The sequence below is a fragment of the Schistosoma mansoni genome (assembly GCF_000237925.1).
Source record: "Schistosoma mansoni, WGS project CABG00000000 data, chromosome 1 unplaced supercontig 0010, strain Puerto Rico, whole genome shotgun sequence".
Lineage (NCBI taxonomy): Eukaryota > Metazoa > Platyhelminthes > Trematoda > Strigeidida > Schistosomatidae > Schistosoma > Schistosoma mansoni.
This window is the reverse complement of record NW_017385987.1, coordinates 2,331,725-2,395,220: the sequence shown is the minus strand read 5'-3', so window position 1 is coordinate 2,395,220 and position 63,496 is coordinate 2,331,725. Positions and strand designations below refer to the sequence as shown.

General features: G+C 36.3%; 2 protein-coding genes across 3 annotated transcripts; one reads left to right on the top strand and one right to left on the bottom strand.

Annotated features, from left to right (window-relative positions):
* Positions 1 to 14,999: 14,999 nt before the first annotated feature.
* On the bottom strand, positions 15,000 to 25,024 carry Smp_019100 (eh domain containing/past-1-related). The gene is made up of 4 exons (XM_018791997.1): positions 23,884 to 25,024; positions 22,597 to 22,878; positions 18,649 to 18,813; positions 15,000 to 15,946 (listed from the first exon to the last, which is right to left on the bottom strand). The coding sequence occupies exons 1-4, from the start codon at positions 24,778 to 24,780 to the stop codon at positions 15,644 to 15,646; spliced, it is 1,647 nt and encodes a 548-aa protein (XP_018644902.1). The 5' UTR covers positions 24,781 to 25,024; the 3' UTR covers positions 15,000 to 15,643.
* Positions 25,025 to 35,850: 10,826 nt separating this feature from the next.
* Smp_132620.1 (transmembrane gtpase mfn (mitofusin 1) (fzo homolog), putative) lies at positions 35,851 to 57,942 on the top strand (the record flags this gene model as incomplete). Of its 2 annotated transcripts, XM_018791995.1 has the most annotated exons (14): positions 35,851 to 36,034; positions 36,074 to 36,197; positions 40,022 to 40,202; positions 40,796 to 41,041; positions 44,928 to 45,035; positions 45,762 to 45,963; positions 48,776 to 48,843; positions 49,785 to 49,906; positions 50,989 to 51,323; positions 52,149 to 52,351; positions 53,912 to 54,049; positions 55,054 to 55,242; positions 55,849 to 55,991; positions 57,861 to 57,942. In XM_018791995.1, 14 exons carry the CDS (start codon positions 35,851 to 35,853, stop codon positions 57,940 to 57,942), a joined length of 2,325 nt encoding a protein of 774 aa, XP_018644901.1. The 2 variants fall into 2 exon arrangements, with proteins under 2 accessions (XP_018644901.1, XP_018644900.1); XM_018791996.1 differs by lacking the exons at positions 35,851 to 36,034; positions 36,074 to 36,197 and having other exon boundaries at positions 39,688 to 40,202; positions 45,762 to 45,918.
* Positions 57,943 to 63,496: the final 5,554 nt, after the last annotated feature.

The window sequence follows — 63,496 nt, the reverse complement described above, 5'->3', positions numbered from 1 at the left end:
CGGCATACGATATCGGTCTCGGCATTCCTGATGAACCGCCTTCCGATCTCAAATAAACAATACTAAGTTGAATTTAAACTTCACCCCTTCGCACAAGCAAGTGGCTATCAGGACTCAGTGGCCGAGTGGACAACGTGATGGCGTTTGAAGCGAGGGTACTGGGTTCGAGTCCCAGAGTGAACATCAACTCTGAGATGCAGGTACATCCAGCTGACGAGTCCCAAATAGGACGAAACGCGCGTCAAACTGGATTCCACTCCTAGCCACTATCCATCTCTGCTTACCATGCTTGTGAATTAAGGCTATATCGAGGCAATACGCATAGTATGCACATATGCCAATTAGAGACTGACCAGTTGCAGTCCTAACACATCGATGGGAAGATTCAAACAAACAATACTAAGTGAATTTATTATTTATATAAATGGAAAAATACTACTTAGTTCATATTTATAACACTTTTCACTAAGTATTCACAGTATCTTCAAGGGCTATTCTGTAGAGTTTTAAGAAAAGCTGGAGGATAAAATCTACACACTAGCTATGGAGATTGGTGAGTTAAAAAAAAACGATTGTTACAGTCCACTCAGTTCAGATAATCTGAACTCCTGACTAATGAATTTGTTAGATCTATCAAGCGAAAGTTGATATAAATGTTCAGAGGTTGAATATGTATTCATCTGCATTATTGAAAATGATAAAGTGAATTGGTGAACTAGAGAATAAGTTAAACCACTTGGGTACAGGAGTTTTAAAGTGCATCTAAATTCAAAACAGATAAAAGGGGATTGAAAAAAATAATAATTTTATGAATTATATCGTAAAAAAAGGTAAACCTTACAAGTTACTCTTATAGATTTAATCATACCAAACAGAACGATCAGTAAAACATAAAAAACATATGAAAGGAGATTGATGACAACTAAATAACCAGGCGAATTTTGTCATCAACAGAAAAAAAATCTTTAAATCATCAGTGTGTGGAGAATCGCTAATGTTTTTATGGAATTATTTGTGACTAGTCCTGTTGATTGTCCCATCTAAGTGTCTAGCAGTGGAAGATGGGTGTTTTTCATATGCTTTCATCGAAACATTCAGATTTATTTGTTTGTTGTAATCATTTTGGTGTATATTCACCCATCCCAACATGTATATTGAGGTGGTTCGAGGTGGTTCAAATCTGCTCGCTCGTTCAAAAGTGATTTGTATTTATTTTAAACTCGTCCTGGTAATACTGATCTCAAACCTAATTTTCAATGTAGCCTGATCTGTGCTTTCCTAACTATCTTTGTTGTTCTTGTATCCTCATTTATCTAGTTTGACCTTTCTTATTTCATATAAATACTGTAACAAGTTAATGTGATCAAATTGTCCTGGTAAATTTTGTCTTTTTATTACAACAATTGAATATTTTTATTTAATTTAGGTATTCGGGAATTCTTATTACGTATCCTCTACTAAGTTTCTTTGTTCCACAGTATGTGAAATAACAGACTCACTACTCGTTGGACATTTTAAATCCTCGAAAAATTAATTATCTGTTAGCTTGCTCTTTTTTTTATTGATACTCAATTTTCTATTCATTGTTAATTACATTCAGTTAACCAAATGTGTTCCTATGCTTCTAAGTGTATGACCATACAATTACATAGTCTGACCAAAATATACCAATTGTCAGTTTTTCAGGAACCTAAAATCATAATACTTTACTCCATGTTCCGATTGTTTTGACAGAGATTTGTTTTAAATATTGCTTTCTAAATTAAAACCAATGGACAATCAATGAGAGAGCTGAGTGGAATATAATTTTGTCAATACTACCTACCAAGACCTATTCTTGTAGACGCTACAACCAAACAATCTTTCACCTAAAAAAGAACGGAGGCTCGATGAAGTTACGATGAGGACATGATTTCAAAATAATAATATTAAAAGCCTTGCGATATCCCAATGAACAGGGAAAGTTATCTGAATATAAAGTAGCATTATATCCACCGATTAGCACACACTTTCAAAATAAAGCCTATCAAAAGGTTAAATAGACAAGTGAGTAATCGATTTTTCAAGCCTATGTCAAAACGTCTCAGGTTGTGGTGAACCTAGATGGCGTGCAATTTTAATGTTCGCCATTTGGGTGACACAAAATGCCATATTGAAATGCTAAATACCTTCAGAATGGTCAGCAGATGGAAGAACACAATATATTTATGTGTGGTCGGCCTTTTAGTGCATCGTATCCAGCGCTTTTACCCCAGAATTTCTCATTATTAACGTGACTTCTATATTATATCATCCATTCTGTTTTGTAATATTATGTTGATTCATAACGGACGTTTTATTTCACATTCTCTTTTTCCACTTTGACGTCGTTGTTTTGTGTATTTTCCGAATTAGTGACCTACTGAATAGAGCTAAATGTAGTATGCTTTATCATGAATTTGGTAGTTGTTATGTACCGAACAGACATTCTCTTTCTGTATAGCGAATTCAGAAGCACTATCTGACGATTCAGACTGAAAATTTTGCATCCAGTTTGATAATAAGCGAGAATACTTATCCAAACAAAAATCTAAGGAATCTTAGACTTGTATTTTTCTCTCTTACCATAGACATAATGGTTCATGTAGATATAATATTTTTGCCAAACTTTCAACTCCGTATAAATAAATCAAAATCAAGTTAGACATTAACACCGTTGGATGCCGGCTCAGCGGTCTATCGGTTACGTGCTCGCGCGCGAGACTGGTAGGTCCTTAACTCGGATCTCACGAGGCGAGATCGTGGATGAGCACTGGTAAGGAGCCCCAAAATAAGACAAAACGCCCGTCCAGTGCTTGCACGTTTTCCATGGTGGTCTAGCTTCGACTGACTTATGATTTCAACTATATATAAAAAAATTAAAAAAACAAAAGAATAATTGTTAGTAAATAAAAAGGATTTTCATAATCTTAATAAATTTCAATATTCCTAAATAAATGCAGACAATATGGTGTGATCAAGCTAAGTGAAAAATATTGACCTTTCGTTAATCTTTAAAATTTAATGTATATGATTTCGTTTTTCATTTGAAAATTCATTCATACATCGGATTACAGCACCATCAAAGGAAATATTTGGCAATGAAGCATTTATTATAATGTCATTTAATTTTATGAACACACAGATACACTATTAATTTGATTTAATAAAATATAAATCTTATATAGTTGAGATCATGAAACAATTAAAACTAGACCACCATGGGAAACGTGGAAGCACTGGACGGCCGTTTTGTCCTATTTTGGGACTCCTCAGCAGTGCGCATTCACGATCCCGCCTCGAGAGGTTCGAACCCAGGGCTTACCAGTCTCGTGCCAGAGCACTTAACCGATAGACCACTGAGCCAGCATCCAACGGTGTTAATGTCTAACTTCAACCAGTCCGCGAAATTGAGCGACACATCCACCAATGTCTTCAGTGAGTTACTATCTCACAACAGACCTGGTTAAACTCCACTGGCCACTGCTCCTCACTAGAACTTCAGGAAATACCTGATAGGTCCTTGGTTCGAATCTCATGAGGCGGGATCGTGGATGCGCACTGCTGAGGAGTCCCGCAATAGGACGAAAGGGCTGTCCAGCGCTTCCAGATTTTCCATGGTGGTCTAGGTTCAACTGACTCATGATCTCAATTATATAAAATTACTAAAATCTCCACAAAACCCACTTCTGATAAAATACAAATGCTTTTCAATAGTTCATGTAATTATTTTCGTAAAACTATCATAATTTCCATTAAAATAATATTAAGAAGTGTAACAAATTTTAAAAATAAACATATTAAACCATATAACTTGACGATAAAACGTATATAGACTAATGGTATGATAAAATGCTATGTTCGGTAAAGATTATAAGGTTGTAAGAACCCTATTTTATGAGTATTTGAAGTAAATCATTCATGCATCCTTTAAAATATTTCCCATTTTATGTCAATTCACCTGCCTCTTCGTCGTCCCCATGATTTAAAACATATTCGGAACTCACTAAAGTCAAATTCTTCGGACATTTCGTCATTTTATGTTGTATCGTTTCCAAATCATTCAAATCTCGTTTCTGAATGCCCATTTTACATCTTGAGGACAATTCTTGTTAATTCTGAAGTATAATTTTTAACCTTAAGCCAATTTATAGATATCAATGACAAGGTTGGACTTGTTAGTTTCAAATAAATTAAGCATTGGGTATAAAGTCAATAATTTGGAAGTACAATGAAAGTTGATGATCAATCACAAAGTTGGAACGGTACATGAGGCTTTAAAACAATTGTTTTTACCGGAGTAAATGGATGTTCAGTGAACTGTTGAAGTATCCATTAGTTAATAAATTTGATCCGTGAATAATTTGGCTGCGAAGTACCTTTGAAATGAATATCCAAAGAATTTCTTATCATAGAATAGATTTAATCATGCTTTTGATACATAGTGGTGAAAATATGTCACTTTTGTTATCAAATGACGGATTAAAAAGCCTAGTATGTATTTATGAGACAGTTACTAATCACAAAAATCAAATGTTAGTCATTCTCTGTATTTAAAACGAACTCATAGAAAACGTTACCACTGTGTTAGTGCACAGATTCACAACCAGAGCAATGATAAGTGATCTTTTTTAAAATATTTTCATGTTTTATTCGAAATTCCCAAGGTTGATTACGGAAAATACCCAATTCACAGTCAAATCAATAACGTTTCCCTATTTTTTTACCGTCAGTGTTCACAAATCGTCTTCTGTATTTACCTGAAAAGTAGTGTGGTGAAAGTAAGATTCGATTGACTAATGAGCATTAGTTGACGAAAACTCAACTTACTAACTGTTTAATTTGTCATTTGTCCTCTTTTGTTGTTTTCTTTTGTGAACTCAGTATAGACTGTTTGTAACTGTGTTGAATAGATTATTTTCTAGCCTATACACTCGTTCTCCTTATTAGTCATGAATTGTGTATCTAATGAAGAGTGATCTCAGTTTGAATACAGCATATCGATCAAGTATCCAGTTTAGTGGTACATTCGTATTTACAGTTGCAGAGGGAATATATAGCTATAGAAGGTTAGAAAAGACTGCATAATAAAGTGATTCGAGACTCTAAATATCAAATAAGGTTGCGTAAAAATCCAGAAGTTAGAACAGAATGGAAGGATGAAAACACTTAACTGGTTAGAATTATGAAAGTTAATTATTCACTTGACAGATATGAAGGAACTGGATCGAATGGAGGCCAATTCAAAAAACAATGCATTGCTCAGGCGTTGGCGATCCACCAATTCAAGCCCGGACTCTGTAGATATATATTCACCATACAAGTACAAATACAAATGTACAGCTTGAGTGAATGATTTCGTCGAAAAGAGAATTTTTGTTGATGACTTCTCTCTTTGTTTTTATTGAATGACACATCATCCCACTTTCATTTATTATAGATTGCTGAATGTTAATTTTAAAAATATATTCTATCTTCGTTTTTTATGTAAACCAACTCAATACAGAGTAATTATTAACTCAATTCCTACATATTTTCAGTTTATTATTTTGGTTACTATCTTCAAGTAATTACACTACTATTCAGTTGCTAAGTTAAGAACTTTATTTTGTCATGTGGATTTCTATTAATAATAAAATTGTCACCTTTTTGTAATGTTGATCAACTTTGTAAGTGATTATTATTATTATTATTAGGCTGATGCAATGAATATCTACTCCATCACTTTCTCTTACACACAATTATACACCTACACGAGACCTTGTGCTTCAAACAAATAAATTACAACATACTACTAAAAATAGTATGCACCATAAATCTTCCAGTAATTATGAATGAAATATTGATTTTACAATACTTCTATATTTATGGACACTTCATGTTCTTTATGTTGATCACTTTGATGCTACTTCCTTTCTTGTTTTATTAACTACTAAGCTGATTTTCTAACGATTTTATGTGATTCCCAAATATGTTGCATCAAAAACTGACATCAACCAGAGAACATTTGAGAACTGGACTGTTTTTACTTATATGGGACTACAAGTCCATCTGTCTCCACAAAGTCCCACTCATGCATCTGTCATTTATTTTTGTTTGACTATAAATATCGATTCACGCTTGTTTAAATTAAATTGGCTCACTCACCTCCACTACGCGTCATAAAGTTTTGTTTCTCTCTTTCTTCTCTTCAATTCCTTCGCTCCGTCTCCCTGATTATCTGTTCACATAAACGATTGTATGAAATATGAGCATTCAAACTTCACTCTCGTATTTGACTTATTTAATTCCGTTATTCACTAACGCGAGTTAAGTTGATAATTTTGTACGAGGATTGGCGGGATGTATTATATTAACAATCAGAAACGATCTAACTGGAGTAGGATCTCGAGCCACCAAATCACTATTCAAAATCCAAATTTCATTGATAATAACTAATCTTTTTATTTATACTCATCCTTGAAGTGATCTACTTTTTCTATTTTTGTTCAACATTTGTCAATTCACTGTGATCATCGTTTTAAAATTTCGTCAGATTTTTTCGTTGAAGTTAATCAAGAAGAAATAAAGTTTATAAGTCAATGGACGTAATGAAAATAAGTTTATTCAAAAGTAGATTTTCGTGATTGAACTCTATCTTTTTTAGGACCATATATTCATCATTTAAAATATAAACAGTGGAAAATACTAAATGTTTTTCGAAATCAATTTTTTTTAAAAATTTTGACCATGAGATTGATTTTCAGTACATAATAGTTTGATAATCCATAGTTTACTTATACTTATGTATTATTAATTTTCACGTATTTATTTATCCATAATGTTGGCTGGACGATTGCCAAATCTGACACCGATTTTAGTGTAGTTTCCAAAATAATTTAAATTCTCAATTTCACATAGAATCTCTTAAATGTTCGTAGTTACTGTATATGAATCAAACTTTGTATTATAGCTTGCTTTACTGAGGACTGGGAAGCCATCAGGGAATCTGTGTCTAGGAGTTTAGGTAGAAGACATATCAATAACATCGTTTCTTTCAAAAGTTCACAAACGGTGTTAATTCGTGATGAAGACAAATTAGAACTTACAGTATTTATAATTGAAATCTGATAAAAAAAATTGAATGAACTAGCTTTCGTATAATTGTAAATTTTCGGAATGGATAGTTCATGGCTAACAGTGAAATCCAGGACGTACACTTCATTCTGTTTGGTACTCTTCAGCTCGATATCCCTGGATCCCAGTGTTGATATTCAAACTGACAATTGAACTAAATACCCTTTACTCCAAACACCCAACGCAGACTCTGTTGAGCTCTTGATTCTAGATAGTCACTAACTTGTGAACATCAACGTTGGGACACGGGTTTGTACAGATAATGAGTTCTGAATAGGAATAAACGCATGCTCTGAATTTCACTTACAGACACGATCCTCCTACTTTAAATAACTAGTAATTTAATCTCTTTATCGAGGTAATCCAAACAATATGCACATATGTCATCTAAGAATGATTTAAGTTCAATCCTCAATCACAACAAGAGGATAACTTAAACTATTCCTGATAATAATATAAATTCTAAAGACTGCTTTTTAACTAAAATATCTCACATCAGACAAAGAATACATCCTATGTACTTTAAATATGACGTTAAATGTTATTCTAATCAACTGATTTTCTTAATTAGTGATAGAATGTTTGTAAACCAAAAGTATCTTGTCAGTTGATAATATAGAAAATTCCGATTTTTTGCTATCTGATCCATAGAATTTTATCCGCACTAAAGGAGTGAATAAATATGAACTTTGTTTGTATACAGTGATCAATTGACTGCAAATATTTCAGTCCTACATGAGGTCAGTCACTGACCGAATAGCTCAGTGGAAACTTGTCAGATAACATGGATTCAAATCTACCGGGTAGTATAAGTCCCCTTAAGAATATAGTACCTCTTACTGACAGATGGTGATTAGTATGAAGTCTAGGCCAAACATAGATTCCTGTCTACTAACTCAGAGCTTCCAACATAAGCTCATATCGAATAAAGGATAGTATTCGTTATCTTTTGTCGTAGGGTAATTTTTTTATGCCACAATCCTTTAAACCAACTTTTCTATCCTCACCTTACTTCTTCTATAGAATCGTTCTTTTGATACATATTTCGAAAAAAAATTATGAAGATCATTCTTGTTCTTTTATTTCAATAATCAATTTTTCATTCAAATGCTTAATCTAGTTCATCCAAACCCTTTGACAATGAATGAATGTGTAGAAGTGTAATGTGATGATGAAAAACATCAGTTTGCTATAAATCGTGAAATGAAACACTTAAAAACATCTTTTTAAAATTTATCTAATTATTTGCTTAGCTAATTTTGATTGACACATTAAAATGAAAAAAAAAATTGATCATATGAACCAGTTCAGAGGGGGTTTTGTGGAGAATTTAGTATTTTCACAGTTGAAATCATGAGTCAATTGAAGCTAGACCACCATCGAAAACCTGGAAGCACTGGGCGGCCGCTTCGTCCTATTATGGGACTCCTCAGCAGTGCTCATCCACGATCCCGCACTCGCGAGATTCGGACCTAGGACCTACCAGTATCGAGCCAAAGCCCTTAACCGATAGACCACTGAGCCGGCATCCAACGGTGTTAATGTCTAACTTCAACCAATCCACGATTTTGAGCGACCGTTCACCAATTGTCTTCAGTGAGCTGATATCTCTACAACAGACTTGGTAGAACTCCACTGGCCACTGCTTGAACCAGTGTAAATCATACGATATCATCATTTAATTGTGATACATTCAATATTCAATGTTTAAACATCCTTTCTGATTATTATCTACATCTTTTATTAACTTTTAACATTCTACCTCATGTTCAGGTTGATGACTTAGAAAATACGAATAATTTAATAAAAGTCTTCAATACCGGTATAAAATGGGGAATGGTAACCAGTGTAAAATAGATGATTATTAATAAGTTATAATCTCTATAATCATATTGATTGAATCGAGGCCATTTTCTAACAGTTCTCTTTCAATATCTCAACATAATTACAAATTACTTTTTATCACATTTGTAAATTTACGAACAAGTTTTATCAGTGATGTACTCGATTGTATTATAACCTGGCATAATGAATTTATGTAAAAAGAATAAAATCTTTGTTTAAGCACCACTTACCTGGACGGCCTATGTTTACTGGTATAGAATCAAATCCGAAGAAACCCGAGGATGAACAAATCAGAGAGTGAAATCAGTGACTAATGGACTAAAACGTGTCGGTAGGTGAAGACTGATTGATTAGGTTAGGATGGTAATTACAATCGGTGTTTGAATAATTCGGATAACATCGTTCAGAATGGTGCACATGCATCCACTTTCGTTTTTCTTTCAATCGCCAGTTTCAAAGACATTATAAAAATTTTATTTTGTATAGAGTAGCCCAGGACCGTGTCCGATTGTGGGCTACACTGTTATTAGTGGTCTACATGATAATCAGTCAAGGACGAAGAAGACAATCCGATCAAGGAGATTCAAGAACAGAGGAACTGACGGAATAAACACTTTGAAGACCTCCGAAGTAGGCCAGCTCCATTGAAACAACCACATATCGAAGCAGCATGCATAGACCTTCATATACATGTCAATCCAACAACAAACGAAGAAATCAGAATGTTTATCAGACAAATCAACAGTGAGAAAGAAGCACAACCTGACAACATACCATCTGTAGTACTGAAGTTAAACATAAGGTTGACTGCAAAGATGCTCCACATTCTCTACAGAAAGAACTGGGAAGAAGAACAAGTGCCACAAACAGATCGGAAAGAAGCATACCTTATCAAGATACCATAGAAGAAAGATCTCAGCAAATGTGAGAAATACACAGGCATCACACTACTATCGGTGCCAGCAAACGTTTTCAACAGTGTTGTTTAACTGGATGAAATATTCAATAGACGCCTAACTATGGGATCAACAGAATGGATCGCGTAAGGATCAGTTGTGCACACACCAAATAGCTACACTAAAGATCATCATTGAGCTCACATTTGAATGGATTTCATCACTGTACATCAGCTTCATTGACTGTGACAAAGCATTCGACAGTATGGATAGCAGAAAACTGTGGAACCTTCTTTGAAACTATGTAGTTAGTAGCTGAGAACGTCGTCAACATCATTCGCAATTCATACAACGGACTACACTGAAAAGATGTGCATGGAGGATAGTTCACAGATGCATTGCAAGTGATGACCGGTGTTAGACAAGACTGCTTACTCTCCCCCTTTCTCTTCCGGTGATCGACTGGATTATGGAGACCCCTACATTTGAGGGGAAGCATGGAATACAATGGACAGTTTGGATACAGCTAGATCATCTTAACTTCACAGATCACCTACCTCTTCTATTCCATACACACCAACAAACTCAGGTTAAGACAACTAGTGTAGCAGCAGCCTCTCCAGCAGTAGGCCTCAACATACACAAGGCAAAATGGAACATCCTCAAATACAACACAGATAACACTAATCCAGTCACATTTTATGGAGGAACTCTGGATAGGGTGGAAACCTTCACTTATCTACCTGGACAGCATCATCAATGAACAAGGAGGATCCGATGCACATATAAAGGCATGGATCGGAAAAACAACAACAGCATTCCTATAGTCGGGGAACATATGCAACTCAAAACAACTTTCAACCAATATCAAAGTCACAATCTTCAATGCGAACGTTGAGACAGTTCCATTGTACAGAACTCAATCTTAGAGAACTAATATAATCAACATCATCAAAACTGTACAGGCATTTATTAGCAGTTGTCTACACAAAATACTCCATATCTGTTTGTCGGATACCATCAGCAACAACCTACTAATGGAGAGAACAAACCAACTCCCAGATGAAAATGAAATTAGGAAATAATGATAGAGGTGGATAGGACATACATTGAGGAAATAACCAAACTGCATCAAGAGACAAGTCCTAACATGGAATCCTGAAGGGAAACGGAATAGAGATCAAGGAACGCTTTGCATCGAGAACTGCAAGCAGACATGAAAAGAAGGAATAGTTACTGGAAACAACTGGAAAGGGTTTTCCAGGACAGATTTCGATGGAAAGTGCTGGTGGGAGGTCTATACTCCTCCACGAGGGGTAACAGGTGAAAGGAAGTAAGTAAGTGACAACAACTGTTGTAAACGATATCATGTAAAACAAGAGATACAAAGATAAATGAAAACAAGACACACATCATTTATAAGATAAGTTGCAACAACTGCTACAAACACTACATGTGGCAAAGCTACCCTGCTCTTTATCTACGCCCACATCATCAACAGTAAGAGCTATTAAGCAGCACCACATGTCCTTGTTCATATCAACGCATGTGGACAACTATGGACACCTGTCCGATTGAGAAAGCATCAAAATATTGGATAGAGGGGACACAAAGGAACTCGGAAAATTTTTAGGGGCTTGGTAATTTAATAAAGCGTCACTCAAAGTCATATCAAGATAGATCAAATCAGAATTGATGAATGCAAGGTCCGAGTTCAAGTCAGGAGAGAAAACAACCAAGACGAACTTTTAGATAACGACTACACAATTATAGATAAGAACCAATGAAATTCCAGGTCAACAGAACAAGCTACTAGTCAGTTGTAGAGAATATCTAATAGTTCGCTTCTCTTTGACGTACTTATTGATGCTGTTCAGAAAAACAATGGAAGCTGCAAAACTAAATCATTCAAATCAAAGACTACAACAGCTCCAAAAGTTTTATCTTAAAACTATAGCTTGATAGCAGAAATATTTTCTAGAGGTCACGAATAATCACTGTTCTACATCGCTACTGTTCACAAATCCTTCTTATGTTGCAATCCGAAAGCCAATCAAAACAACAATTAAGGATGATGTGATACGGAAATATGTTTGAATTATAGGTTGAGGTATATCAGTGTATGGAATCTAATTTGACTGTTTGTCATAGGAGACGCTCAGCATGGTCTACTCAGACGTTATGTTGCAGATTCTTAACCGAGATGCTTCAATTAGAGCCATGTACAGGGAAACTAATAAATTCAGCATAAATATAGAAGGCTTACAAAGCTATTTATCATATGGATTACCTTATCACTACAATTTCTTTTCAGTTGGTATCTGATCATGGCTCGATTCCGCTATATAGTTTTATATTTGGATATAAAAACTAATCCCAATTAAATGATGAGTTCAGACATTCATTTGTGAGATCCACAGACGTCTTCCTTTCACTGATCATTTATTGCATACTTCAGGTACACAATAAGGTACTTTAACACAATTCAATCCTCAAACGTTTTCAGTTACTGAAATATTCTAATTCAGACATTAAATAATTATTTACGTCTAATGTAATTTTTATGCTTCCGATATCTTACTTATATGTAATAAAACTTTTAGAAAAGTTACTTCGAAGATGTTCAATAATATGGATTAGTAGCATTTTGGTTAAGAATGAGAGCAAGGTGAAAATGAAAAAAGGCCAACAGAGAAACATTCAGTAACCGCATGTTATATATATGTTATATATATATATATATATATATATATATATATACTAACAACAGAACAAAACGCAACTCTAATTCATTTTGACCTTCGTGCAACATGTCCGCTTGTGCACCAATCGATAAACTCTGTAGTCGTTTTCGAAGTATTGCTGTTATTCATCAATTATTTATCAAATTATCATACCACAAAATCAAGAAAAGATTGAATGTGAGATGCATGGTTTTTCAAGAAGTTCCAGTAGGCTTATCAGTTATGAGTGAATCAATCACAAGCATTGTTGCTGATGTGTTCAAGTCATCATGTATAACACTATATTCACTACGCTTAACGGTTAGTGAGTTGCGACCTTCAGCGATAACCAAATTAGACTGATCAAAAATTCAATAATTGTCTGTTTCCACTCAAATATGTTTCTTGATTTAAAGCTAATTCATTATGCTTAATGAAAAGTTATACTCAACAAGTACGCTAATAATCATAAAAGTAGTAGGCAGAGACCGTTCTAGTTATGGTTGAAAATAAAAGGTTTATTGAACATAGATTCAGTTAATCAAAAACGACTTTTTTTCATCATGTCTTTCATTATCTACTCAGTCCTTTTACTAAAACGTGATTTTCGTTATTGGTCACAAACAAAGAATGTTAATTAATGTATGTAAACATACCACGTCAACAGCGGTCAAAATTATTGACACAAAGACTGGATATAGTTCATCGGATACGATTGTGCTCTACAGTAGTCTTCGAAAGAGTTACCTTCAAGAAATTTACTGACGCATTCACAGTCCTGTACCAGAACCTAGGTAGTGTTTTTAATCTCAAAACTCGATAATAAGTGTGAACATTTACCGTTACAGATTGGCTTTCTTATGGATTTTCTATAATCAACTATTTAGTGGATAGTGGTGAAAACCTGCTGTCTGGAGATATTGACCTTCAGAGTTCAGATGCCATCGTCTTGTTGTGTTGACATGGAAATCATACAAATAACCACAGACAGTATTATGAAGTACTGACTGTGTTTTAAGTGTAAAAATCAGTAAGACTTTCTAAGCACAATCTCAGTAGTGGGGCGACTGAAAAATTTCAATCAGTTGTATTAGACGAGACTAGTCTACATTCGGTGAAAGCTTGTGATATTGTGGCATTATTCTAACTAATAAAGGTCGTGTTTAAGAGATTTACATGTACACATCTTTCTGCAATGGTAATTTAATTCCCAAGAACTGGACATTTGTGAGGGCTGTATCTAACTAATATTATTTCTTATTACATACACTAAGTACGGAAAGGGGCTTCAAGATATAGTGAGTATATTCACTCAATTATGAAAGCCATCTTAAGACACAGGCATCTGAAGCTTCCATCTAAACTTCGAAGGTGGTTTCATGTAGGCTACTATCAATTGACACCGAGGTTGATTAGAAGTAGAAAGGTTACTTTATTATATGACCCCATTGGATAAAGAATAGTTGTACTGAAGTATATTATGGCAATACTTGACACCTTATCACAATCATTATGCTACTCAGTAACCTGAGACAACCAAATATGACTTCAAATTGAAATCAGTAATAATTTACACTAACATTCTAAACAGACACTAAAAGCGGATTTCTTTGTAAGACTGTAGATTTCTTTTGCGTGATAAAACTTACAGCATATAGGTTATACCATGCTTTTACGTCCTTAATGATAATAAATACTCGATTTACAAAAAATCAGAAGGTAAGCTGGTGCTTTACATGAGTGACACTGGCTAGTGAAAAAGGAGGTCGGAAGAAACCTAAGAGAGGCTAAACCAAAACGTGACATGTAAGAAGATGTAGATTATTTGGTTTGGGTCTGTGTGATGACCACAATCAGTGACTATAGATCTTGGGTGACATGGATCAAGATCATTCGCAGTGGAACAGATAGATCCACTGTTTTTCTTCCTATCGATCTTGAGTTCCAGTACCCCTTTTCACTCTGTTTTTAAAGCTGTATTCCCAAGATTTAGTCTTTTTATTTATCACTGCTAGTGCATTATTTCGATGTCTTTCGTTGTAGTAATTTCGTCGCGTTAATGAGGCATGGCAACTTGAGCTAACGCACATCTACGGTTAGCTATTTGCTAATGCCTGTCAATTTATACTCAACAAAATACTTTCCACATGCAAAACTTATGTTCCGTTTATAAATCAAATAATCGATTCAACACTTAACAACAAATACTATGCACCAAGCCGTGCTTCAACAAAAGACATAAACAATTCTAGATAATGATAACTTTAGCAAGAACAGACCATACATAAAAACGTTTATAACTTAATAGTGACTGACGCTGAAGACTTTGCATCCAACTTATGTTATTTAATAAAACGCCTATAACGTAAAATAAATCTGTGATAGATAAATAAGAAAAAACTACTAATTGAATGAATCTATTAGCGTAAAAATAATGGAATGTTAAATCATAACAAAATTAACTGATTTCTTTCTCCCCCCCCCAAAAAAAAAATAAAAAATAATGTTTGTTAGTCAAAAAGTGAAACTAAACGTTGAGGGATATATAATTATAGAATAAGTAAATTCAATAATAATATACACGACACAGTTGAATAGACAATTTAGTTTATGAAAAGAAAAAAATAAGTGCAATAACGATAAGATCCAAAATATGAAAGAGTAATAGGCACATAATCAAGATAGAGTGAAATTTGATTACATTTTCTAGAATATGAGAAAAAAATAAATAGCGAGAACCTGAAGATTTCTTCATACTAAATGTTTTACTTCCTACGTTCATTCGGAAGCAATTCATCAAATACACACAGACATACAGGAATGAGTATGAAAAAAAACAGACTTGAAAAGTATCACAGGCACAATATTTCTGACATTTTTAGCACATTAGTAAGTCATTTTTAGGAGAATAAAAGTAAATTTTTTCTAAAAGATAGAACGATGTGAAGTGACAAAGGTGAACTCCTAACCGTTAACAATGATAGTCTGAGTATAAACCAGTTAATATTTCTTGTGGCTTCATCGATAACATGAGATCAGTGAGGTTTAATATTTTGGTTCAGTATATTCAGCTATACCATTTAAAGTTGGTGAAATATATTTGTGTTTACTAGGTGGGATTAAGTGCGCTGGTAGAGTTTCTGGAATTTCACCACCATTTACAGCTATGTTGACCAAACGCTTAGCAAGAATGAATTCATCGATATCAAGACAACCATCTTTATCAATGTCTGAAAGTTTCCATATACGACTTAGTGTGATATTAGGTAAATGAGATTCCATCAATTTCGCTTTTAATCGTCCGCTTCCATAAAGAAGACCATCAATTGGTTGAAGACTTTCAAATTCCTAAAAAGAAAAACAATATGAAAACCAATGATATTAAAGGAAACGACTGAAATACTTAACTTTGAATTAGTCAAAAACATTAAATATTCTAATTCGTCCCATGTTTGTATTACCACCTGCCTGATAGATCGACCTTAACTTGGTAATAAAACGTCTAATAATGACCCCAATAATATGCTAGCAAATCTTGGAATGCGTCAATAAAACAGAAACTTCTTACTGTCAGAGGAATCCGAAAACACCCCTCATCAAAGTTTATAGAGGCCCTGAAATACCAGGACACCAATCAGCGTTGAACAGAAACTTCGCATAAACATTTGGAAAATGCAGAAATACATGTCGCGATCGTGATTGGATATTTATCGATGCTGCTATATGTAGTATGGTTCGATAAATTTCTATAAGCCCAAGGTCATGTATAACTCTACAAATACCCTCGTTTTTTTCTGTACACAAATCAACTTTGAAATAAAGCTTGTACTCGCAATTCGCGCTGTTTCTTAATTGTTCCAGTTGACGTGTAGAAGTAGATAGGGTTATAAAAACCGGCTAGGAAAGTTTAGGCGTACCGATAGCAAGACTTATTACTTACACTTGTTGGTATCACATTATAATTTCTGTTAGCTAACTTCCCAAATCATTAGGTGAGTTAGGTTGAGTGCAGTGTCTACTTAATCCATAAGAGGTTGCAAACTACTGATAAAGTATACTACGATTGAAAGAACAATAAACACACTAGTTCCAAACGACTACTTTTTCATAATGAAATAAATTAGTGATTTTTGTCTTGTATACAAACCTCTCCAAAATATTTGATTACTAGAGTTATAATTACAAAGTGTGATAACCTAAAAGTATGGGAAAATTGATCGCTTCAGTGAATTAGTCATACACAAGTTACGGTGAGCGCAAAAGACGTCGATATGAATCGTGCTATAATTAATCACTTTTCAGGCAATCGGGCAATGATCTTAATGAAATAAGCATACACACTGTATATGAAATGTAAGGAAATTATTTTAAAGGAGAATAAGAGTGAAACTACAGATTAGATGATCTGTTGAACCATATATGATGCCTTTAACTGGTTTGGGGATCAGAAGCACCACCAATTGAAGATACTACGAGACAATGGTTCGAAATCAATTTGGACAGCGGAAAAGTATGTCACTTAGTTTTTTCTAAACTTAAAAAACATACTACTATTGTTATATCCCGTGGAGAATTATGAATGATAACTTTGAGGACTATTTATGGACCAATGTGATATGTAGATTTCCTATTGTATAATTTTTAAGTAACTTAACTATTCATATTCATGTTCCTTTTATTATAAGTTTTATTTTAACCTATAGACTATTATTATACGATTTACCATTCTTGAGTTATCCCTAGTCCATTAATTACTGTTCCCCCTATTCACAACCACATTTGGCCAAATCTTGTACATATGTTATTTTCTATTTTATGGTACGATGTGGTCAGTTTGTTTGGTATATAAGCCCAGTATGTTTGAGAATAATGATTCATATTGCAGAGGCTGGTATTGGTGTTCTAGACTTAACTGGCTGGGCTAGGCAGAAAGCAGGACTGATGAGTACTCAAGACTGCTCATACGGTTTTTGTGTATCGTTGCTCTGATCGATAATTCACTCCTCTCTCATTGGCGGGGATCATCACGTCATATACTAAACAGGGCACGCACGCACACGATATAACAACTACTCTATATTTGTCTCATTTTCTCTAAGTTTATTCTAACACTACAGTATTCTGATGGTAATTTTTTCTCTGTAAGGAGTATATTAAACAAGGTTTTATTTAGTTTACATTAGGTTATTAGTCTGTGCTGACTTCTAACTCGAGTTCATTTAGGGAAAACTATGAAGAGCAGAAAGGCCGAAAATTATTTACTGTCTACAGATAATCAAACTTTTCCTATACAAATTAATTCTCACCACTGAAGATGCTACAGGTCATACACTGTCTTAGAGCTTTTTTGATGGAACGTATAAAATACTCCTGACAGTTTACAAAAATGAGTGGGAATGAAAAGCTCTATCCAGAAAACAATACGCATAACAATCCTAATTTTGGGAGTTACATCAATAACTAGTATTGAACTGGGAGGTCAGGTCGCATAGTTTATAAAATGAGTTCACAGTCATATAAGAAACCTTTAGATATTCTTACTCAAATCGAACATTTTAAGGATGTCATTAATCTGAATAAAATTTACAGTAAGAAAGGAAGGAGCGCTGCAGATTAATAAAAAAAAGTGGACAGAACTTTTCATTTGAACCTTGTTATTCGCAGTTACACCTGATTTCTACTGTAGTCAATTTCAAATAAAAAATTCCCAGTTAGGTTGAGAAATGGGTGGACTGAGCATAGTGATGAAAAGCCTTAAATTAAGATAGAAATTTTTCTACTGTACATTAGTTTCAAAACGATTATGGGTGTAAATTGATCATTTCTTTGAACAGTCTGCTTTTTCTAGGAGACAATTTACAGAAAATGTATCAAGTAAACTACCAAAATAAATTTTGTTCATTATAGGCGTCGTGTTTCATAACTCGTACTTATGAAAAAATCCTGTGTTGAAATACAACGAAATGCAAGAAAAGTATTTCATCAGCTTAAACAAAAGTTTATTTTAGGATTGGAAGATATGTGTAATAGTTTAATCGACATGAACTTACTTTTATGAGCTCATCTTTATCGTCCTCTAAAGTCGACTTATCACTATATCGTCCACGATTAATAGCCATATCAGCATCGGCCGTAAATGGGCTATCAATTACACTATCGTTGAAAGCTCCTCCCTTAATGAAACTTGTACCCTGTTGAACAGCCGCTGATTGTTCCTATGAGGAAAGTTAACAATGACATGTTTAGTGATATATAAACGACGAATATAGTCAAAAATATATTATAAAGATATATTCAAGTACATTAAATTTACTATCAATTGAATTAAAAGATTAGACAAACCAAATTGATAAGGTAGCACATTATTCCTTGTTGTCTGCCCACCAAATGCCCTGGTACGGCCGAGAGTGGGGAGAGTCCGCTCTCCCTCTCGAAATGCTCTCACATGGCCACGCGTATATAGCCTCTGCCAGGGAAGTCCTAATCACTGCCTTCTCGTGGTGGGGTGTTGTTTACGAAAGTGAGAGGACGGAAAGCGAATGTCCAGCGCTTTAACCGGGTTGGTCGACACGGCGCGTCCACCTAGGGGAGTTGGAAAACCCTGATTCCAAACCAATGGGCTCCAGTATCCTGAAGGAACAAATAGCGTATGAATCAATCGTTGGTCACCGGCTACCATGGAACTGCATCTCCTCACGATGCTCCACTGCCTTGTGGATCAGATCTTTCGGTCAAAGGCTCTCGGTGAGGCCCCCTAAGAAAACCACCTGCTTCAGTTTGGGCATCCGGGCAGTATCACGGCCCTCACACAAATCAAATAAGATTTGTGTGGCGCATATGTATTTGGTGATCCTTTGTACCAATATTTATGTGTTCAAATAAATAATAAATAAATAAATGTTGTCTGGCAAACTAGTACCTAACTTTTTTCTAAAACAACCTTTAATGAACAGAATAGAAGAACTGTGGCTATCAATAAAATCCTGGACGCGCGTTTCGTCACTTTTGTGACTCATGAACTGGATGCATCAACGAGTTAATTTAAACATTTCCTAACAGCGATACGAACCTACAATGAATCCTTACTGAAATCTAGTTACCTGAACGGTGAAATAATGAGGGAATTTTCGAAAATCATTAAAACGTGAGATAAGTTAGACCTACTTCAAGTATGGGAATAATTTTTAAATTGTTCAACTAACTCTTTTTTACCGAGAAACAAATCAGTTTGGTGGGACTTTACAACACTGATGAATGAATGACAGCGACTGTGAAATAACTGACAGAGATGCAAAAGACAAAGTCATGCACATACATATTTTGTGATTTTTGACGCTAATCCCAAGTTATTATAGATCCCTTCTGGCTAAAAAGTATTTAAACGGTAGGGGGATAATAATAATCTGAGGGATCAGTTTATGATTTGTAAAAATCAAATTGGAACAGAAAACACTTACATAACATCCAACTTTATGCGAAAGGAAGATCTGATAGTGTCTCACATTAAAAATACATTGCAATTTACTACATGGTAGCTTCCAAGATGAAACTGAAGCTAAGGAAGCAATGGACAACTGGAGAAAAAGCATTACAATGGTTCAATACAGCCTTCCTTTGAAATGCTGACCAACTCAACGAATTCAAGACAGTTCTCAACAACAGGTTCCAAGCATTACAAAATCTGTTCAAAGAAGAGCGAACTACTATGGAAAACAACTAGAAAGGCATTAAAGAAGCAATAACCTTAACATGTCAGGAAGTAGTGGGCCTCAAAAAGCACCATCATAAGAAATCGGTCTCTATCAAAAGACTGGACACGATTACAGAAAGGAAGAACACGAAGACAACAATTAGCAACAGCCGAACATGAAGAAAGTCAAGCAACAAGCTGAATACACAGAAGCAAACTAGCGAATCATGGAATACAATGGACAGTTTGGATACAGCTAGATCATCTTAACTTCACAGATCACCTACCTCTTCTATTCCATACACACCAACAAACTCAGGTTAAGACAACTAGTGTAGCAGCAGCCTCTCCAGCAGTAGGCCTCAACATACACAAGGCAAAATGGAACATCCTCAAATACAACACAGATAACACTAATCCAGTCACATTTTATGGAGGAACTCTGGATAGGGTGGAAACCTTCACTTATCTACCTGGACAGCATCATCAATGAACAAGGAGGATCCGATGCACATATAAAGGCATGGATCGGAAAAACAACAACAGCATTCCTATAGTCGGGGAACATATGCAACTCAAAACAACTTTCAACCAATATCAAAGTCACAATCTTCAATGCGAACGTTGAGACAGTTCCATTGTACAAAACTCAATCTTAGAGAACTAATATAATCAACATCATCAAAACTGTACAGGCATTTATTAGCAGTTGTCTATACAAAATACTCCATATCTGTTTGTCGGATACCATCAGCAACAACCTACTAATGGAGAGAACAAACCAACCCCCAGATGAAAATGAAATTAGGAAATAATGATAGAGGTGGATAGGACATACATTGAGGAAATAACCAAACTGCATCAAGAGACAAGTCCTAACATGGAGGGTTTTCCAACTCCCCTAGGTGGACGCGCCGTGTCGACCAACCCGGTTAAAGCGCTGGACATTCGCTTTTCGTCCTCTCAATTTCGTAAACAACACCCCACCACGAGAAGGCAGTGATTAGGACTTCCCTGGCAGAGGCTATATACGCGTGGCCATGTGAGAGCATTTCGAGAGGGAGAGCGGACTCTCCCCACTCTCGGCCGCACTAAGGCATTTGGGGGCGCAATAGCAAATAGTACTATTTCAAAAAAAATGTGAGTATCCTAATTCACTAACTTAATAGCAATCCTTTGTTATTTGAAGAATGTTGTTTCCTAGCTCCGGTAAAAGTAAACACACAACGGCAACTAAACACGTACACCTTATGGGTTTCAAACAAGGGGTCAGTCACGTCCTTATTCCAAAGGGGTATGATAAACAGTCTACTGGTTACTTTTTTCCATAAATGAAATGTGTATGCTACAGTTTTAGTTAGATGACGGATAGGATTTTAATTCAACATATTTAGGATTTTTTATTTGATTTCTCCTTGATATTTGTCCAGCCATATATTGGGAATCGTTTTAAATCATTCAACAGTTGGATACTAAAGCAATCATGAGCATTGGTTTTACTCAACATTGGAAGTACACTTTGCTAGTAGATGAAAAGTATGGAGTTCGAGTTCAAGGGTTTCTGACAGATGTCATGCACAACAATGAGTATGATAATCTTCAGCAAAAGATGAATTGTGTATGATATCCAACCATGAAATCGCTCTATACACTTTTCGTGGAACGCTTCAATATCGAATGAAGCCATTAAGCGAATGGCAGTACTAAGACAATCACGAAACGCTTGTACTAGATCATAGTAGGTCGATTTTACTCGGAAATTAAAGACAAAAACAGAAACTTAGTGAAAATGTTGCTACTGGTCAACCTTTAGCTAGACTTCAAACCCAAATGTTCTTAGGGAACAATCAGATATCCGGAGTAAGATATGCTTTGATGATATTAAACCGAGCGAACTAGGTTAAACTATGTTAGGAAGGAATCAATTAATGTAGTTTTAAAAGCTGTATAAGTCACGATCATGAACAAACATAAGTTTTCACAACAACAGCTGTTTAAAATACAATGTTTTTAACTGTCAAATAAAATCAACCGTAAATTTTTACGTGAATTTTAGTGATGAGCTGTGATAATACGCGTGAATTTTTGTTGTTTACTTAGTAAAAAGGCATTTAATTTAATTTTATTAGAAGATAAAAGCTTCTGTACGGCTTACACGGTACTCTCAATATAAACTTAGTAAGACGATAAAACTACGTAATTAGGGAGTGTACTTTGATTGACCATAACATTTTTTATACACAGGAACAAACTTTGAAAAATCGACAAATAGAAGCAATGCATGTGGATTAATGTAGAATAAACTTACAATTGGTATCATCTGCATTAATTTAGGGATCTCCTGGGTTAACATTACGTCAACTTGTTCAATAAGCCTTTCTTTAAGAGAGGGGAAGGTGGTAAAATCCTGTTCACTCAAAATACTCTGCATATGAGAGAGTTTAGGGAAGTCGCCAGGAGATATATGGTGTAAACGTGAGATAGTATCATATATCTGCTGTAAATTGTTAATAAGTTCTTGCTTCTTTTTGTTTTTTCCAACGATTGAAGGCATCTCTTTCTTAAGATGACCAATTAGGTAGGCATGTACCTAGGTAAGATCCAAAGGATAGTTACTCGTTATCAGTAAAATATATGAAAGCAAATATTCTCTACAGTTCAATTTAATGGTATGCGGAATCAACTTTTACCAGTAAACATATACATATTCCTCTACAAGCTGATAATTACAATTATCAAATGAGGGTCCAAATTAATGACCTGTTAACCAAAACCTAAAAGATTAAAAAGGGTTTGGACCTTGGAAACTATATAATAATAAACCATAACCCTGTGTACGAAAGTACATAGAACGGAGTTACACCTTATCTGTTTAAGAAACTAACCGCCAAACTGTACTGAAAACTGATTTTATCTACTTTGAGTTGGACACATGTAGCTTTCAAAGATTAATACAAGAATGTAGACTTAACTCCAGTTACACCATTTATCTTAATAAAAGTTTATTTTGAGTTATTATTTATTGATTTATTTGAACACATAAATATATGAGCACCTGCTGGGATTACCGGGTAATAGTGAGGTTAGACACAGGGTATTGGAGAATGATGGTAAATCAGTTGATGAGGTTGTGAATCTTTATCGACTGAGACGGCTGGACCACGTGTTACGTATGTCTGTACACCGATTACCACGACGCGCAATGCTAAACAGTGTTGGGGCCGGTTGGGAGAAAGTTTGGGGCAGCCAAACCAAAACATGGCATCAGTGCTTGAAGCCATTAACTACTAGTCTGAGCAAAGTTGGTAGATGCGGACTAGTCGGTTAGGGTCCGCGTGACTATCGTAACGAATGATTGGAAACTGTGTGATATGGCTCATAATCGATCACAATGGCCTAGGTGCATGCACTCTTTTTCTGCCCTTAAACCGTGGGATCCAATTAACCAACAACAGAATATGTGTGTGCCAAAAACTTAACAAACGCCAAACCTATATTTTGTCGCCGTATCCTAACATCAGCGACAAAAACACATTTAAAAATCAACATAAACAAAAGCTGACAGATAAAACAAAATAATGGAGATTAAACTTACTTTAGCTAGCCTTGCGCGTCGTATCATATCATTTAGTTTGCGCATGGCCGCGTTTGAAGGCAAACTTCGGAGGTCTTTAAACAAGTCCTGTGACTCCAACTCAAATAAGTGACGGTTAGCGTCATATCGCAGTGGTCGGTCCCAAAATGACCCGATAAATACTCTAACTACCTCCGGAGTCCCTAATACTTTACCAAGACCCCACATCAGTGCTCCGTAAACGCGCATCAATTGTTGGGAATCAATCATATCAGCTTTATTAAGAACAATACGGACTTTGTCGTCATAACCTCTGAGAGATTCTATCACTCGCCTAAACTCATCTGATATATCGAGTTTATAGGCGTCGAAGAGCAGGATTATTCTGTCAACATGTTCTGCAAACCACTGAACAACAGCAGTGAAGTCGTAACCACGATCTAACCTCTGTTTTTCACCACTTAATATTCCAGGTGTATCAATAATGACTATGCTGTCCAGAACAGGATTCCGAACTTGGCAACACTGAAAGCGGTTCAGAAAGTTATTTCCGAATTTCGAAAGAGGGCGGAAGGGTTTTTGGGCATCGACAACAAGAGCATTCCCAGGAATTATGCCTTCATCCCCAGACATCACAACACTAAATCGGTCGGTTGTCGGCTCTGGGCCAATATGCATGCCCGGAAAGGCGGATCCTAGAAGGTATTTGATAAAGGTGGTTTTGCCTGTAGAATACTGACCCAGAAGAAGAACCATTGGCTTGGAACTAAATTCCCCCGCATCGAGTGTTGGTGAATGAAACTGTGGGAATAAATATGACACTTCCAAAGGCTTCAGTCTTTTCTCATAAAGACCTCTTAACCCCTCCACTACACTGGAAAAATTCCAGTTATCCTCCTTGGCTTGGGAGAATTTCATGTCTGGAATTCAAATACTTAATATCGATGTAGTGAGTAACTCGATCAGCCGGCTGGAATTGCCGTTGGAGTAAACCCCCCGATGAGATGCGTGTAAATTCTCAGCTCAGTTAGCTTCCAACTAACTGTGACTGCCTGATTAAATGTATTGACCCAACCAATTATTCAATCAATAATTCCCAATCAAAAGTCGTCCCGATCTGCCGTGTTGCTAACACTACACCGTATACCTTTAACCTCCGCGCTTGAGTAACGTTGAGTGAAATGCTACTAAATGTGTTGATCACTTGATCAAAACCTGAAGGAACTTCATTTCGCAGGACAGATGAATTATTTTAACTTTGGGACATACTTCTGTGCTGCAGAAGAGCTCTACTTCTAGTGGAAATATGTGGTCACTGTAACTCTCTGAAACTGAAGGGTAAGACAACTTAGTCAATGACGGTAACAGTGATTGAGAGATAATGTTTATAATAGTCTCTATCGGTATATATAGGAACGAGGCAGCTATCGCACATTTTTAGAAAGACTCTGAAGAAGGTCTTATTGCCATCGATTTAGACAAATGTCTCCACAGCTTGCTTATTGTGATTATGGAAACGTTCATCTGGCTTTCTTGTGAGTTCTCTGGTGATCTAAATACGTTTACAGTTCACCAAGGGTTACTGCTGGCACAAATTACGGGTTATGGAGGACGGCTGGGTGAAGAGTAAGCAACTATACCTCGTAAGAATGACCTCGATACAGATACGCTAGCCACAAAAAATTGTTTCACACAGCTAAACTCTACAACAGACGTTAAACGGTCCTCATATAAAAGAATTATTACACCCCATCGTAAAAGTAGAGATTCTTCGAAATCCAACAGGCCAGTACCTCTTCTAACAACCATGACAAAAATTAATTTAGGTACATGGAATGTCTAGGCCATGTGAGAGATCAATAGAGTCAATCAAACTGTCACGGAATCGAGAAGAAACAATCTGATAGGACTTGAGACAATTAAAGGCCATCGATTGCAATCTGGATAAAAGGGACTGATTTCAGGCGAACTGTTATTGTATTCTGGTCACAATAAGAAGTGTTACATTTGTTCTGTCCAAAAAGCACGAAAATCGCTTACAGAGTGGGGAGCCGATGACTTGATGATCACCAAAGCGTCTTTCAAGACGGAGAAGAAAGGCATCACAATAAATGTCATCCAGTGCTACTTACTAGCCAATGATGGCAGCTCGGATGATAGAAATCAGTTTTACGAGGGGTTTCAATCCATCGTAGAGAACTATCCAGGAAAACACTTGACTGTCTTGATAGAGACCGGAATACCAGTATCAGGATGAACAACACCGAGTGTGAAGATATCATGGGACGACATGTACTAGAAGAGAGCAACACAGACGGTGAGTGACTGATCAATGTCTGTGTTTTCAACAACCCTACCGTGAGTGATTGTATTTACACTCCCAAACACATACGTTGAATTGTGTGTATTTTACAAGACAACAACACAGTGAACCAGATTGATCACATCTGGATAAATAAGAAATTCAAAAACAAAGCGAGGATCTGGTATACTTCAGATAGAACATCTGAATGATAAACGCTACAAAAGTTTGACAGTGCCTTTCTTCGCAATGCTAACAAGGTCAGCGAATAACAGATACAACCTTCGAGACAAAGTATCCACAGTCAAAATTGAAAAATACGGATCAAAAATTCGGGAAAACTTCTTCCTTATGAATTATGCATTTATATGGAACAGTCTTCCTTCTGAAATACTCATGGCAGACAAATTACATACGTTTGTAAGACTTATCAATCAACCTCTCACCTGCACAGATCTAGCGCAAACGAACACATCCGCTCCCCACACATACATCATAGGCTCTCTACATATATAGACTAAATTGCCTTATTTCCCTACTTTGTAGTTGTATTAGATGCTTTCCACTCCCTAATTTTTTTTAAATTGTAGAAGACAGGCAACTCACTGGACCTATCAATACTCGGTCGCTAAACGACGCTTCCAAATACCCTAAAACTTCAAAAGAAACGAACAATCGACTGCCTTCTACCAGTGATCGTACATCCATAGAACCTGTTACCCATCAACCGGTTAGGATAGAACGAAAGAACATCAGTAAGAATTTAGTGTGAGTTCCTTCTTGTCTATTCTTTACCAGCTTTTTACTCTACTGTACACTTTATTGCCTTGCCATTAATATTATTTCGCTATTCGTTATCTTACCTTATCTGTAACTAATATAAATCTACACTTTTCCGCGTACTTTGCTAAGCAACTATCCTACATTATACCCTTCTTAATGCCTATACTGTGATTGGCAACCTATACTTCACACTATAGTCAATTAAACCACTGCATCGAAGCTTTACCCACAGTCCATAATTTGTAACTGTTTGATAAGCTTATAAAATGGTACTTATAGAAATAATGTTTTCCAACAGGATATGAAACAGAGTATTGTGTGAGGTATGATGTATATATCCAAAAAAAGCTTAAATGAGCCTAACATCACAAAAGGAGGGAGGGTGGAGTTACTGACCAGCAAGCATTGATGGTGAAGGCGATGACTTCAATCCACCCGTGTTTGTGGGGCAGAATATTTTGTTTGTATCAGGCCGACGGGACGAATTGATCATGGAAAAAAGGGGAATAAATTTCCGTACAAAAGGATACGAATATTACTGTTGGAACTTGGATGGTCAATGCGCAAGTTAGCCTGATTCTCCTGACCCTTGACATGTCGGACATCACTAATGAACTGCGATGCAAAGAAAAGTTGCCGGATCTCTCCAGGGGAATACTTATTGGGTTTTAGGTTTTAATGCTTTGGTTGGTGATTTATGTTCCGTGTGAACCGTACATTCTCTGCCTTTCGACATGTGTTGGAAATGCTTAATGCTTAAATCAGCCGCAAGTCCTCGCCCGGGGGAAGGATACCTCGTCTCTCATGGAGCGACTCTTTTAGAGAACACAGTCTGTTGCCAGAAGTTTTTCATTAATTGATTTAGGACAGTACCTACTGCTTTGTCTGAAGCATCTGCCATCAAAGCTGATGGGGAATTAAAATTCGAATACATTAAGGTAGATGATGGAACTATAGTATTTTGTGGCCGTTTGATAGCGTGAAAAACCTCTGAAGACAACTTAAAATCCTTCGGGTTTCCCTCAAGGGAGTCTGTTAATGGTTGCAGTAGTTGTGCACGACCAGGCATAAATCTACCATAAAATTTGACATAACCCAAAAAATTTCTAATTTATGTCGGAAAACATGGTATGAGGTATCACCTATGGTGCTCATTTCTCTTTTGATCATTGTCATCCCTTCTAAGCTTAATGTATGTCCAAGAAATTCTAAAGCTTGAACACAGGAAACACACTTCGATATACGTTCATTCCATTTTTATCCAGCTGTTTTAACACTTCTATCGCGTGTTGTTTGATGTAATTTTAGATCCGGACCGCAAATTAACAAATCATCTGTATAGCGTTGTGCAAAAGGCATATTCCGAGGTAGACTGTCCATGAACCTATGAAATGTTTGTGCAGCGTTCCTCAGGCAAAATTACTTACTTACTCACGCCTGTTACCCCTCGTCGAGGAGCATAGGCCGCTCACCAGCATTCTCCATCCAACTCTGTCCTGAGCCTTCCTTTCCAGTTCTTTCCAGTTAACATTCATCCTTTTCATATCTGCTTCTATTTCCCGACGTAATGTGTTCTTTGGCCTTCCACTTTTCCGCTTCCCTTCCGGATTCCAAGTTAGGGCTTACTTCGTGATGCACATTGGTGATTTCCTCAATGTATGTCCGATCCACTTCCAACGTCTTTTCCTAATTTACTCTTCAGCTGGAAGCTGGTTTGTCCTCTCCCATAAAACGCTGTTGCTGATAGTATCCGGCCAATCGATGTTGAGTATTTTGCGTAGACAACTATTTATAAATACTTGTACCTTCCTGATGATGGTCGTAGTAGTTCTCCACGTTTCAGCTCCGTACGGTAGGACTGTCTTCACGTTCGTATTGAAGATTCTGACTTTGAAATTAGTTGAGAGTTGTTTTGAGTTCCGTATGTTCTTCAATTGTAAAAATGCTGCCCTTGCTTTGCCAATCCTTGCCTTTACATCTGCATCCGATCCTCCTTGTTTATCAACGATGCTCCCCAGGTACTTGAATGTTTCCACCTCTTCCAGAGTTTCGCCATCAAGTGTAATTGGGTTGGTGTTCTCCGTGTTGTATTTGAGAATCTTGCGTCTTCCTTTGTGAATGTAGAGGCCTATCGATGCGGAGGCTGCTGCTACATTTGCTGTCTTCGTCTGTATTTGTTCGTGTGTATGAGATAGAAGGGCTAGGTCATCTGCGAAGTCCAAATCATCTAAATGATTCTGAGATGTCCATTGTATTCCATGCTTCCCGTCAGAAGTCGAAGTCTTCATAATCCAGTCAATCATCAGAAGAAAGAGAAAGGTGGAGAGTAGACAGCCTTGTCTGACTCCAGTCCTCACTTGGAATGCATCTGTCAGCTGTCCTCCATGCACGACTTTGCACTGTAGTCCGTCGTATGAGTTCTGGATAATGTTGACAATCTTTTCAGGAACTCCATAGTGTCGAAGAAGTTCACATAATGTTCTCCTGTCCACGCTGTCAAACGCCTTCTCATAGTCAATGAAGTTGACGTATAGTGATGAGTTCCACTCAACTGATTGTTCAACGATGATCCGTAGTGTCGCAATCTGGTCTGTGCACGACCTATCCTTACGGAGTCCAGCCTGATGATCCCTAAGTTCGGCGTCTACTGCGTCTTTCATCCGATTCAGCAGCACTCTGTTGAAAACTTTTCTTGGTACTGACAGCAAACTGATGCCTCTGTAATCCTCACATTTGCTCAGATCTCCCTTCTTTGGTATCTTGATGAGGTATCATTCTTTCTAGTCTGTTGGCACTTTCTCTTCCTCCCAAGTCTTCTTGAATAGAAGGTGAAACATGTTTGCATTTACTTCAATGTCTGACTTCAGTGCTTCTGCTGGTATATTGTCAGGTCCTGCCGCCTTCCCACTTTTGATTTGTCTGATGGCCATCTTGACTTCTTCGATCGTTGGTGGAGTGACATCTATAGGAAGGTCAGTGTGTGCTGCCTCGATGTTCGGTGGATTCAATGGGGCTGGTCTATTCAGCAGTTCCTCGAAGTATTCTGCCCATCTTTTCCTCTGTTCTTGAATCTCAGTGATTGTCTTTCCTTCTTTGTCCTTGACTGGTCTCTCTGGTTTGCTATATCTTCCTGCCAATTTCTTCGTTGTATCATATAGTTGTCTCATATTCCCTTCTCTTGCAGCTTTTTCCGCCGTCGTTGCTAGTTCTCCCATGTATTTCTGCTTGTCGGCCTTAATGCCTTTCTTCACTTCCCTGTTTGCTTCTGCGTAGTCTGCTTGTGCTTTGACTTTCTCTGCTCGTGTTCGGCTGTTGTTAATTGCTAGTTTCTTGTTCTTCCTTTCTTGAATTTTGTCCAGGGTTCCCATAGAGATCTATTCTTTATGATGATGCTTTTTGCAACCCAGAACCTCCTGAAACGTTGAAGTTAGTGCTTCTTTTATCCCTTCCCAGTTGTCCTCCAAAGTATTTTCTTGTTCATTCAGTAGATCCTGTAGAGCTTGGAACCTGTTGTTGAGAGTTATCTTGAATTCGTGGAGCTTGTCAGTATCTCGAAGGAAGGCTGTATTGAACCTTTGTAGTGCTGTTTGTCCAGTTGTCCAGTCTTTCTTTAGCTTCAGTCTCATCTTGGCCACAACCAGGTGGTGATCTGAAGCTATGTCAGCTCCTCTCCGGGTTCTCACATCTTCCATTGATCTTCGGAATTTTTTGTTGATACAGATGTGATCTATCTGGTTCTCTGTGGTGTGGTCCGGTGAGGTCCATGTAGCTTTGTGTATGTGCTTGTGTGGGAATATGGTGCCACCTATGACCAGTTTATTGAAGGCACATAGGTTTGCAAATCTCTCACCATTTTCGTTCCTTTCTCCTAGTCCATGTCGTCCCATGACGTCTTCGTATCCAATGTTGTCCATTCCAACCTTAGCATTGAGATCTCCCACCAGAATGGTCAGGTCCTTGGTTGGGCATTTCTCGAAGATCGATTGCGGCCTATCGTAGAATTGGTCTTTAGCGTCTTCATCGTAGTCGTTGGTATGCGCACAGCATTGGATGACGTTCATTGTAATGCCCTCTCTCCTTGTTTTGAAGGAGGCTTTGATGATCCTTGGTCCATGAGATTCCCATCCAACAAGTGCATTTTGTGCTTTTCTGGACAGCATTAATGCCACTCCTTGTGTATGTGGGGCATTTTCTTCTTCATGACCGGAGTATAACAGAGGTTCTCCTGAAGATAGTCTTTGTTGTCCAACCTGCGTCCAATGTGTTTCACTGATTCCAAGCACCTCCAGGTTGTATTTTCTCATTTCTGCAGCAATTTGGAGGATTCTTCCGGTCTCCCATATTGTCCGGACATTCCATGTACCTATAAAAATTGTCACTCAGGTTGTAAGAAGGTGCATCGGTCTCATGACTTCCGAAGGAACTCGGCTTTCATCATGAGACGTCATAATTATTCCTTCTACTCCCAGAGCAGAGTTTGAATGGTTTGAATAATTTTTTCTGGTTAGCGTTTCTTTAGCGAGTTGGTTCTCTACGGTATGGGGTCACTAACCCCATGCCCAACCCTCCTCCTTTACCCGGACTTGGGACCGGCAGTAGCCCCCGGAGGAACTACAGGCGGAGTTTCAGGCAAAATTTCTCGTGTATAAACTCCGATAGTCTGAAAGGTGTAGTAATGGCTGCCTAAGGGCTCGTACTCTGTAAGCCACTTATAAAATCTCGAATTTGGGGTATGGCGTACATATCTGGTATGCTTTGACGGTTGAGGGATCTTTGGTTCCCCACACAGTTGCCACTCACCTACATTTTTCTTTGGGGCCATGTGTAGAGGAAACCCCATTCGGGTATCAGAGTGACGGGTAATACACAGCTGTATAATGTAGCCAAATTTTGACTCTAGAGACTTTAAGGTTATTTGATTCCAGTCTCCTGGGTCCAACAAACACAAGTGTGTCCTCAGTTTTGGATTTATGACTTACTTTTAGCTTGTTCATGGAAAGTTGGGACTTTGATTTGGTTTGGTCCGAAAATTCTGCGAATATATCCTAAGACCTAGTGGTTACTACAGACGGAGTTTTTACCGAATATAGAGGGTTGATGTGACTTTCTTTGTCTTTTGTGTCGGTTCTTGGTATTAAACAGAAATTAATATCTCTCTAACAAGTCCATACCAGAGTCGCCAGATATAAATCTGTTATGGTGAACAAACAGGGGAATTACCTCCTAAACAATAGTAGTAGTAGGAGCTTGGGGTTATCTTTTCAAGCATAGAGTTTTCAACATTCGATATAAAATGGTATGGTGTATAATGCCTACACAAAAAGGGAAATAGATGATTAATTGAGCTACAATGCTTTGACATCACTCTGATGTTTTCGGCTAACTCCTAACAAATCAACCGATGTTATCAAAAATCCTTATCAGAATTTTAACCAAGAGTCCGTTTGTGAGAAATATTGTCGCCCTTGAAAACTTATATATCATAAACCTTCAGTTGTTCGCAAATCGACTGAACACGATTTCAGTCTGACGTCAAATGAAGACTCTGCTTACTGAATACAATAATAGATACTGAAAAGTTTAACCACAGTGTGGAAAATTTCGATAAAATGAGTTTTAGTTATGAAGCTTTTCTTTTTCTCTGAAGCAAAGATAATAGATTATTTCACCCGATCTCGTACCGAGAAATATTATTTAAAGGACTTTCACTATAAATTACCGAATGCATATCAAGTAGTTGTTTTTTATCTTTAGGGAGGTTAACATACCTCACGAAATGAGATTCCCGGAGGAGCCGTTAGGAGCCAAGGGCTACGGAGGACGTGAGCGTGGCAGATTAACACAATTCTTTTGACGTCATGTTGCGCACAGTTCATTTAGATGAGTTGGCTCACAGTTACAATCGAGTCCTACAAGCTGTACAGAAATAACGAGGTAGTAGTAGCGTCAATGAAATTTTTTGACCCCTATCTGTCCGTAACCTATTGATTTCTGAAGGTTACCAACGTTAGTAATTGATTATAAATACCTCAGACTACAAATTTCTAAAAATTATTTTAATTCAAGCGTTCAAGGTCGCAGATAGAGTAAGACTGTGTCAGGAAACAAGCAACCGCAAATCATAAGGTGACCATAAACACATGTTAATCAAATTTTCGGACTAAGAGATAAGAAAAGGCTGCTCCGTTCACAACGTAACGATATTTAATTTATTGTGTGCCAATATTGTTGGCCCGAATTCCCGAATGTTTTGCACGTATAGACGCACGGTAGGTATTATTATAAATTTTGCTGAATGTCATGTTAGATTGATCAAAAACATAAAAGGTAGTGTTTCTGTTCATGCAAAATCTAGTAGTAGTGGATGTGATTCCTGTAGATGTGACAAGTCAAAACGCTAATTTTACATAGTATGTTCGAGGCCAGAAAAAGCAAGTGAATGTAAATCAGATCTTTCGGTATCAAACTGACCCCATAAGACAACATATTCAGAAAAGAAGGGCCTGTCGTGACATTTGGAGTGACAATTAGGACTATGCGGACTAAATATCTGAGTATTTCTCTACTAGGGACGCATACAACGGAAAAAATGTTACTCTGTTATCGGTTCTGAGAGCAAACAAAATAGGTAGACGAGATGACCAGACGATGTGGCTGACGGTGAAGACCAGGCGAACAGCTACGGGACTGAGGGGACATAAACTGTAAGTTCGAAAACCATTGGAACCAAGCTAGATAGAAAAAAGTAGATTCGACAGCGATGTTGTTGTACTTTGGACAGGAAAAAGAAAGTGCTTCGCACATATAGAGAGTTGCATTGATGATATGGACTGCAAGAAAGGAACGAGAATGGCGAGAGATTTTCAGATTTATATGCCCTCAACAAAATGGTGATAGGTGACACCATACTCTCCCACGAATACTTACACGAAGCTATGTGAGTCTCACTGGATCACAATACAGAGAACCAAATTAATCATATTCGCATCACTAAAATTTCGGAAGATTCATACAAGACGTGAGAACCAAGGGAGGAGATAGCATAGCTTCAGATCAACACCTCGTGGTTGCCAACATGAAACTGAAGCTAAGGAAGCAATGGACAACTGGAGAAAAAGCATTACAATGGTTCAATACAGCCTTCCTTTGAAATGCTGACCAACTCAACGAATTCAAGACAGTTCTCAACAACAGGTTCCAAGCATTACAAAATCTGTTCAAAGAAGAGCGAACTACTATGGAAAACAACTAGAAAGGCATTAAAGAAGCAATAACCTTAACATGTCAGGAAGTAGTGGGCCTCAAAAAGCACCATCATAAGAAATCGGTCTCTATCAAAAGACTGGACACGATTACAGAAAGGAAGAACACGAAGACAACAATTAGCAACAGCCGAACATGAAGAAAGTCAAGCAACAAGCTGAATACACAGAAGCAAACTAGGGAGTGAGGAAAAGCACTAGAACCAACAAGCAGAAGTACGTGAGAAAATGCTGAGGGAGAAGTAAATTTGAGACAAATGTATGACACGACGAAGAAACTGGTAAGGAATTATGCTAAACCAGAAAAACCGGTCAAAGGCAAAGAAGGCAAGCCAATCGAGGAGATTCAAGAACAGAGGAACTGACGGAATAAACACTTTGAAGACCTCCGAAGTAGGCCAGCTCCATTGAAACAACCACATATCGAAGCAGCATGCATAGACCTTCATATACATGTCAATCCAACAACAAACGAAGAAATCAGAATGTTTATCAGACAAACCAACAGTGAGAAAGAAGCACAACCTGACAACATACCATCTGTAGTACTGAAGTTAAACATAAGGTTGACTGCAAAGATGCTCCACATTCTCTACAGAAAGAACTGGGAAGAAGAACAAGTGCCACAAACAGATCGGAAAGAAGCATACCTTATCAAGATACCATAGAAGAAAGATCTCAGCAAATGTGAGAAATACACAGGCATCACACTACTATCGGTGCCAGCAAACGTTTTCAACAGTGTTGTTTAACTGGATGAAATATTCAATAGACGCCTAACTATGGGATCAACAGAATGGATCGCGTAAGGATCAGTTGTGCACACACCAAATAGCTACACTAAAGATCATCATTGAGCTCACATTTGAATGGATTTCATCACTGTACATCAGCTTCATTGACTGTGACAAAGCATTCGACAGTATGGATAGCAGAAAACTGTGGAACCTTCTTTGAAACTATGTAGTTAGTAGCTGAGAACGTCGTCAACATCATTCGCAATTCATACAACGGACTACACTGAAAAGATGTGCATGGAGGATAGTTCACAGATGCATTGCAAGTGATGACCGGTGTTAGACAAGACTGCTTACTCTCCCCCTTTCTCTTCCGGTGATCGACTGGATTATGGAGACCCCTACATTTGAGGGGAAGCATGGAATACAATGGACAGTTTGGATACAGCTAGATGATCTGGACTTCACAGATCACCTACCTCTTCTATTCCATACTCACCAACAAATTCAGGTGAAGACAGTCGTTACGGAGGTAGTCTCTGCTGCAATAGGTCACAACATACATAAGAGATAAAGCAAGATCTTGAATCATCCTGAGATAAGATTTTGCCGTATTGCGAAACGTGATGAAGGCAGTTAGTAGGGTATGTGGTTAAATTTGTGAAGTTATTATTAGTATGTTTCTGGACAGATATTTAAAATCTTGCAAACTCCCGGAAGGTGTTATCTTAGCAGGTGCATGGATTGGCAAACTAACAACAACATTCCTACAATTGGGGGAACTTATTGAACCCAAAATAACTGTCTTCCAACCAAAAATAGTAGTCTTAAAAACCAGTAGATACGAATTGGACATGTGCGTATTTTAAATATTTCGTTACGTTTTGGCATTGTCCTGAGAGCTATGTCCTCGTATCCTTATAATTCAACCAGTGAGGTGCGTCAAAAAATGACAGGCCTTCGACGTCAGCTTAGCCATCCGCACCTAAATAAATTCAAAGAAGCTAAAAAAGAACTAGCTTCTATATACGAAGACATTTTAAGTTATGTTTCCGAAAGTCACAAATTTACTCGAGAACAAAGCGAAGGTAATTCATGTACCTAACTTGACCAAATATTACTTACAGAAGATAGGTTCGCCAAACTTATCGGACAGGGAGTTCATGCTGAAGTTGAACATCATTTACAGAAAATCCGCAATATTCAGGAAATTATTGCTCGTAATCAAATGAAATGTGCTTTTTTTGGGAGGTAAGGTATTCGTAGTGTTATTGGACATTCCATTGCAAACTAGACAAGTTCTAGACATGTGACATTGACAGGTCACAGTGACGCTGTAAAGTGATATCTATTGATCGCCTGAGGGCTTATGGACCAAATTTGCTAGAAAGCAGACAGCTAAACGCAAGGTTGATTTGTAAATCACGGGAAATTGCATGGTCATACGTGCTATGTGTTCTTTAATTTCTATTTTTACTGTGATCGAATAACTCGAGTATCAAGTTTCTCATAAATGGTTTTCGATATGCTCATTTTGTTAACTAACGTTGAGTTCACGCCGGATGTTATTTTGACGTTCGTGACCTCCTCCTCCTCCTAAGAGAATTTAATGTCAGTCACTTTCGTTCTCTTTTCGACACTAACTATTAGACAGTAAACTTTGTAGCAGAACTAAGGGCGAGAGTGCTGAACCTCACTTTTGTTGCCTACGTATTTATTGTAGATTTTGAGAAGTTTCATGTTGTTTACAATGTTTGTTTCCCTTAATGCCTTTTTGTACTTAAATAGTTTTGGAATCATAAATAGGTCGTCAAAACAAAAGCTGACAAATTCCTTATGATCGATTACATATATTTTCTTCTATTTCCCCGTACTAAAGGTTCCATAAAGACTGTCTTACATCCGATGAAATTCCACCCAAATTATTAAGTCAACATACTCATATACCACCCCTACTAAACGTTCAGATGTCTAGGATTGGTAATGAGATTTTTTCAAAGAAATGACTTATCCCAGCTCGTTATTTGAATAGTGCGGGTACGGATTACTGCACTTTTAAGCAACCAAGCCCCAGTTAACAATTTACAATCGTGCCTCATACTCTCGTTTGTAAAGTCTAATGGTTTATCTACCAATCATGTAAATGAAATTTCAAGACAGTGGCGATACGCACCAAAAATCCCCCACACAGTAAATATTATTAAGTGAAAATTGTAAGAATAGCAATAGAAATGTAGCCAAAGAAGGCTTCGTCTAACCAAAACATACATTTTAATGCGTGATGACCTTGATTAGTGGTTGAAAAGTTGAGTTGACATGGCTCAAAGTCGTTCGCAATGGCACAAATACATTTCCTCTATTATCCTCTTTCTGTTGAATTCCAGAATTTATTCATGCTTACTTTTCCACTGTCTTTTCGAACCATGTTAATGTTTAGTTTCGCTATCAATTGGTACTAGATTATCTTAATCTTTGTTATTCCCCTTGTGTTACATGTAGCTAAACTTTGCAAGGATCAAAGTTTCTACCTGTAAGTTGGCATGTCATGCTTGTTGAAGGATACACTACTAAAAGCTGGGTTCAAATAAGCTTGATATTTTAAAATTTATGCTGACACATTCGGAATCCCCCCAAGTTGAGTGTAATCAGTAATAGCGATTTTATTTATTGATTGAACTCGCTTTATTAAAGATGTTCTTGATTAAAAAACCTCTGGTAGCTGATTTAGGTGGTACTCCGACAGTGTTTCTTTCTTGTGTTCGCTTTCCTAAGTCGGTCCTTCGTTTTTTCGTTTTCTGCCCTGGTCCAGATGGTTAGATTAATTATCTTGTTCATATTGCACTGTATATCTGTTCTTTTCGACGATACTTGTATGTAGGGATCAGCAACAAGCAAAACACCTGCTTAAACTTTTCAACAACGCTCCCGATAATATCCAGTTTACCATGGAGTATGAAAACGATGATAAGTTCCGCCTTCTCGTCAGAACAGAGGAGGGGTGGCACAACTCAAAGTTCAGTTTATCGGAATTCAGCATGGAATAGAGTTCATCTGGATTTTAAGTGTCCAATTAATTACAAACTTTATTTATTTATTTTTATTTAAACACATAAACATCGATACAAGGAGGCACCAAATAAATATGCCCCACATAAATCATTCGACTTTTGTGAGGGCTGGGATACTGCTCGGGTACCTAGACCGAAGCAGGTGGTTTTCTTAGGAGGGCTCACCCGGAGCCTTTGACCTAAAAATCTAACCCACAAGGCAGTGGAGAAACGTCAGGAGATGCAGTTCCATGGTAGCCGGTGACCAATAATTGGTTCATACGCCATTTGTTCCCTCAAATAGAAAAAAGGGTCTATTTTCGACTCCAATAACATATCCCTAGAAGTTCGATGGGACTTAATACTTTCAGTAGTAGCGTTTCAAAGCATATCTTTTTGACACAAATCAGGTTTATATATCGAAATCTTTCAGGATTATCAGTCTGCAATCAAACTCTAGTCTTAAATTTGCGGAAACCGTAGCCATTAAACATCTGAGACCAAATCTGTGTATGGGAAAGTAAAAAATGCATAATTTCCTTCAAATTCATAATTTTTAACTGATTTTTTCAACTTATGTTATTCTTACTTAGTAATAATTTGTGTTCATCTTCATTGGATAATCAGTTATAATTTTTTAGCTCTGTGATCTGTTATTACTATGTCTGATGATTTGGAATCTTATCTCACATAATATATTTATTTACAATGTTATTGCACTTACTTGGATTGCCACTGCACCATAACGACACGTGTCCACATCTAACTCAACTGTTTTAAATATACTGATGATAATCCCAATTTCAAATGTTCTAGATTGTAAGCAGCTGATGGGAACCTAACAAAGTAAATTGAATTTGTTACTCTGCTCAATTCTTTGTTCTTGTTCCCACTGAGTTAGTTGAAGTAACTTATTGCGTGTAACTTTCCATATATGTTGTTGAACTGACCAAACACTTGATAAGGGTGATTCAGATTGTCGAAAACAAATATCTGCTTGATGTATCAATTTTTACGGTTACCTTTATTAGTCGTTTTCTGAAATTACTCTTTTCAAAAAGACTTTCATCTTTCCGGAAAAATTTAGGCCGATTAACGTAGATACCGGGGACTTGAATATACAGACTTTCCAGGTCTTTTATTGTCCGCAACAACGGTTGACAACGAGTTTTAACTTGACAATACAATAAGCTAATCAGGCATTAACCTCGACGGCTGATGTTGTCTAGTGTAGAAGTAGGCTGTAAGAAAGCTAGGGGTGGCCGAAAGAAGACATGGCATCAGTCCATAAAGTTATTGACATTTGGACTGAGCCATACTAATGAGTGTAGACTAGCTAGTTAGGGTTCGCATGATTATCGTACCTACTGGCTAGACATTCTAAATGATACATCTCAGAATCGTTTACAGTGGCTCGGGTCCATTCATTCTTTGTCTTCCTCAAAATTCCGAGCTTCAGAATTCCTTATTACTTTCTTTGTGTTTTTGTCTCATTTATGTATACTTTCTTGAATCGTATCTTTGATGCATAATCTCTTATCACAATGCCTATTGTTAGTACCTCTGCTATTCTGGAATTCGGCCTGACAATTTCATCTCTCTGTGCTAATGGGGTATGGCAACTTGAACCTATGTACATATGCACTGGGTTTTACATTATGACTGGACTGGCTTAGATGCCTATCTCAGATTGTGGCCAAGCCCGACGATATCCTTATTCGTGTCAGAGTGGGTCACGGTATGATTGATGATCATACACTAGTCATAATATTGTCCTTTCCTAAATAGATTTAATCACTTATAAAGCTATCACTAGTTAGTAGTAGATAAATGATTTTTGTGGTCTCCATATTGTACACTAGGCCAATAGTTTCTCTTTATTAGGATAATGGCTCTACTGGAGTTCACTTTGTAAAATAATCAAGATAAAGTCGTTTCAGGAATCAGTAAACATGTTTTTTTATTCTCTCTAATGCTCAGTTTTGATATTATTCAGATGTATTGTAATTTTCACATTTTTACGTATAGAACATCAAATGGAAAGAGTACTGTTATCAACGCAATGTTGGGTTCAAAATTGTTACCTTCTGGTTTGGGCCACACCACCAGTTGTTTCCTTGAAATTCAGGGGACGGATCAGGACTCAGGATATCTTCTAATGGCTGATTCTGGTACCAATGCTAAAGAAACGTCAGATATTTCTCACCAGGTTTGATTAAATATTTAATTAAAACTTTTGAAAGATGACTTTTATTTTGTTTTAATGGGAAGTCGATTAGATTTTAATGGATAGTCTGAAATATAAATATTTTTGTCTTAAAATTTGTTTTAGTTTTGTGGGTGTACTAAAATTCTGTATCCCACCATTCATCTTACAACTTGTAGTTTTCTACTTGAGGTTTAATTCACCTGTCTTAATGAGATAGGAGTAAGTTGAAAGAAATTTAAAGTGGGACAAATCAAGGCGTTATCAGCTCATAAAATCATTGACTGCTACTGATAGGTACAAGCTACATAGTCAGCTCTTCGCGGCAACTTTAATCAGTGGTTGGAGATGTTAAGTGACATTTCGCAGATGCATTCACCATTTATCTTCTGGATTTTGAGTTCTATTCTGGAGAAACAAGAGTATAGCACGATAATCCTAAAAAAATATTTGTGTTCATTTACTTGCGTGGAACACATAATTTTCCGAAATATCTGATCCATAACTTACTACTATTGCTAAGTCGACCCAATAAGTAAAATAGTCCTAGTTGTATTAGGACAATCTCTTAATCAAGTTAATTTTTATTTACTCAGGCTCGTCCTATTGATTCCGTTGGTCAGTTGGCTCATGCATTAAGCAATGTCAAACTCTCTACAGACACACTACTAAAAATATTCTGGCCAAGTTCATATTGTAGGCTGTTACGTGAAGATGTTGTTCTACTAGATAGTCCAGGAATTAATGTTGATCCAGATATGGATAAATGGATTGATCTTCACTGTTTGGATGCTGATGTTTTCATTCTTGTTGCTAATGCTGAGTCAACATTAATGCAAGCCGTAAGTAATTAACATATTTTCTTTTGATTGGTAATTTATTGATTTATTTGAACACAAACATTGGTACAAGGGGACCCATATGCACCATTGGTCTGGAATCAGGGTTTTTCAACTCCCCTAGGTGGACTCTCCGTGTGCACCGGCGAGGTTAAAGCTCCGGACATTACTTTGATTAGTTTTAAAGCTTGGCCAACTAGCTCAGCCGATGTAGTAGACTGGCTGACTGGGATTATAACCAGCTATCATGGTTCTTTAACAAGCATTAGCAGCATATAAATGCTGCGGTGTAATAGGCCGGTTACCAAGGCTGATTTTCCCAGCGGTTACTGTGATGCCTGTGGCATCGTTGTGAGAATTTACAGTCACTGGAGTGTCTTTCAACTTTGACCAAGTTACTCAGCTATTCACACCAAATCAACAATTCACAACACGGGTTTACAACAGAGATACTATTTCACTAGTGTTACTAAAAATATCAAAGCCGGGATATTTTGCAATAAAATATTTATTGAGGCATAACCGTAGAATCAACTTCCTGAGAATATGTGAACAAATAGGAAAATTTCTTCATCTATACACTTCATTGTTTTCCTTTAACTATGCCGTCTCTTCTGTTGTCTACATTTATATGTATTTTGTTCTTCTTTCGGCTCGTCTGCAATCATTATTATGTTCACAATTCATAGATTGTAGTCAGTTCTTTGATAGTGTTGGGGTTAGCGATTACTATTTCACCTTTGTTCTACCTCACCTTTGCTGAACTTGGCGGCTGCCATACTGTATGACTTTGTTCTTGATTCCGGCTGCTTGATTCACTGAATTGGCTATCCCTAAAGGATAGAAGTCAAGACAGCAACTCCGGTGAAACCAGAAGAGGATGCCACAGGGTCCGCGAATAAACGCACTTGAAACAAGCTTTTTGAAGCGACAGATGTATAGTGAATTTGTAGTACTTCGCTAGTCTTGAATACGGGTCTCGGATAGACAACAAACGTCGATATTAAGACTTTCTAAAGACATAACCAGCCTTATCTGTTGTTCTTCGTAGGTTGTTTAAAACCCGAGAACGATTGACTCGCGAGGAGCAGGCTGGTTTTCGTTCTGGTCGAGGATGCATTGATCATATCTTCACCCTCCGCCAAATGTTAGAACACCGTCATACTTATCACAGGCCAACAATCGTAGTGTTTCTTGATATCAGGGCTGCCTTCGATTCGTTGAACAGGACTGTTCTCTGGGATTGTCTATTGAAGAAGGGTGTACCTGAGAAGTTTATTAACATCTTAAAGGCCCTATATACGAACACCTCAGGCAGAGTGAGGGCATACAACCACCTTTCTCCCTTGTTCCATTCAAGCAGCGGGGTTAGGCAGGGTTGTCCGATCTCACCATTCCTCTTCAACTTTGCCATCGATGACATTCTGGAAACAGCTCTGATGAATGTAAGTAATGGCGGTGTGGATCTGCTGCCTGGAGAAAGACTTCTCGACCTTGAGTATGCGGATAATATTGTCTTACTGTGCGATAATGCCCAGGGCATACAATCCTCACTTAATCAGTTGGCAATCAGTGTCCATGGGTACGGTATGTGCTTTGCATCCTCCAAGTGCAAAGTACTCCTACAAGACTGGGAGGATTCTAATCCTGTACTCACTCTGGATGGTGAGCAGATTGAAATGGTTGAGAAGTTCGTGTATCTGGGTAGTCGCATAAGTGCTGGTGGTGGCGTGAGTGATGAGATTGGTGCATGTATAATGAAAGCCAGAGCGGCTTATGCCAATCTGGGCCATCTTTGGCGCCTTCGTGATATTAGTCTGGCTGTAAAAGGTCGGATCTACAACGCGTCGGTGAGAGCAGTTTTGCTCTATGCTTGTGAAACCTGGCCTCTTCAAGTTGAAGATGTTAGATGACTCTCTATGTTCGATCATCGTTGTCTCTGGAGGATTGCTGACATCCAGTGGCAACACCATGTTAGTAATGCAGAGGTTCGGCATCGTGTGTTCGGGGACAGAGACGATAATTCAATCAGTGTCACTATCTTGAAACACCGACTTCGGTGGCTTGGATATGTTTTACGAATGTCGTCCCAGAGAATTCCACATCGTGCATTATTTGCCGACTCTGAAACTGGTTGGAAAAAGCGAGAGATAGTCAGTGTATGACATGGTGTCGTGGTATGAAAGAAAGTTTTGCAGGACTGGCTTCTGTTGGTCCTTCACGACTCCCTGGTTGGGGTCTTAGAGATGGTGTAACACAGTGACTTGAGACGTTATCAGATATGGCTCAGAATAGAAGCCAGTGGCGATCCTGCTGTAACCTTCTTTTGCTTTCTTCATAAAGAGTGGTTCTAACTTTCTTAACTGAAAGTGTCTTCCGGTTGTACATTTCAGTCCCCCTTATCTTTTCATCCTTTCTCTTCCTATTTTCATTGTTTTGTGTGGCGCATATGTATCTGGTGCCCTTTTGTACCAATATGTATGTGTTTAAATAAATAAATAAATTATCTGTTGTTCGATCTGCATTCGTGTGCAAACGTTGAAGGAAGCCAGTTTGAATGGTGCACGTGGTTTCAGAAAGACTGTTTCAGTATACGTATTCGATGGAAGCATTCACTTTCGACCAGACAATGACTCGAGATCGTTTAGATAGGACAGGGTTTCCATCATAGGCGAGCCACTGTGTAAGTTGAAAAATAAAATACGCAAAATGAGAATAAAAGGGAATACATAAGTAACATAATATAAAAGAGATAAAAACTAATGTGATCAGATGATTGTGAGTGGGATTTGTCTGCATGCGAATTGAAGCGAGAATAATTTTCCCAGTAGTAATCATTTGGTTTGTGTGAAGGCTGTGATACTGCCCGAGTGCCCAAACCGAAGTAGGTGGTTTTCCTAGGGGGCCACACCCGAAGCCTTCGCCCCAAAGGTCTGATCCACAAGGCAGTGGAGCAACGCTAGGAGACGCAGTCCCATGGTGGCCGGTGACCAACAGTTGGCTCATACGCCATTTGTTTCCTCAGGATTCCGGAACCCATACCTATGTGTACCATCGGTTTGGAATCAAAGTTTTCCAACTTTCCTAGGTTGACTCTCCGTGTCCACCAACCCAGTTAAAGCGCCGGATGTTCGCTTTTTATCCTCTCAATTTCTTAAGCAACATCCCTGCCACGAAAAGACAGTTAGTAGGACTTCCCTGACAGTGGCTGTAAATGCGTGGCCATGTGAAAGCATTTCGAGAGGGTGAGCGGACTCTCCTCACTTTCAGCCATATCATGGCATTTGGTGGCTTCGAGTATCTATGTAGTATTGTATCTATTTATAATGGGTTTGAAGAAAGGGGTAATTTTACCAAGATCAATGCAGTTGTATATCTCTTAATGTATAAAAATGATATGGTCATAGTGATATGTATGCACTTGAAGGTTATTTAATCTTAAATTAACTATTAGAAAGATTAGTAATAGTTTTTTTATCGATAATTAGAGACATACTGTGAATGTTACTTCTTTGAGTTACTTTTTAAAGGACACTGTATAAGCTCAGTTTGTTTTGTATTGCTAATCATTGTAATAAATTATTTAAAGCCAAAGATTGTAATGATCTAGTAGTTAAAACATTCAACTTTCCACCTGTTAGTTTGTAAATCTGAATTCTAACTAATTTAATTTGATCATTTGGGTAGTATCATTAACTTTTACACTAAAAGTGTTTCTAAAGTTTGAGTATATAAACTTGCACCTTGCTAAATGAATCATATTTTATTCGAATTTTTTTTGTAGAAAAGTTTTAATCTCCACTATTTGTTTCAAATATTTTAAATAAAAGTAACCGAGATTCGTTTTTTTCTTCAGATAAAAATTCTTCTTGTGTACTAAATTTTTCAGGAGAAAGATTTCTTCCATAAAGTCAGTCAGAAGTTATCCAAACCAAATATTTTTATCATTAATAATCGTTGGGATGCTTCAGCAAATGAAATTGAATATATTAATGAGGTATGTATACTTTTTTATGTTTTAGTTATTTTCTAAACTTTCGAATACCTATTGTGAGTCCATTAAAAAAGTGTTCAGTTAAGCTTAGTCACAATAAGATCAATTAGCCTCACTTTTCTAAAGGGTTATTTTTTAGGGGAGGGGGAGAGCTGTGGTAGAAAGGCGAATAATAATAATAGTAATAACTATTTTTCTTTTATAAGACCTACAGTGACGTTATTGAGGTTTATGATCACCTTTTTATCAAACAAATTTCATAGTGAATTAATATCAATCAGTAAATCACTGAAAACTAAGATTCGTGAAAGAGATATTTTCCCCTTGTTCAGGACTTTTAAAAATTGCACACGCGTTGGAACATGACCTTCAGGTCTGGCGGTGAGCATATCATCCAGTCACTGAGTCCGACGTTTAGTAGCTCAGATTTTCAACTTTCGTTTATTCGCCATACAATGATATCATCTTTCAACTTCATCGAAGGGTAAATGCCGTACTCTTGGCGTGATTGGAACCATAGTCCATAACTCAGCAGCTAAATTCTCCAATTAGGTAAGGGTATCTACTTAGTTTGATCCATCTTTTTACTGCATCACTTTCTCAGTACAATAAAAATCTATCTATGTAGATTCTAGTTACGTTATTTCGATTTTCCTACACTAACTATAATTTTTAAGAATATTACTTTTTAAATTATCATAATTTTTACTTAAATTATTTATATTTCAGGTACGTGAACAACACCTGCAACGTTGTGTAGCATTTCTTGTTGATGAATTAAAAGTGTGCACACGTACGGAGGCAGAGGGACATGTTTTCTTCGTTTCAGCCCGTGAAGTTTTAGCTATGAGAACAAAAGCAAATTTAGGTGGAGATCCACATTCAGGTCCTCCTGGAGCAGCTACAAGTATTGGGTCTCCTTTGTCAGCAGGTGGGCCACTATCATTAGTACTTTCTAATGAAGCTTATATTTATTCGGTTTTGAGACACACAGATTATGCTAGTGCTAAAAACATTAACCCTCTGGACTCGATGTTAATAAACTTATCAGATACTCTTTTTTGTCTGTACAGCCAGCACCATACTATCCAACAGTTTGAAACCATAATTGTATCAAGAAACACAGAAACAGCTGGCTTGTAATACATGTGATTGTGTTCAAACATATGAGAAAGTGTTAAGACATGACCAATGAATCCACAACCTGAACAAAGGCTTCCTTCTCTTGAGGACTCATTGTTTCGTGAGTCTTTATCTATGGGGAATGGCGGCAATCCACTTTTTTGGGCAACCAATGACATCTACCGACGTCTTGGATGATGGGCAGAGTTTTTCGAGGAACAGATCAGCTGATTTGCTGTCCCGGCAACATCGACCAGACTGTCCTGCACTCCATGGCCTGTGACGACTGATCCACTTAACGAGACGGAAGTCCGCAAGGAACTCCAACTCTCAAAGTGCCGCTAGTCACCAGGCCCAGATGAATTACGTCCAACCCTTTTTAAAGATGGTGGTGACTTTCTGGTTAAGGAACTGACTAAGTCGTTTACAAAGGTCGTGAGATTAAAATTGCTTTATACCTTTGTTTCTACGAACTAATTCTTTCTTTCTGTATTGTATCCTTATACACAATCTTTCTTTTATATATTACTACCATTGAAGTAACTACTTCTATGAATTTTGTGTTCATGTTGTTGTGCTAATGAGGTGTGGCAACTTGGACCGATGCATATATGTGCCTGATCCTAGGTTGCAGCTGACTGACGAAAGGTCTGGCAATTAGAGTGTCCCAACATCATCGAGTGAGTCTATTGTTGTCCCGTCTTTGCTGAAACAACTATCAGAGGATAAGTCTACTTCCGATTGCGTCCAAACTATTGGCTTCCATCATACTTCGTAAGTTGTTCAAAACCTGAGAAAGATTGACTCGCGCGGAGCAGAATGGTTTTCGTTTTGGTCGAGGATGTATTGACCATATCTTCACCCTCTGCCAAATGTTAGAACACCGTCATACTTATTACAGGCCAACAATCGTAGTGTTTCTTGACGTCAGGGTCGACTTCAATTCGTTGAACAGGACTGTTCTCCGGGATTGTCTATTGAAGAAGGGTTTGCCTGAGTTTATTGATATCTTGATAGCCATATATAAAAACACCTCAGGCAGAGTGAGAGGACATAACCACAACCGCCTAATCTCACCATACCGCTTCAAATTTGCCATCGATAACGTTTTGAAAACAGCTCTGATGGATGTAGGTAATGGTGATATGAAACCCTGAACCTACCCTAACCCTGGGTAGTGAGGGTATCGTGAACGAGAACCCAGGCAGGGACAACCGAATGTATTTGAACACAAAATTACAGAATCTCTTAGCAAAATCTGAGAACCATACAGTAGATTCTTCATTTGCAAAGTGTCGGTCAATTGTCTAAGACTTGATTGTCCCTTCGTTTCCACACCAATCACTCTATTCTCGTTCTCTTTTTTTCGATCTTCTTAACTTTCTGCCGCCAGGCATTCCATTCTCGATTGGTGATATATATTATTTATATCTGTCGACATCAGTGGCATACACCTCAAAGGGATAGAAGTAGTCGAGAATTTCGTGTATCTGGGTAATCGCATAAGTGCTGGTGGTGGCGTGAAAGATGAGATCAATTCATGCATAGTGAAGGCCAGATAGGCTTATGCCAATCTGGGCTACGTTTGACGTCTTCGTGATGTTAGTCTGGCTGTAAAAAGTCGGTGAGAGCAGTTTTACTCTATGCTTGTGAAACCTGGCCTCTTCTGGTTGAGAAGTTTAGACGTCTCTGTGTCTGATCATTGTTGTCTCTGGAGGATTGCTGACATCCAGTGGCAACACCATGTTAGTAATGCAGAGGTTCGGCATCGTGTGTTCGGGGACAGAGACGATAATTCAATCAGTGTCACTATCTTGAAACACCGACTTCGGTGGCTTGGATATGTTTTACGAATGTCGTCCCAGAGAATTCCACATCGTGCATTATTTGCCGACTCTGAAACTGGTTGGAAAAAGCGAGAGATAGTCAGTGTATGACATGGTGTCGTGGTATGAAAGAAAGTTTTGCAGGACTGGCTTCTGTTGGTCCTTCACGACTCCCTGGTTGGGGTCTTAGAGATGGTGTAACACAGTGACTTGAGACGTTATCAGATATGGCTCAGAATAGAAGCCAGTGGCGATCCTGCTGTAACCTTCTTTTACTTTCTTCATAAAAAAAATGAATGTAGCTTCTTTAAATGAAAGAATTATTTGTTATATTTTTGCTACCTGAACTGTTTCTCCCATTATTATTATTATTATTACTATTATTATTAATATTATTATTAGCGTTATTGTTATCATTACTATCGTTGTCTGTATTACTATTACTTTAGAACAAATAAGACATTAGCCAACTCACATGAATTTCTTATTCTTATAAGAATGGCATCATCATACAGATCGACTACATTTCTCTTTACGTCCTATCGGGATTATTAACTGTCCATAATCGGATAAAACACGTTATTATTACGTCACCAAAGTTAACAAAATTTCGATCAATTGTTTGTATCCTTCGATCAGTTATACTTTATGACCTTCATATTAGGTTTTCAAACCTAAATGGATAATCTGTATATTTGGAATTTACGGCAAATAGTTTGGTTGTTTATTTAGAACTACCATAGCGTTGTTAGTTACTCTAATAATTTTGTGACATTACATTGGAATTATTTTTAGTGGCCTATATGGCTGAGGGTTGGCAAGACAGACTCGTGGAATTTACAAATTTCGAAACTGTTTTCGAGGTTAGTGGTGGTCAAATTTTCTTACTATTTCCTATTTATGCATTGAAGTAATCCATTTGTGATAGTTTTTCTGTTTTATGTCTTGTTTTATGTGCTTTTCTGTTTTGTTCTCCATTACTGATGATCAATGTGATTTCATCAAATGTAATGATCACTCGTTGCATATTAAACCTTATTTTTTAATACTGTTGTGATTCACTGGATTTTAGACACTAAATTCTCGACTATAGAACCGAGATTTTTAACTACACTGTACTTATTTAGATTTGTATAACTAAGTAATTACCATACACCAAATATAGCTTATAACTCGGTTTTCGTACAAGCTAATAGATTCTTAGTCGTTTTAAAGATTCTTTGAAGGGTTTACAGTGCTTGGAACAGTGTCTTAATGATCATAACAGTCGACTTCAAACCACTATGTTCCAGGTTCTAAAATCGCATATGCTACCATGATTAACTGTATTGAAAGTCATTCATTGAGAAATTTTATATATAGTGCTTATCCCTCTATCGTTCAAAAAGAAAAAAATTATAACTGTGGGGTTATAGGTTCAATTTACTTTTGTACCACTCATGAGTGGTCTCAGGGCATTCTTTCTTTCGATGGTCACCTTGGTGCACTTTAACTTAAATTTCACTTGAATTATACAACTCCAAGTCGAATAATGGTATTTGACTAGTTCCACGTGAAGTCATCCTCAGCATTCCAATGTAATTAATCAGTTGACAAAATGTAAACTATTGTAATATAAAAGAAGACTAACAACCAAGGGATTAATGTTTCGAATCGATCATGTTAGAGATAGATTAGTATATTTATGTATGTGTCGCGTTCAAATGTATTCAAATTTAACTATAGTAACACTTGTAATTTATGACTTACTGAACTCCAGTATTGTCGATAAATCACTTGTGAATTTATTTTTTCTTTTATATAGAAAAATCTTTCAGAGTCTGCTACTCGTACAAAATTTGCAGCCCATTCTGAACAAGGCAAGGATGTGGTGAATAGAGTCCGTACAATCATGGAAAATATCTATGAGACAACAGTTGAAGAAAAGTCAGTATTATTTTACTGTTAACATTTTGATTTTATTTTAATTGAGATTTTTGTTCGATATTTTATGTTGCCAATGGTTATAAGTGCGTGTTTCTTCTTTTTTTTTGACTCTTTTCTACATTTATCCTCATTATGAAATGGATTATTAACATTGATTATAGGCTTTAAAAATTTATTGAATTCTGATTTATTTCATTCTCTTTATTTACTTTATCTAATATTAAGTGTAGCACCGTTTGTGCAACACTTTTTCCATTTTGATCTTCATATTAATGAGTAGTTAAATATAAGTTCATATGTTATGTTTAGGTATACACATATCAATTCTGTCAGTTCCTGATCGTTTAGTTTTTCACTTCTGTTGACGCTAATATTTTCGTTTATTCACATTTTCTGTTATTATTTTCCCTTCGTTATAATAGTTTAATATTTGATAACTTGAATCGAAACATATTCGAGTTGAATATTACGTTGTTTTCAACTGAATATGATAACATGCAATTTAGATTTCATAGCAGTATTACTTTGCATTCAATCATATCTTTAGGTTATCTTATGATGGACACGGTAAGTCCACCTAGGGGAGTTGGAAAACCCTGATCCCAAACCAATGGTGCACATGGGCTCCAGTATACTGAAGGAACAAATGGCGTATAAATCAATTGTTTGGTCACCGGCTACCATGGGACTGCATCTCCTTACGATGCTCCACTGCCTTGTGGATCAGATCTTTCGGTCAAAGGCTCCAGGTGTGGCCCCCTAAGAAAACCACCTGCTTCGGTTTGGGCAACCGGGCAGTATTACAGCCATCACACAAATCAAATAAGATTTGTGTGGCGCATATGTATTTGGTGCCCCTTTGTACCAATATTTATGTGTTCAAATAAATAAATAGATAAAATAAATTAGGCTAAGTTTTTTTTCCGTTTTATTAAAGAAACCGTTTATTTTAACGAGTTAACTAGTCTTATGAGTATACTTTTATTGACAGAGTTAAAGTTATTTTTTATTTATAGTCATATTAGTTATCATATGTTTGTTGTTATGAGATTTAATTTTAATCACACTTTTTTCTGTATTAGAGATGCTGCTGTTCGTTGTCGTCGTCTTTCTCAAGCACATCTTGAAGAGGTACGTGCTCGGTTGATGAAGACAACTCAAGCTGTAGATGAAATGCTTCATGCTAGTTTGGCACGTGTTGAAGCTCAAGTTGCTAGTGCATTAAATGCAGAAATTCGACGTTTGAGTGAACTTGTCGATAGTTATTCGCGTCCTTTCCATCCAGATCCAGCTTTGATTCACGTATACAAGCGGGAACTAAATACTCATGTTGAACGTGAATTAGGCAGAAAACTTACTGAAGCTTGCTCTAGTGATATTCTTAATGAAGTTGCTCGATGTGAACAATTAATGATGAGTAAGGTTTTTACTAATTTGAATGTTAATTAAGAGTAACAGATACTTTGAAACTTGCAACTACACTCATGTGTTAATAGTCGAGAGCTTCACACTATAATAGTAATTCAGTGTTCATGTCTTTTTTGAAGTACCGTCTTCGAGTACTGCCAATCGACTTAAGAATTATTAGGCAAAAATTAAGTCTTTTCAATTTCATATGCATATTTGTGTGATGACATTAATTGTCACTGTTGAAAAATAACGTTCTTGTATACACATTAGAGTCCTCATTGTGAATCATAATAGCTAAATAACACACTACGGATAGTACTTAATGGACCTTAATAATGATAAAAATTATTTCCTGTGAAAATCCATTAAATTATTCAAAATATATTGGGTAAATATCTCACATTCTTCAAGTCAATTTCGTCTTTATAGTACGCTTTTAAAATCTAATAAGTAGGCCATTAAATTCTAAATTGTCTTATTGTAAATACCTTTAAATCTAGACTAAAAATTGTTAAGCACTTGACCTGTTAAGCTCTCATATACCTGTTTGTTTATTGATCTTTATTATTAAAGTCCAATATGATAACACAATTGTTTTTTACATCTTTACGTAATTTATTCGTATGTGAAAGTGTTAAAGTCGGTCCAACATAGTCATTATCCGAGTTGTAGATGTAGGGTGATACTCGTTTGTCCGAAAGATTTAAAATTCTATCATTAAAATAAATAGTAGTGTAAGGTACCAGATTTTCACCACATTTTACAAAAAATTCCTATATTTTGCATGGTGTATAATTTCTTAAATTGATTTTTATTCTTTTCCTCATTTCAGATAAACATGCGGCAATTGTTTCAGACGAAGCTTGTAAAAATCGTATACTTCAGCTAGTTGATCCTACTGCATTTACTCCGGAATTCCATCTCGATTGTCGTAATTTGTGTGCAAATTTTCGCGAAGATATTCAGTTTCGTTTTTCTCTTAGTTTGGGAACGCTGTTTCAACGGTTGTCAGCCCCACGTCGTTCGACAAATAGTGTAAGTTTTCTGTCGCTGTATAACCATTTCGTTAATTGAAACAGGTTTTTTTGAGTCGCTATATGTAATGTAAAACGTGGTGACTTGCTAGTTAAAGCACTTAACTTTCAACCGCACCTTCCATTCTCACGTCAAATATTTGATTCCAAACAGCTAAACAGAATCAGTGGCCCTTAAACAAAATGTGTAATTTAGAAACTGTTCCTGTTTGTTGAGATGCGGTGCTCTCCAACACTCCAAAAATTAATTAGATTGTTTTCAAAGGCATTAAGAACTCGAAGACTTTTTTCTGCGCTAAAACCTTCACTTACTATCACTCCTAGTTTATTTTAACAGATAATTACATTTGTACACCTTTCTTTTTTCCTGTTCAACGTTTTTGAAAGATAAGGTATCAGTTAACTAAGTGAACAGTTTATAGACAATTTTTTTGAAGAATGTACGAATCCAGACTCTTTTATATGCATCATTCTGATAATTCAATTTGTCTTTATTAATTCATCAGTATGTGTTCGAATGTCCTCTCACAGAAACATATTATTGAATAATGTCCCAAAATATTAATAGGGATTTAGTTCGATAATGGTAAAAGAAAAAGAAAATGAGGATTTTGTTTTATCAGAAGGGGGTTTTCGTGGAGATTTTAGTAACTTTATATAGTTGAGATTATGAGTCAATTGAAGCTAGACCATCAAGAAAAACCTGGAAGCACTGGACGGCCATTTCGTCCTATTGTGGGACTCAGCAGTGCGCATCCACGATCCCGTCTCGCGAGATTCGAACCCAGGACCTACCAGTCTCACTCCAGAGCACTTAACCGATTCTGTCTTAGAATTTGTTATAACACTCGGTTTTCCTCGTCTACGTGAATGGGTCTCTAATTTGCCTTAGACGAATATCTACACTAGATACCCTCTCAGTGTCTATTTTACAGGAATTCAACACAACTCAGGTCAGGGACGCATGGCTAGTCTAACTAGAACGTAAGTTTATTTCCACACCAAAAACCGACAACGATCCAATAATATTACTTGGTTGCCACTAATCGGACTTCCTTCTTTTGGGTCTTATATGTAGCATATTGTTACCTATTATCGATAAAGTACCCATGTTAACCTGATTAATATTATTCTGTTGCTCATACACACATCTTCTTTTTAAAGGATTGATGTACTTATTGACAAGTGATTTTAGTATTAAAAAACTTGTATCACAGAATGTAACTCAGTATCATGAGTTGTACTGTAGTGTACGCCACTTATACTGACAGATATAAGTAGTATGTAGCACCAACAGGAAGTGGAATGCCTGCCGGGGGAAGATTAAATTAAAGAGAACAGGACGATAAACAGAAAGCAATTGTAATAACAACCGAATTGAAAGAATGAAGAAGTATGTACAGGACAACTGAAGGGAGATCTTCACATCATGTATTTAATGCATGATTTTCAGATTTCACGAAATGATCTCGTGTTAGTAAAATATCAATTATGTGTAAATGTGTTTAGTTGTTTAATATATAATCAGGTCGTCGATGTTTCTTATTCATCTTACTTTCAGTATTATTGGACACAATCTGATGGAATTCCTTCTAGTTTGGTTAACTCTTCTATATTACCCAGATCTTCATTGACTGTTGATTTGTTCCCTTCTCTTATGAGCCGAAGTGCTGTTGGTACTGTTATTGTTTTTGGAATTGTAAGTTTTAATTCATTTGACATTGTGTTGTATTTACAGTGTTTTATGAATAGAAAGAATAAAAAGTTCCGATAACTCGTTCAATATTCTTTAGTTGTATATATTTTCAGATTTAATGCATATTTCCAATAGATTTCACTACTTGTTTCATAATTATTTTTTCGGTTATCATAATTTATATATAAGTGGTATGATATATGAGTAAAACGTTTATCCACTATTTTCGCCATAGCTTCTCCCTTGATAAATTTTGAGCAAATTGTTCAATATGATAGAGACGTTATTTAAGATCTAGAATTGGAAATGTGGATAGAATACAAACTTTTTAAACTGATTTCTTTTTAAATTACAAATCTAATCATAATAACTGTTCGAATGAAAGTATATTGGTACAGTCAAATAGGGATTGGATGACCATAACGTGAGGCCATGTATTGTCGATCAGCTTTTCCCGCATCAGATCTACGTACATATAAATACGCCTGTTATCTTACCACAGTTTCTCCACTTTTTCATTCTATATGACTCTCATTTTTAACTTTGTTAACATGATTATATGATTTGTTTAGTACATAGTCCATTTGTACACCATATATTTGTATCCAATCATTTTAATGATTAATGATTTCTTTTGCAAAAGCTTGGACTAGATTGCCAAGAGAAACGTTAGATTCATTATTGTTATTTCAATTGTTGAGATTTTTACAAGTCTAATATCCTTCTCAATGTTATATACTAACTCGACTCCAAACTGCTGTGGAACTATTTGTTCAGATTTAAATGATTATTCTTACAAATGTTTGTAATTCCATTTGAAAGTGAAGTGATTTTTATAAGTTTTATGAAAATCAGTTTTATTAGATTGTAATACTTTCTCCATATTCTCTTAAGTACTTTGCTTTCTAAAATTCTTAGTGTAATGGCAGTTTCTGTCAATTTATTTCTCAAAAAGCGTTTTTGAATTATGCATTGCTTTTTTTGTTGTAAAAACCCAACCATATTAGATGTCTAAAGCTGTTGGTTGGCGAGTTCTAGCAGTGGCTTGTGGAATATACGGTGGTTTATATCTATACGAACGACTTTCTTGGACAAATAAAGCTAAAGAGGCTGCTTTCAAACGTCAATATGTCGATTTCGCTTCACATAAATTACGTTTAATTGTTGATTTAACCAGTACAAACGCTCGACATCAAGTAAGTTTTGTGGTAAAGTTTAAAAAAATTATTTGGTTTGTTCACTGAACAATTGTAAGTGTAAAAAATAATTTGATAATAGCGATAACATCTACTTTGTTTTGATATATTTGGTATAAATGTATAGAATTTTCATAGTTCATTTACTACTTGATAATGTGTCGGCAGATTTGGAGTAGTTTTAATTTTTGAAAATCTAAATTTTAAGAAATCCTTCTAGTTGTTGATCTGTGTACTTAAAACTGAACAGCATATTGCTCAGCTTTTTTTCCAGTTGCTTTATCAATATTCCTATTTATTCATCTTAATACATATATCACTATACACTTATTCTTGGAATTGCTTAAGATAACTTGTTATCACTATATTATTATTAGTAGTATTAGGGTTTAAAGTATTATTCTCTCGTGGCTAGTTAAATAATTAAATTACTCAGTCAGTTTTCAACTATTTAACTGTAAATTTCAACTTTGGTTTAAGTAGTCAGATATGATTATTAGCCTTGGTACGAAAGTAGAATTGAATCCCAAAAGAGGTTTTTAGTATTAATCCACTTTTACATTTGTTTATAAATATGTGCTTGACATGTTTTATTTATTTTATTAGGCTAAAAGAGAGTTACATCTAGCTCATAAGAAGTTGTCTACGGAAGTGGAGAATTTCAGTGATACTTTAGTCGAAGAAGTGAAACAATTGGATAGTGATATTAACCGTCTGGATTTCATTACTACAGAAGCAAGGAAACTTAAGTGAGTAATATGATTTTAGGTTGTTGAATATATGGATCTGTTATAACTTGTAGCCTGTGTGCCCTGTTAGTGTATAACGTGATAATACCGCTAATTGGAGAACAGTGATTTATCGATCGGACCAACGACTCATCAAACCCGCGCGAGCAGTCTATGATACTTATCGGTTCTGCTCACTGCCTAACCCAGCCAGTTAAGTCCGAAACACCAATATCAGCCTCTGCGGTATGAATCATTTATTTCAAACATACTGGGCTTATATACCAACCAGATAGACCACATCGTACCATAAAATAGGAAACAACATTTGTACAAGATTTAGCTAAATTTGGCTGTGAATAAGTGAGATAGTAATTGATAGACAGGGCATAACTCAAGAATGGTAAATTGTATAATAATAGTTTTTTAGATCAAAATAAAGCTCATAATAAGAGGGATATGAATATGAATAGTTTAGTTATTTAACAATTATATGGTAAAATATGCTCATAGTATTGGTCCATAAATAGATCCCAAAAGTTACCATTCATTATTCTTATTGGGATATAACAGGATCTTACACTATAGATATGTTAGTGTGAACATGGAACCCTTTGTTTTATATCCTTACTTATTTTTCTATCGGTTGTGTTAATAGTGTAAAACATTATCTGTTTCTAAACAATAAGTCTAAATTACTTGTCACTTTACCGCTTGTTTTGAATTCGTTTATAATAGTAGCTTTAGGTATAAGGGATATATGGAATGTATCAAATAAGGGATGTACTCATAATAACAATATGTTATGAAAATAAGTACAGACTGTACGCTAGTTTACAGCGTTGATCAATTTGATACAGATTACTTGGTAATAATAATAAATTTAAGGTTACGGCGTCTGAAAGAACATGATTTCTAAGTAACTTCAAAATGGGAACTTCGAATAAAATTACAAAATGATCAAGGTTATAGAGGATATAAAGGTCTGATTGAGGTAATTTTACAGCACAACTTTAGTGATTATTCATACTCCATAGGAAAAGTAAATTCAACAAGCATGAATTTGTCATTATTATACAAACTGTTAGGAAATAGAAATACTAAAAAGATAGCACAAATGAATTATTGAATATGTTTTGGTATGGAAAATTCTACATATTTATCATAAAAGGTGCATGAGACGGTCTAGACACTTATACTCACTGATAGTAGTCTTTAGTAGTGTACTCTTGACCAAAACTCAAAGTTATTGACTCTAGTTACAGTCTATGTTAGTCATTCCACTGCAACACTAAAGTGTTATCTAACGGGTAAGTTGAGTGCCAGATTGATTAATCATGACCAACAAACAAGCGACAAATCATACTTTTTTTGAAGTACAACTGATTCAATAGGTACTTCGAGGCGATTTAATGTGCTGTGAACAAAAGGCTGTCCAATGTAGCTTTTAAAAGATATAAATGATATAATAAATTGGATCTGAGAGATTATAGAATATTGTGTGGACAGATAGTTGTCGTTGTGTAAGCTAAGTTTTCATTCTGTCCTGTAACAGCAATTAAATGAGGTAAACATAGAACTAGTTTACTGAAGCATAATAGACAATTAAAACATCTATGTGCACGTACATCTTTATGTTATCATGATTATAGTCATTTAAAAAAACAACGATATTTCGTATTTGGCCATGTTTTAATAGGGAGAGTACACTTACTTATACAGTTCACATTTCTCCTAAATCTCACATTTCAAATATTTATATTCTTTTAAAGGTAAACCTCTCTTGTTTACATGTATTCCTCGTTGCTATTACTTTCCTTTAAAGAATAATAAAGCTTATTCAACTATTGAATATTTATCAATTAATTTTCTTTAACTTTTATTTTACAGAAATCGTGCTAATAACTTGGGGAATGTTTTGAATAAATTTCATGAAACATTTATTTTAAATCCATGGGATGAACCTAATTAGAAGAATTCAATGTATTCTACTGGTTTTTCTTTTCTCTGTTTTGAAAGAAGAAATGTTCATCTATGTTTTAATCCATCTATGGATAACAATCTAATATATATATATATATATATATATATCATTTTGCTTGTAAAGTGAAAAACATGACGCAAGGAAAGAAGTCTCAAATTGAAATATCTTCAAATACCATTCTAGTAGTAGTAGTAGTTACTAGCAGAAGCAGTAGTATGGTAATAATTCATAGACTACAAAATTGTATTCCTCAAACAATTTAATTTCCCCTACTGAATGACAATAGTTTTATTTGGGAACTTTCTATACTCATCGTCTATTTGTAGATCCATATCGTTTTTTTACATTTACTCACATAAACAATGAGAGTAATCATTATGGTTATGAATTACTGTTTTAAAAGTTGTAAATTTTAATCTACTCATCAGTCATATGTAGATATATGTCTTTGTAGCAGTTGGAGAAATATTGTATATTATGTATAGTATTCATGTGTCACTTAATTGTCAATATCATCATCTTATAAACTGCATTCTACTTAGTCGATAGATGAGCTCTTCTTATTATTGTTACTATTATTAGTTCATAATTAACCGTTTTTGGGGGGTTAACATATTAATAACTGAATATATGTACAACATAAGATATAATTCATATGAATTTTCTTAAATTGAATATACATTGTTAAACAGTATAAAATGTTTTTTTCATAGTTCACACTTTCGTTACCCTATTCATTGGTACTAGAAGTATATGATATGTTTCAGTAGGTAACTCATATTTCTGGTGTATGCATAATAATCAAATTCGCTTGGTATCGCTTGCTTGAATTTTCCCATTGATGTTTAGGACTGCAATTGATCAGTCTCTTGTTGACACATATTCATACCGTGCGTATTGCCTTTATATAGCCTTAATTCACAAGCACTATAAACAAAGATGGTTGGAGGCTAGCACTGAAATCTAGGACGCGCATTTCGTCCTATTTGGGACTCATCATCTGGATGTACCTGATCAATTGCAGTCCTAAAATCAATGGGAAGATACAAAAAAAGCAATACCAAATGAATTTAAAACTTCACCCCGTTGCACAAGCAAACGGCTATCAGGACTGAGTAGCTAAGTGCATAACGCTATGGCGTTTGAGCGGACGGTACTGGGTCCGAGTCAGGCAGTGAACATCACCTCTGAGATGCAGATACATTCAGCTGACAAGTCCCAAATAGGACGGAACGCGCGTCCTCCATTCCACTTCTATCTTTGCTTATAATAGATAATTGTTTACAAATTTTCGTCATATTAGAAAAAACATGGGTCATATAAACAAAGAGTATTTTTTTCAATAAATTCTCGTCAGGTTCTATCTCTATAAAGTCAAATTAATAACCCAAAAGAACAACCAGATCGTTTACAATTCGGTTATATAAATGTACGATTGTTTGTAAAAATAAAATAACATTTAATATTGAAATCATTAGTATTCAATGTTCATTTAAATAAGATTATGTGCTAAATGATTAATAGTGAAAATATAAATTTAGATAAAGTAAAATAAGAGAAATAATAATATAATTATTCATCAAAGTTAATGATTGGTTAACGACTGGGTAATGCATAAAATGATATGAATTCAGTAAGAGGTATTAAAATTGGTTGATTGTTAATTATATTCTTTGCGTTTATAAGACTAATAATAATGTTATGAAAAATGTGAATTATAATAACAATAATATTTGAATAAGATGAATGTAGATTATGAAAATACATAGGGTAAGGCTATATGTCCATTAGTCAAATTAGGTCATCTTATAATTAAGATGATGACTGGTTGATCAGGTTTGAAGTTTCCTTAGGCAAAAGAAGAGGCTTTACATATTTCCTTTTTTGGTCCAAATAGCTATTGCTCCTGCTTCTAACGAAGAATTACAATAAAGTCATTAACATGTTTCCAAAAGATGACAATTTTTTGATTAGGTAGCTATATAAAGGATCGGGAGTTGTCGAAAGAATGAGTGACATCCTGAACATAAAATTTTAGAAACTAGCTGACCACAAAAATATAATTAATAAGGTAGAGGATGATCTTAGCCGATCATTAATGAAGCTCAGGTCAACGGAGAGTTCCATGGAATTTCCAACTGTTTCAGCCGACAGTGACTAATTCATCTAAGCAGTATAGATTGCCAAAGGTGGATAATGCACTGGTCCTTTATTAATATTGTATAGTACAATTTGTATGCTTAAAAAAGTTTTTACCCAGTCTAGGATTTAATAGTCAACCTACTGCGTCTCCATCTATTTGTTCATAGATTTCGCATGTTTGTGTGCCGATATCATAACATTTTAATACTTCGTAAATTCATACATATTTTTATCTCAGTAATTTTCGTGTATCATGGTTATTCTGTCCGATAAACCACTTGTTTTAAACACAGACACTCTGGTCTGTATCTATATTCTTTATTTACTGTTTGAAATTTCCTATTTCTATATAAGATAATGAACCGAAATAATATAAGGTTTTTGGGCTTGAAACTTCTGAATGATCAATGTGCACATAAGAATTTTATAAAATTAAAATGTACAATCAACGTTCCAACAGGGAAGCAGGAAAGGCATTCAATAACTTCAAAAAAGGATGTAACCTCACTGCAATTATCTGAATACATACCCAGTGAGAATAAATAACTTTTTCAAGTTAAACTAGTTTGATTAGTACAAGGAACAAAGTAGTAAGTTGATGTACTTTAGACCTCTTATACACTATAAAAGTTTGTGCTCATTGTCGTGTATCACCATTTATTCAAGGTCATCCATATCTCCAGCTAATTTGATTGATGCCCGAACACGAGTGTGAAATCTTAAACGGTTTGTCGAGGATCCGTCTTCGTAAGGTTGATAGGACAAATTATCTTGGTTGGTTTTAATGTCACCACATATTATATTCGTCGTGTCTGTTAGCGGAAGTCGCTTTTAATTCAGATAGGATAGGTGTCGTGCCCACTTTTAAGCTGAGAAATACAACTATTTCTTATCATACACTTCTCAGGGTTTATAGCCATTCAATATTTCGTCAGTTTTGCAAATATTTGTCTGGGGCACTGTAGATATTTTTCTCCCGACGTACTTGCAACTACCAGACTGTCAATGTAAACGTACACAAATGATATATCTCAGGTTATCTGGTCGATACTACTGAAATGTTTGGCCATCGTTCGTCAGTTCAAATGGCATGAATAAAAATTTGTACGATCCAAAAGGCATTGTAATGGCTGCTTTCTGTACGTCCATTGGAACCAATAGGATGTGATGATGTGCATGTACCAAATCAGTCTTTGAGAATATTACTGTACCGTATACACTGTTATTAAATCCATGGATGCATAGTCGTGTACCGATCTGCGACGGTTCTATTTTTCAGGGATCGATAGTCGCCAAGTGGTTGGATTTCTCCGTCCTTAGTTACCATAGACAATGGAGACTACTGGGCTGTTAGAGAGTCGAACAATGCCTTTGTTCATTGATCTGTCAAACTCATCCGTCTCTATCTCCAATTTCGCCATATCTAACCTCGTCGGTCTTTCATACCGGTGATACGTTCATCATGATATCGTGTTGTACCTCATATTTAGAATGTTTGCCTCCTCATGTCACTGTCGTCAAGTCGGAAAATTCTATTAGCGATGGAGCGTATGGATTAGAAAACACTAAGGACACTATCGAGTTCATCGGTGACGAGTCTGTACTGATCCCTCTCATAGTTTCCACATGACCGTTTTTTATAAGCTGATGTCATTTTGGATAGATCACTAAATTAAGTGTTTACAGGAAATCTCTATTGATTTTGGGTACGAATGCGTCTGCCGCTACAAATTCTTACAAAACGATAAACCAAAGTTCATTAATTTCCTTGTCCCATGCATTTTTATATCAGACGTATTCGCTCCTCTGAATAATAACGTGGCATCAATGTTTCTCTTCTCATTTGCTGGTGGCATGACATGGATTTCCACTCTGATGTCAACAAAAAGTTGCACACCTGTTGTTCGGTCTTGTATATAAGATAGACAACTTTTCTGAGAAGTCATCTCAGCCTCATCAGTCATCATTGTTGCTGTAGGGTGATATACCGTCCGTCTGTACTTGACTGAGTAGCTGGTCGATGGTTCACTATTAGGTTACAAAAGCGGCTTTAGTCACTGCCGCTGTAACGTCGTATGGCTTTTCGTGGTTTTGCTTAGATATTACGTAATGTATGCTATTCGCATCATCATCTAGGGAAGGTGAATTGGCATGATCGAATTCATCTTTTTGTAAATGAATACTATTGACCATTAAGTAACTTTTTATTCTGACAAACCAAAGTTGTGCGTCTGAGGCCCTAAAAAGAGGAAAAGTTAACAGCATCCATGGATTAAGTATAGCACAGACCTATCAGTAGTTGTTCAAATATATGTTTATAAATAGGCAATAATACACAAACATATAGATATGTATAAAAGAATGTACTATACAGCCAGTAACAATGAGAATGGCAAGGGATACAGTGTTATAAAATAAAGTTACTAAACAGCACTAATATATCAATCTTATAATTTTTAGTACTGACAAATTTTGTCCAACAGTGTTTGTGAGGTAATATATGAGTGTAATGGATATGACAAAAATAATGATAATCACCTAACAGTAATAATCTGAATTAGCACGGCGTACTGATTTTCAGTAGTATTGCAGAGGGTTGAGTTTTGTTTGTGCATTCAATTTACCGGTTTCTGCTGAAGAATATCTTCGAGACCATTCCCATACTTCGCATATTAGTGAACCGGACAAACGCTTTTACTATAATTTCGAACGGTGCATGATTTCCGGGAGGAAAAATAAAGTAGCAACCATTTATTTTAAGCACAGCTCACGTCGAACGACTAGCAGGCACATAGTACGATGAATTAAAGAATGTAATTTAACAAACAAATATGTAAGGAAACGTGAAGGAGTCATCAAGTATCTTAAATTCCGAACGCTTAAGTGAGTATATATATATATATATGAGTAGAATATCTGACAATACGAGAAGTTTTTAGATCTTTTCATTTGTAGGCGAATTACTGCAGATTGAAATAACACTGTCTATCTTCCCTGTAGGTCATTTGGAGGGCTTAATTAATTTGGACCTTTACAACCTCGAGTGAGGATTAGGGTACCGTAATGGGAATCTATTTACTTAGTTTTCTGTTTAATGAGTGAATGTAATATTGTCTCAAATTATTCTATCTTTTCAAATAACGCATTATACTACTTATTCAATATGTATAGTACAATTATTAATTACGGAATTTTTTGTAATATTTTTCCAATGCGATATTTCACCACATTAACCACCCAGTTTTTTTCAAGACATTTAATGTAAAATCTTGACGTAAGAAATTTCTATGACTATTTTAAAGTATTCAGTGGTAAAAAGTTATCTTTCATAGTTGAAAGCGTGAGCCAATTGAAGCTAGACCACCACGGAAAACCTGGAAGCACTGGATGGCCATTTCGT

Excerpts from the sequence above, each read along its gene's own strand:
- Smp_019100 (XM_018791997.1), bottom strand. The coding sequence starts at position 24,780 with ATGAAATTCTCCCAAGCCAAGGAGGATAACTGGAATTTTTCCAGTGTA. Across the intron at positions 18,814-22,596 it reads TAATGCAGATGATACCAATT|GAACAATCAGCGGCTGTTCA; the intron begins GTAAGTTTATTC and ends CTTTCCTCATAG. Across the intron at positions 15,947-18,648 it reads ATAAAGATGAGCTCATAAAA|GAATTTGAAAGTCTTCAACC; the intron begins GTAAGTTCATGT and ends TTTTCTTTTTAG.